General features: G+C 44.5%; 2 pseudogenes; one reads left to right on the forward strand and one right to left on the reverse strand.

The window, feature by feature from the left end:
- The first annotated feature begins 18,783 nt into the window (after nt 1-18,783).
- On the forward strand, nt 18,784-20,953 carry LOC109784341 (F-box protein At5g18160-like; annotated as a pseudogene).
- A 1,645-nt stretch (nt 20,954-22,598) lies between these two features.
- LOC109784345 (uncharacterized) lies at nt 22,599-29,130 on the reverse strand (annotated as a pseudogene).
- Nucleotides 29,131-50,766: the final 21,636 nt, after the last annotated feature.

Raw genomic sequence — 50,766 nt, forward strand, 5'->3', positions numbered from 1 at the left:
ACAGAACGCAAGGAGAAGCTCAGGCTGATAAGCCGCCTTCTTTGAAACTTGCTTAAACCGGCCTGTTTTGCACGATGCTACTCCGACCCAGCCGTACTCTCGATAAGTCAATCTTTTAAAGACCCTGAACTTATCCAGGTTAAAATGTCGATTGGGTGATGTGAGAGCTGGCTTACAGAAAACGCGGATACTCCAACGGCTATCATGCTAGTTTCATTGAAGAAGAAAATTTTGGCTTGGCGGCCTATGAAAGCCTCGTATTTTTGGATTTCTTTTCCATCTTGGATTTATATCACTTCTTTTTATTACCATATGCTTTTCATAAGTCGGTTCAATTAGCCTTATCTGTTTCATATTTGAGCATCTTTGGGTTTTTATAACCCGCCATAATGGCAGGCTTTAAGTCGCCAGAAAATAATAATCTTGTGTTTAGAGTTATGACTCTAAAAGCTTGGGATATTACCCCTTATTTACGGCATGATAAGCCTATAGCCGGCATCCATTGAATATGACGATGCGTTTTTCAATCTTTGGGTTGGAACTCTTCATACATGGGTTTGATAAAGCCAAGAGATGAAGCAAATACCACAGGAACATATCCAAATTTATGGCATTATAAGCGTAAGTGGCAGAAGTTTAACTGGCGTTACGCAATGCAAAACGTGCACGATGGCACGGCAGATCAAAGTTTCACTAGCCTATTACATGACTCAGTGAGCCAAAGTGATCAAGTGTTTTCAAAAGATCAAATATATGAACCTCCCAACGGATCACTCTTCTTAGCTTGGACAGCTTGAAGCTTCTGGATCATCCTTTTCCAGTTTTTCGTCCTCCTCCACCGTCTGGAAGTTTGGTGACAGCCAATCAATGCCACACAAGGCTTGGAATTCAGCTTCATCATCTATAAGTTCAGACGAATCAACTTCAGGGGCGAAAGTATGCTTACGGATTGGGGGGATCAGATCCATCACTTTATAAGCCAGTGTGGGCATCTTCTGATTCTCCATATTATAAGCCAGCTGATATTTTGAAATATCTGTCTCATCAGCAATCAGACTGGCCAGGGGACGTATTTCCTTCACATAGGCAGCAAAGTCTTTTTTGTCAAAGGGCGTGCCATCTTCTTTTAAACTTGGATACCCAGTGGCTATCTCGGCCGGGCCTAGTTCTTTTTGCCATGCTTTAGCCCGGCTTAAAGCTATCACGACACCGGCTCTTGTAGATGACCGCTTTATCTCCTCAATTCTAGCAGGCAGAACAGAGAGTTTCTTCAAGACATCACTAAGAAGAGTGGGTGCTTGATTGGTCGGAGAAATCGTGGCCAACGTACGCTGAGTTCTAGTATATAGCTGCTCAACAAGCGTATATACAACTTTGAGTTTCACAAGCATTTCTTGACCACGATTGCTGCTCCTGGGACCTGTGTAAATGATTATGGATTGATCAGAAAAGTTTAGTAACATGAAAGATAAGATTCAATTTTGATGCTAACAAAGTTACTCACCAAAGATAGCCGAAACCATCTGGGATATACGGTGTTTTAAACCGGTAAGCTCAGTGGTCACTTCTTGAAGAGCAGATTCCGCTTTTTCAGCCCACTGAATCAAAGCAATTTTTCTTCAGCCCAGGCGGTTCTTTCAGCATCAAAACTGGTCTTCAGTTTCTCTTTTTCATCCAGACTAAATTTGAACTTTGAGTCGGCTTTCCGGGTCTCAGATTCTTGATGCTCCAGCCAGATTTTCACATCATCCAATTGTGATTGAAGTTGAGCAGTGGTGTCCTGTATATGCACAGATTTGAAATCATATTCATATTTGAGTTACAAAAATAAAAGTCCCAAGCCTTTTGCAAGCAACAATGCTTGGCACTTGGGGGCTAATGCGTACGGAAAAATTCTTCATACAAATGGCACAATATAAATAAGTCCCAAGCACTTTGCAAGCAAGAGCACTTGGCACTTGGGGGCTAATGCATATTGCTCGCGTTTCATTACTACGTTATGATGACCCGGTTGTGCTACAAACAACCACAGCCGGCTCATGGGGGCTACACAAATAATCTCTCGTTTGTAAACAATGGTGAATAGTACCAGTTCATGCATGCTGATTAAACCGGTTCTTGGGGGCTACGGATGCAATGTTAATTGTTAAAGACCCGGTTCAATTCTTAAAGTGAAAGCCGGCCTTTGAAAGATTCTATCCAAGATACTTCTTATACTCATGGCTATTCTAAGTCTATAGCATATTCAATCCTTTCATACACAATAGACTTGGGGGCTGACAGGATATACATAACTTATTAAAGGAGGAGTTCATACCTCATATTTTGATGCATCTACTTCACCATATCAATTTCAAGGTCGCGGCTGGTGTACACGTGGTTGACGTAGCCAGAGAGTACATTACTAATACTCAATTGAGAATAATTGGCGATATCAAATCTCAATTTCCGCTTTTCAATGAACTCCTGTTTGGCGGAGTGCTTGGCCAAGACAGTAGGATTTCCCGGTTCTTTAAAGCCGATGCTGGTGATTATAACATCGTCATGTGTTTCTGACGGTTTAATTCGGCTGGATGATTTAGTGTTTAAAGGATTGAGGTTTGTATGGTCACTGGAGAGGTCAGGAATTTCTGGTGGAACATCATGGACAAGCTCTTCAGTTTGTAACATGGAGGTGTCAGATGCTGGAATCTGTTGTTCCGGTTGATGGATTTGGGGTCTGCTGCCGGTTTGAACACCTTTGCCTTCTTGCTAGGCTTTGCTTTTCCACTGCATGGGTTATGAGAGGTCAGTACAAGTATAAGAACATGAGGATGCAGAGAATAATAAGTAAATGTTATTACCCAGGGGCAGTCTTGAAAGCCGGCAGCTGGGTCTGTGATGAGTTGCCGGAAGAAGAGCGAGAAGCCTCCTGATAGTTTGAATCGAACGAATTAAGCGGCTGGCGAATGAGACCCGCCAGTGGATAAAAAGAATTTAAATTTGGCAGGACCTCATTTCGACGTTTCCGCGGAGCCGGAGTATATGGTAAGCCGGAATATAACTCTTCACCTTCGCTGGTCTGAGTTTGTCACCGGTTCTCGTGCTGCTATTGCTTCAAAAGAAAGTGAGGATCCAAATGAGCTAAAGGGTGTGAAAAGCTTACTTTCCAGGTTACCCGTCGAATTTTCTGTCTTGGCAAAGGCGCTGAGTCGGAGGAAATAATAGTTACCTCTTCTTCGACTGCTTGACTGGCCCCCGTGTCATCCTGATGATAATCAGTGTCAATAAGATAGTTGAAAAAGGAGCCAAGGGAATCAAGGGCTACTTCCGACTCATAGCTGTCGTCCAGTTCAAACATCTCGAAAGCAGTTAATTTCTTCTTATTCTTCTTGGCAATTTTTTTGGCTGCTTTCGCTTTGGCCCTCGCTTGCTTGGCAGCTTCATGGTCATATGCCCTTTTCCATCGGAGTCAGCCTGTGAAAGTCATCAAAGTTGAGTTAATAGAGTATTGGAATGATAAGGTAAAGTAAGGGATTTAAAGACTCACATCTGGTGGCGGGTTAAGTTTGCAGAAAGGGTTCAGTCCCACTTTCCTGCAGTCTTCCAGGCTCTCATTCAGAAGAGTCTTTGTCATTTCATTAATTGCATCATCGGTTAAGTTCACGGAGCTGTGGCGCAATGGATCTTTTGCACCACCCGAGTAAGTGCACATTAAGCCAGATCGGCGGCTCAAGGGTATGATCCGCCAAGAAACCCAGCACCGAACTAAGTCAACGTCGGTTAACCCGTTTCCCAATAGGGCCTTCACCTTTGCAATAGTGGGTGCAAGTTTTTATTCAACAGTGGTAAGCTTTTCGGGAAGATGGTGTTTTGGGTCGAGCCGCTGGACGCGATAACCCGACAATGGATTTTCATCAGCCGGAGAAGTGTCCTTACAATAGAACCATGTTTGGTTCCAGTCTTTGGTGTGACTCGGCAGGCAAGCATAGGGGAAGATAGCATCTCTTCTCCGTTGAATTGAGATCCCACCAAGTTCTAAGATGGGGCCATTGGTACACTCGTTTCGGCGGTTCAGATAAAAATATTCCCTGAAGAGTTCAACACTAGGTTCCTCTTGAAGGTATACTTCGCAAAAAACTTGAAAATTGCAAATGTTTGACATCGAATTGGCTCCGATGTCTTGAGGATGAAGTTGAAAGAAGTGCAGAATGTCTCGGAAAAATTTGGACCCAGGTGGGGAGAAGCCCCGGTTCATATGATCAGTAAAAACAATAATCTCACCATCCTGTGGCTGAGGTTTTTTTCTCATTTGGCTTGGGAGCACGCCAATGCAAGATGTCTTTCGCTCGTAAAAAGCCGACTTTAACAAAGTCCTTGAGCGTGTTTTCGGTGAAAATAGAAGGAACCCAATTACATGAAGTCACTGTCTTCGGCATTGTGAAGGAAGAGGCCTAAAAGAAAGAAAATTTGTCGGTTTAAGTTGATTCATTAAGACGGAGGAGAATGTTGCAATTGGCGGCTTAATGGGGCCTAATGACATATGACTAGTTATAATTGGTATGTAAGCTGCCATGACAATGCTAAAATTTAAGATCTATTAAGAGCGAATTCTGCTAAGTGTTGGATAAACATGTTTTATACATTGGTGTAGTTGATTTTGGATCTGATGATGTTCGGAAAAGAAAGGTAAAATCAAAGTATAATATCACAGCAGCTAAGGAGCCAATACATTGGCGAGATTTCTGCATCTAGGAGGCAGGTTCAGTGATTAAGAGAAAGACACAGAAACAAATTCTGCATGTTTACAGGTTATTTTTGGATCAAAGTGAGGATTAATACAAGGTACAATGAAGAACGATGATGAACTCGTAAGAGCTTCAGGAACCCTAATGGAGATCTATGGCGGGAGAGATACGGTACTTACTGGATCCGCTGAGCAATGGAGAGACGCCGCAGGTCTCTGGTCCCGTCCAGGTTGATGCAGCGGCCGGAGTCGAGGAAGTCGACGAGGTCGGCGGCGGCGGTGTGCAGAGGTGTAGATGCGTCACGAAGAAGAAAGGTTAAATATAGATGAGGAGGCAAGGGGAGAAAATGAACAGGCTGCCTGACCCTATTTATAAGGAAAGAGGTAACAGGCAGGTGCGAAAATCGAGGAGGTCAAAGAATGATTATCCAGTTGCTCGGATGCCTTGATCTTCGGGATGGTTATTAAAGATAAAGATCTATTAAGATATGCTGGATATTGTGCAAATGTAATAAACAGATGACGTCATGGCGGGTTTCCGTAATTCCGGGAGATGACGTCATGAAGAAGGATTTTTTCTAAGTGTAGAAGATTGACATGAACAAGTTCAAATCAACCTGGGGCCTAATGTTGGGGATATGACTATTGGGTATGACCCGCCCAGGAGGGGCCGGGTTATACCTATGGCGATTCATTAGGACAAAGCCCATGAAGATATTGAAGATGGCAGTTCATGAAGCAGACTTGTTAAAGGGCCTAAGCCCAAAGGCGGCTTAAGGCACATAGGTACAAACCGCCATATGTGTATGACTTGTATTGTAAGGAAAGTGTATTTAGTCATCGAGCCGGACACGTTGTTTATGAGCCGGCCGGGACTCCGTGACCGCTGGGCGTCAACCTGTGTATATCAAGGGACGACCCGGCGGCGGATTAGGGCAAGAAACAAGAGATCGAAAGCTAGGTCAAGCGTATTCGCTCCCTGGTAATCGAGACATAAGCAATACCACCTCAAACTGGATTAGACTTTTACCTTCACCGCAAGGGGCTGAACCAGTATAAACTCCCTATATCCTTTGTCCCGTTTTAACCCCTTTAAGCTACCTAGTTGCGATGGCTCCATGACTAAGTCCTCACACTAGGACATCTGCCGTGTTAACTCCACGACACTTACCGTATCACGTACCTCCTTATTTTGATGATTCTCGAGTGTTCCGGAAGGACTCTTTTATGTGCTTTTCCGGCGTCAAAGTTTGGATAATATTGCTTTCAACATTAATAGGTGTACCTGAGATATAATGCTTTATTCGATGCCCATTGACAACCTTCGGGTTAGTACCTTCGGAATTATTTATTTTGATGGCTCCAGACCGGTAAACCTCCTCGATGACATATGGGCCTTCCCATTTCGAGAGGAGTTTCCCTGCAAAGAATCTAAAACGAGAGTTGCACAAAAGAACATATTCTCCGACTTTAAACTCACGCTTTTGGATTCTTTTGTCATGCCATCTTTTAACTTTTTCTTTGAATAACTTTGCATTTTCATAAGCTTGGGTTCTCCATTCATCTAATGAGCTTATATCAAATAACCTCTTTTCACCAGCAAGTTTGAAATCATAGTTGAGTTCTTTAACTGCCCAGTATGCTTTATGTTCTAACTCAAGAGGCAAATGACAAGCTTTTCCATAAACCATTTTATAAGGAGACATACCCATAGGATTTTTATATGTTGTTCTATAAGCCCAAAGTGCATCATCTAATTTCTTAGACCAATTCTTCCGGGACCTATAAACAGTCTTTTGCAAAATTATTTTTATTTCTCTATTACTAAGTTCAACTTGACCATTAGACTGAGGATGATAGGGTGATGCAATTCTATGGTTAACATTGATACGTCTCCAACGTATCTATAATTTCTTATTGTTCCATGTTGTTTTATTATCAATCTTGGATGTTTTATAATCATTTTATATCATTTTTTGGTACTAACCTATTGACATAGTGCCAAGTGCCAGTTGTTGTTTTTTCCATGTTTTTTACATCGCAGGAAATCAATATCAGACGGAGTCCAAATGCCATGAAACTTCACGATGACTTTTTATGGACCAAAAGGAAGAAGTTAGGCCCTGGTTGCACCTGGGGGGAGTCCCGAGGAGGGGACAACCCACCAGGGCGCGCCAGGAGGCCCAGGCGTGCCCTGGTAGGTTGTGCCCACCTCGGGTGCCCCCCGGACCACCTCTTAGCTCTATAAATACCCCAAAAATCCAGAAACCCCAGGGGAGTCGACGAAATATTCATCCAGCCGCCGCAGAGTCCAAAACCACCAGATCAAATCTAGACACCATCTCAGATGGGGTTCACCACCTCCATTGGTGCCTCTCCGATGATGCGTGACTAGTTCTTTGTAGACCTTTAGGTCCGTAGTTAGTAGCTAGATGGCTTTCTCTCTCTCGCCGAATTCTCAATACAATGGTCTCTTGGAGATCCATATGATGTAACTCTTTTTGCGGTGTGTTTGTTGGGATCTGATGAACTTCGAGTTTATGATCAGTTATTACTTTTTATATCCATGAAAGTTATTCGAGTTTCTTTGATCTCTTATAGCCTCGTATTTCTTCTCCAATATTTGTGTTTTGTTTGGCCAACTTGATCTATTTATCTTGCAATGGGAAGAAGTGCCCGGTAGTGGGTTCGATCTTATGGTGCTTGATCCCAGTGACAGAAAGGGAAACGACACGTATGTATCGTCTCTACTAAGGATAAAAAGATGGGATCTATATCTACGCAATAGATAAACGGATCTTGTCTACATCATGTCATCGTTCTTATTGCATTACTTCGTTTTTTCATGAACTTAATACACTAGATGCATGCTGGATAGCGGTCGATGTGTGGAGTAATAGTAGTAGATGCAGGCAGGAGTCGGTCTACTAATCTTGGACGTGATGCCTATGTAATGATCATTGCCTGGATATCATCATAATTATTTGAAGTTCTATCAATTGCCCAACAGTAATTTGTTTACCCACCGTTTGCTATTTTTCTCGAGAGAAGCCACTAGGGAAACCTACGGCCCCGGGGTCTTCTTTCTCATATATTGGCTTGCGATCTACTTTTCGCATTTTTATTTAGATCTATTAAACCAAAAATACAAAAATACTTTGCTGCACTTTATTTTATTCGTGATCTATTATTTCAATCTATTACAAATTTTAGGCATCGTTACCCGAAAGGGATTGACAACCCCTTTAACACGTCGGGTTGCGAGGTGTTGTTATTTGTGTGCAGGTGCTATTTATGTTGTGTTGCTTGGTTCTCCTACTGGTTCGATAACCTTGGTTTCATCACTAAGGGAAATACCTACCGTCGTTGGGTTGCATCATCCCTTCCTCTTTGGGGAAATACCGACGTAGTCCTAGCAAACAGGAGCTTTTCTGGCGCCATAGTCAGGGAGCAATCAACGGAAAGCACCATGAATAAAGTGTGAACCACCATTAGTCATTAAATATCTAGGGACTCCAAACCTTGGGAAAATAACTTCCTTAAGCATTTTAATGGAGGTGTTGTGATCAGCACTACTGGTTGGAATAGCTTCTACCCGTTTAGTAACATAAACAACAGCAACCAAAATATGTGTATACCCATTGGAGGAAGGAAAAGGTCCCATGTAATCAAATCCCCAAACATCAAATGGTTCAACAGCAAGTGAATAATTCATAGGCATTTCTTGACGCTTACCGATATTACCTATTCTTTGGCATTCATCACAAGATGAGACATACTTACAAGCATCCTTGAAGAGAGTAGGCCAATAAAATCCAGATTGCAATACCTTACGAGCAGTTCTATCTCCAGCATGATGCCCTCCATAAGGTTCGGAGTGACATTTCCGTAGAATTTGTCCCTGTTCATGCTCAGGTACACAACATCTAATAATACCATCTACTCCTTCTTTATAAAGATGTGGGTCATCCCAAAAGTAATGTCTTAAATCATAGAAGAATTTTTTTCTTTTGTTGGTAAGTAAAGCTAGGTGGTAAATATTTAGCAATAGTGTAATTAGCATAGTCAGCATACCAAGGAGTACTATTAGCAACATTTATTGCAGCTAACTGCTCATCAGGAAAACTATCATCAATAGGAAGTGGGTCATCAAGCACATTTTCAAGCCTAGACAAGTTATTAGCTACGGGGTTCTCAACTCCTTTTCTATCAATAATATGTAAATCAAATTCTTGTAACAAGAGAACCCAACGAATAAGTCTAGGTTTAGCATCTTTCTTTTCCATAAGATATTTAATAGCAGCATGGTCTGTGTGAACAGTTACTTTAGAATCAACAATATAAGGTCTAAACTTATCGCAAGCAAACACCACTGCTAAGAATTCTTTTTCAGTTGTAGCATAATTTCTTTGAGCACTGTCTAGAGTTTTACTAGCATAATGAATAACATTCAATTTCTTATCAACTCTTTGTCCTAGAACAGCACCCACAGCATAATCACTAGCATCACACATGATTTCAGAAGGCAAGTTCCAATCAGGTGGTTGAACAATAGGTGCAGAGATTAAAGCTTTCTTGAGTGTTTCAAAGGCTTCAAGACAATCATCATCAAAAACAAAAGGAATATCCTTTTGCAAAAGATTAGTAAGTGGCCTAGAAATTTTAGAAAAATCTTTAATAAATCTCTATAGAAACCAGCATGACCTACGAAACTATGAATACCTTTTATGTCATTAGGACATGGCATTTTCTCAATTGCATCAACCTTAGCTTGGTCCACTTCAATACCTCTTTCAGAAATTTTGTGACCCAAGACAATGCCTTCATTAACCATAAAGTGGCACTTCTCCCAATTCAAGACAAGATTTGTTTGTTCACATCTCTGCAAAACTCGATCAAGATTGCTTAAACAATCATCAAAAGACTTCCCATAGACAGAGAAGTCATCCATGAAAACCTCAACAATCTTTTCACAAAAGTCAGAGAATATAGCCATCATACATCTTTGAAAGGTAGCAGGTGCATTACATAGACCAAAAGGCATACGTCTATAAGCATAGGTTCCAAAAGGACAAGTAAAAGTGGTCTTTTCTTGATCAGGTTGAGATACAGGTATTTGTGAAAAGCCAGAATATCCATGAAGGAAGCAAAAGTGTGTGTGCTTAGATAATCTTTCAAGCATTTGATCAATAAAAAGGAAAAGGGTAATGATCTTTTCTAGTAGCTTTATTTAATGGGATTTAATTTTCTGAAATCAATTACCATTCTATAGCATGTAACCATTCTTTGTGGAATAAGTTCATTCTTATCATTAGGAACAACAGTAATACCTCCTTTCTTAGGGACACAATGAACAGGACTTACCCATCTACTATCAGCTATAGGATAGATTATACCTACTTCCAGAAGTTTTAATATTTCTGTTCTTACCACCTCTTTCATCTTCGGATTTAACCCACGTTGGTGATCAACAACTGGTTTAGCATCAGGTTCCATATTAATTTTGTGCTGACATAGAGTGGGACTAATGCCCTTTAAATCATCAAGAGTATATCCAATAGCAGCTCGGTGCTTCCTTAGAACTTTCAATAATCTTTCTTCTTCATGTTCTGAAAGGTTAGCACTGATAATAACAGGATATATCTTCTTTTCATCAAGATAAGCATATTTCAAAGTGTCTGGCAATTGTTTTAATTCAAACAAAGGATCACCTTTAGGTGGAGGAGGACCTCGTAGAGTTTCAATAGGCAAAATGTGTTTAAGCAGAGGACGTTGTTCAAAGAAAATCTTATCTATTTCATTTCTTTCATGCATATCTAAATCATTTTCATGGTCTAGCAAGTATTGTTCTAAAGGATCAGTAGGTGGCATAGCAATAGAAGCAAGACCAATTGATTCATCCTTACTAGGCAATTCTTTTTCATGATGATTTCTACTAAACTTGGAAAAATTAAACTCATGAGACTCATCACCAAAGCTAACACCAACAGTTTGTTTCTTGCAATCTATCTTAGCATTAACTGTGTTCAAGAAAGGTCTACCAAAGATAATGGGACAGAAGTCATCTTGTGGGGAACCAAGAAAAAGAAAATCAGTAGGATATTTTATTTTCCCACACAAGACTTCAACATCTCTAACAATCCCATAGGGTGATATGGTGTCTCTATTAGCAAGTTTAATAGTAACATCTATGTCTTCTATCTCTGCAGGTGCTATGTCTTTCTTAATTTCTTAATATAAAGTGTAGGGAATAGCACTCACACTAGCACCCATGTCACATAAACCATGATAACAGTGATATCCTATTTTAACTGAAATAACAGGCATGACAACAACAGATCTATGTTTATCTTTTCTATCAGGTTTAGCAATTCTAGCAGCTTCTTCACAGAAGTAAATAACATGCCCATCCATATCTTCTTCCAAGAGATCTTTAACCATAGCAATGCAAGGTTCTACTTTAATTTGTTCATCAGGTTTAGGTGTTCTAATATAGCTTCTGTTAACCATAGTTGAAACTTTAGCATGTTCCTTTATCCTAACAGGAAAAGGGGGTTTCTCAATATAAGCAGTAGGAACAACTGGATCACCATTATAGAGTATAGCTTCTTCTTTAACTGGTACCGGTTATTTAATTTCTTCTTTAATAGGTGGGTGATATTTAAACCACTTCTCTTTAGGGAGTTCAACATGAGTAGCAAATGATTCACAAAAGGAGGCTAATATCTCAGAGTCAAGTCCATATTTAGTGCTAAACTTTTGAAAAGCATCGGTATCCATAAAAGATTTAACACAATCATACTTAAGTTTTATAGCTGACTCTTTACCTTCGTCGAGTTCCCAATCTTCAGAGTTGTGTTTAATTCTTTCCAAAAGATCCCACCGGAATTCAATAGTTTTCTTCATAAAAGAACCAGCAAAAGAAGTATCCAGCATGGTTTGATCATTACGAGAAAGCCGAGCATAAAAGTTCTGAATAATAATTTCTCTTGAGAGCTCATGATTGGGGCATGAATATAACATTGACTTAAGCCTCCACCAAGCTAGAGCGATACTTTCTCCTTCACGAGGCCAAAAATTATATATATAATTCCGATCACGATGAACTAGATGCATAGGATAAAACCTTGTTGTTGTTCCATCCCCAACAATGAATTTCACCATATGGAAGAAGGTCTCTTTCACTCTCATGAGTCCCTTCCAAAATGGCGAATCGTTAGGTCTTACGGTAACCTGAGCAAGAGTTTTAGAGTGCAAGTATTTATTTCTAAGGAATTGTGCCCACATACCCTCTGATTCATGTGATAGCCTAAATAGCCACTTGCTCAAAAGACATTTGGTTTTAATCTCGAGGTTCTCGATCCCAAGACCCCCTGGTATTTTGGTCGACAAATAATATCCCATCTTGCCAAGCGATACTTTGTCTTAACCTCGTCGGACTGCCAGAAAAAACGAGATCGATAGAAGTCAAGTCTCCTTCGTATCCCTTTAGGCACCTCAAAGAAAGATAGAAGGGACATCGGCATACTCGCGAGTACTGAATTTATCAATACTAGCCGTCCTCCCATAAGACATGAGCTTACCCTTCCAGGAGCTTAGTTTCTTCTTGAATCGATCCTCGATACATTTCCACTCCTTATTAGTTAATTTACTATGATGAATTGGAATTCCTAGATAACTGAATGGTAATGACCCCGGTTCACAACCGAACAATTGCATATAACTATCTTGGTCTTCGTTGGCCCTACCAAAGCAAAACAATTCACTCTTGTGGAAATTGATCTTTAGACCAGATAATTGTTCAAATAGGCACCACACGAGCTTCATATTCCTCACATTTGCAAGGTCATGCTCCATGAAGATAATAGTGTCATCCGCACATTATATAATAGAGATGCCCCCATCCACCAAATGGGGGACAAGACCATCTACCAGGCCTTTCTCCTTGGCCCGACCTATGAGAACTATCAACATGTCTGCCACAATGTTGAACAGAATCGGAGACATCGGGTCTCCTTGTCGTAGGCCCTTATGCGTTTGAAAATAATGACCAATGTTATCATTCACCTTTACCCCGACACTACCTTTCTGGACAAACGAATCCACCTAATTCCTCCATGCCCCAAAATAACAATCTCACTGAACAAAGGACCTGACCTGATTGAACCAACCATATCAAGCATATAGGTCAAATCACCAACGCTCCAAGTAATACCAAGGATACCCTAACAGACTTGTCTGGATGGACATTTGGAGCACGCCACTCTATTTTACCTTTATTTGTTGAAGCGGTTGAAATTGCTTGCTGATCAAATTGTCCAAGCCCGGGTAGAGCCCATGATGTGTCATTTTTAAGTCCAGCAAATACTACAAAAATTTCATCGAAGGCCTTGTCCATTCCCGCTTTCTTACCTCCATATGGAAGACTAAGTGCACAATAAAGCATCTTCACTTGATTGTTGATGGTGGATCGTTTAAACGCCATGGACATTCTTCGTTGTAGGCATTATATCATTGGTGATAATTTTTCTTGTCTACTATGTCAACCATCTACTCACGAGACACGCAATCGCGCGTTTTTTCCTATGTTGTCGGGGATGAACCCTAGGCAGGCAACGGAACCCGGATCCTTTTCAAAAACAACGGGGCCAGCAACGCCCCTGAAGCCGGCTCACTCTTGGCAGGGTCGCTCGACCCGGCCGAATTCCTCAACCCGACCCCGACGGCCAGCGCAAGGCAGCCGAACCCGGCGTACCAAGACTTCCCCAACAAGCCAGCTTCCCTTTGGCGTGTTCCCCAACCCGGCCACGGGTCAGCTCCCATCCCATCCAGGCCGTACGATGGGACGAGTCTTTATTCAAAGATGAGCAAGGCAACAGTGCCCCGCCCATGCCTCTGGTCAGCCGGGCGTGGCAACAGTGCCCCACCTACCCACTGACCAGGGTTGGCGTGGCTAGAATGCACCCGTCGTCACTGCTAACGCCAGCAAGCGGCGACCTGACGGAGCGCCACTATAGCGGACTCAACCCGACCACTCCCTGACGATCGACAAGATGGCCAACAGTGCCCCTACACCCGGCGGGTCCCGCGCCCGAAAAAACCCGGCGAGCCCTGACACCCGGCGGGTCCCAGCACCGGCTTCCCGGACGATGACAACCCGGCCCCACGGCCTTGTGACATTACCATTGTATCCCTGGGGGGTTGCCCTATAAAACCCCCCAGTAGCCCTCATGTGTAGGGGACGACGAGGCATACGATAGAGAGATCCACTGCTAGCAACACACCATCCACACGCCAGGAGAGGGAGCAGCCTAAGCCCTGGCCGGCCTCCTTTCTTCCTCGATACAGCTCTAGGAGCAACTCCGTACTGTCACATATAAATCACACTCGGCATGACTAGGGGTGTTATCTCTCTGGAGAGCCCCGAACCTGGGATATGTCTTGCGTCCCGCGCTCGCTCATGCCGACCTCGCCTCTGGAGCCCATCAGTGCCCTCGAGCCTCCTCCTCTCTTTAGCCATCCATTGACATCTGCCGTGCGCCCACCACGACATATGTCCATCCAGCCAAGTCTATTGGGGTATCCTTTGTATTACTCGGAGCGTCGGTGATTTGACCTATATGCTTGATGTGGTTGGTTCAGTCAGGCAGGTCCTTTGTTCAGTGAGATCGTTATTTTGGGGCCCTGGAACATTTGAGAAAATAGAAATGGTGCATACTTTGATGGTGTGGCCCTGACCATAGCTCCTGCTTTAGGCAGCTTAGTGTTGATCTCACTCAACGTGTATTTAGGGTTAAACGCGAGCACAAAGCTTTCTTGAATACTTTCAAAGGCAATCTTCACTACTCTTGTAATCTCTCCTCCCCCACTAGGCCAAAATTGTCATGGTTCTTTGTAAATATATATCCTATTTAATATAGCACAGTAGGAGCCTCTCATGTTGTTTTATCTGGTCAAAAAAGGGGAATGGAGATCACGAGAATTAACTCCGACAGTTGACAATGCCACATGGAATACAATATCCTTCATTCTTGATTGTATACTTGTATATGAAAAAGTACTGAAATATGGTAATTTTGCATCTTGGGTGTTCGGGAAATATGGTAAATGTGGTAATTTGTACTTTAGGGTGCCATTATCCCTACATCCTCCATCACATGTATAAATTTCTCAAGTTGACACTTTCGCTAATTTTGTGCCAAACCAGGATCACATTAGTTGTTGGAGAAGCCTCTATATTCTTGAATCCATGTCTATGTCTTTGGTTCATGACATCATCGATGAGTTGTTTATCTTTAAGTGCAAACCTCACTAACAACGTTGATAGCTTGTCGCATATTGCCGAGTAGTACTAAAAGCGTGGATCTAAAATATAAATATACTAGATGATACCCCACATGTCATTCTTGAAATATTTTGCAATGAGAATTGTACGGAACATAAATATTTGGAGTAATAATTTTAGAATCAAAGCTGGAAATACATATGATTTATTGTATTTAAATGTTATATAATATAAATATTGTAATAGAATGTAAATTTGCATACATGTTCACATGTCGATGTGGCTTTTTCTTATGCATGGTTGCATGTTGAGGTGTGTCGTTTCCAATGCATGTTGAATGCTAAGGTGGCATGATTGCATTTTGAGAAAAAAAACTTAGTGGGGATAGTTGTTTATGTATAGAAGATTTGTAAATTATACCAAAAAACAACAATATTATAAACATAATTTGTATTTTTTGTGTATCCCACAAAATGGAAATAGTTCTTTTAATGAAAGTTGGCACACATAGTGCATTCCCCGAATATACACATGGCAATTTTGCGGATTTCTTTTGACATCCATGAATTTGAAATATTTTTTGAAATAAAAGTTTCACCAAAGCTCGGGAACCCAAATCAATTATAGGTGTATTATTTACTTTTTATGGTTAAGACTATAATTTTAAAGCATATTTGGAGGTGTCAATAGCTTTAAAAAACTTATAATCTTGGGCCATAGTTTAACATGGTAAAGTATCTATATGAGACCATAATTTAATTTCATCCTATAGATAACTAATGACATTGCCACTACTTTTTATTTTAAAGCTACTCTACCACTAATTATTGTACTAGTTACTAGAGAAAAACAAATGATACTACAAGTACAAATCAGAAAACAAAATCTATTGTCTCAGAAAGAACATAAGTTCTCGGTGAAACTTTAGTAACAAATACCTATTGGAACACCAACATGGCAACATTTCGATTAACTTCATACTATGGGAGTTGCTATCTCTTTGAGACAAAGGGCAACTACTTTTATTCCATCAAATATTGTTTATTACATACTATGGTCCTGATGGTATCAGAGACTTCATTAAACTAGCAGGACCTAGAATCATGTTCCATGGATCTTGCCATAACATGAGTTGTCTCATTACATGATTGACTACCATGTGTAAACAATCAAGATACATACTTCTAAGCCCAACTCTATTGGCATACACTATGGCGCATATTTTGAGATATGCATGGTGCGTCGTGGCACGTCCGTGGTGGAGCGGTGGTTGTTGTGGCGGCGCGCCTGTCTGGCTGTTGGATCAGGCGGATCTTGAATCGTCTCAGACTTGGTGTCAATGTTGCCACGTCCTCGCGTCAGTACTTCGATAGGGGCATCGTTCTCGTGACTTGACCTTTTGGTGGGAGCACCTAGTTTGTGTTGATGCGGCTAGTTTGAAGTTGTCAGTGGCATGATGAGTGCGTGCCGGTGGCATGATGAGTGCGTGCCCGTAGGGTCGGCCGACGGTGGTGGGTTTGTTGGAGGACTCTTGACACAGTCGTCCTCTCGGAACCAGAGCGGCACATGTCCACTCTTTGGATACGTCCTCTCTCTTCGGTGTCGATGAGGTCGTCAAACGTGCTTGTGGTAGACACGACCAATGCGGTGGAAAGATGCACTTGATGGACTTGCGGCGGCGTCCTCGGGTCATGAGTGCGAATGGCGATGTACGTTGACGTCACTTTCATCAGTGATGTGCTTTTATGTTTGTGTTATGTTTTGTTTGCCTTTTCACGCTTTATGTTTTGTGATACTTTAGAGCTAGCTAATCGGAGGAATTTTAGCCATCTTGTTCTTCTTCCGCAATGAATCATGGGCTTTACGATTATTTGCTACTTTCATATAAAATAGATGCTTGTTAAAAAAACTATGAGTTTGAGCCGCTTTTACAATAAATAAAGGGCGATCCCACGCGTCCGCCGGCTGATAATATAAAAAGATCCACTGCATCCGTGACCATTGGATGGAGGTCTTGTTACAATTTTTTTTGCAACAGAGATCTTGTTACAGGATTTTTACGCAACAAAGATCTTGTTGCCGAATCATTTTTATGAGTTTTTCTGCAACAGAGGTCTCGTTGTAGAAATTTTTCACAACAAAGGTCTTGTTGCAGAATCATTTTTGCGAGTTTTTCTGCAACGGAGGGCTCGTTGTAGGATTTTTTCGCAACAAAGGTCTTGTTGCAGAATCATTTACGAGTTTTTCTGCAACAAAGGTCTCGTTGTAGAAATTTTTCGCAACAAAGATCTTGTTACAGAATCATTTTTATGAGTATTTTATGCTGCAATAGGGCCCTTTTGCAAAAAGAGCCTTGTTGTAGTTGTAACAACCTCTTTGTTGCAAAAACAAATATCTTCTCCTTCCGTCTTGGCTAGAGCTTGGGTTGTGGATAATTTAGGAAGCCGATTGACACCGCCGTTCACCATTGCTGGAGCTTGGCCCATGGATGATTTGGGAAACAGATCAACACCACCGTTGATTGGAGCTTGGGCTTTGGATGATTTGGGAAGCAGATTGACACCCCGTTTGCCATGGCTGGAGCTTGGGTCGTGGATGATTTTAGAAGCATATTGAAGGGAGGAAATGTTAGAGCATCGCGGGGAGACGAGATCGAGGGGATCGAAGGCGAGAAAACGAGGGAGTAGGTGCTAGATTCGTCGAGGGGATCGAACGATTGATTTCTGTTTCTGCAACATTGTTGCCTCGCACATGTGGTCATCGTTGCCTGCTATCGCCAGAGGCAAGCGGTAAGTGGTCCCAAGGTGCACGCGCAACCATGATCCAACGGACCAATGGGTCGCAATCTGAAGGCCGCGCGAGCGGCGGATGCGGCGAGAAGATCAGTCGGTTGATTGGAGACCACTTCCGGCTCGGCTGGTCCTGTCCTTGCGCGCGGCGGTGCGGAGGCGATCAGTTTGATTTGGTGTTCGTCCAGTCATGGCGCGCGGCGGTGCTGGCCGGCCAGCTTCGGTTCTAACTCGGCTCTTCCTATGCGCTGCGGTGCGGATCCTCGCCCAGTTCTGCGCACGGAGGCTGAGGATGGCCGGATCTAGTTTGGCGCCCAGGCCTGCGTGCGGCGGGGCGGCCCAACCAGGTTGGCTCGTGTTTGTCGAGTTTCTGCGTGCGGCGGTGACAAGTCTGTTCCTGGTAGTGTGTGCATGGCCTTTTTCTGCCCGGTGGCGCTGGCAGGCCTCGGATCCATGTTTGTTGGCGGATGACTCGGCTTCGGATGAAAATCCTGCACTGTTCTTGTCAGTGCCGGCGGTAACGGCATCTACGGATGTCGTCTTCCTCCTTGGAGGTACCGCCGTGGAGCTCGTTTTGCTCTTCGTTCCTCATGGCTTGTGGTCTCCGGGTGAAAACCTAAGATTTGGCTAGACCAGATCGGGTGACAGTGTTGTCCTCGATATCACTCCCTCCTTTGAGGCGTCCCCTTGGAGGCCCGGGGATGGTTCCCGATGATGTACATGGCTTGTCGGTGGAGCTTAGGTTTGTGGTGGTGCCGACTTTTTTCTTTCGTTTCTTTTTCCACTAACCTTTTGCTGTGCTTTCCTCCTCGGAGGGTCCTTGTAACGCTTCTTTTGATCAATGAATTTGGCAGCTCTACTGCCAACGTTTAAAATAAATAAATAAATCATAATATTTCATCTATGTTTGTAAGTTGAAACTTCAAAAGGTTCGACTTGAAAACTGAAAAAAAAAAAAAAGCCTCCGAGCAAAGAAGAGACAGCGAGACACGGCACGACCGATCCCAACAAGGCCACAGAACCCACAACCCTCCCTAGCACCTTCGCCGGCGGCGGCCTATCTCTCTCGTCCCCTGCTCTGGCCCTTCGCCGGCAGCCGGCGGCCTATTTCCTCCTCCACCGACCGGATACAAGCCGCACCGTGAGTCGCTCATCCTTCGCCTTGCCATTATTTTTTTTCCAGATCTGAGCTTATTTCCTCCTCCACGCCATATAGCAGCAGACCTTCCCTGCAGGTCTGATTTGGCGATGAATGTCCTGCTTCCTCTTTGTGCTTGATTTTCACCCATGCGGTTAGTATAGAAGTATTATCTATCAGTCTATGGTGCTGGGTGGATTTACGAGAAACAGAAATTTCGAGCCAAGAAATCATATGCTACCTAGATTGAATGGAAACGGTGAACCAGAAATTTCGAGCTTGAAAAACATACATCACATATCTTTGAGTACCTTATCCAAATAATTTACTAGATAATCTGAGATGAAATTTTATTTTCTTAAAAGTCAGAATTGCTCTGTTTCCCCGATGAGTTTAGGTTAATGTAACTCAGCAGCAATTCATTCTTTTGCAAAATCTAGATATACATGAAATCTAAGGAATATGAGTGATTTATAAAGTGATAGGGGGTATAATAAATTGATTTATTACTAGTAACGATACATTTGTGTAGCAAAGTTCTTCTGTCTCTTTTAAGTCTCTTTGTTTCGGTTTTATTTTCTCACAAGTGTCAGTTTTTCCTTTCAGTGACAGTAAGCTAACATAAAGACATGGACCTTCACAAGAAACTCACTGCTGTTAATTTAACTGATGATCTAGTGGTTGATATCCTCTCCCGGCTGACGTACAAGTCATTTTGCCGCTGCAAGTGTGCCTATAAGGCCTGGTCTGCCTTTTCCTCTGACCCAGACTACCGCGAGAAGCTGCCCAAAAAAGTAACCACTGGACTTCTGTACCAAGGTCACAATAAGTCTGCTATCCTGCTTGTAAGCCTGTGCCCAGATGATGGGGAAATAGACGGAATTCTTGCTGATGTGCCACACTATGGGCATTTAGAATTCCTCGACTGCTGCAATGGTTTAGTCCTTTGTAAGTATAGGAGCAGCTATACTTCTACAAACGTTTGCCGCTTCGTTGTGTGCAACCCAGCAACACGAGAGTGGAGGATACTTCCTGATACATATCCTGGGACAGATGACCCTCGTTATGTAACTATTTTGGCGTTTGATCCATCATGGTCACCGCAGTTCTACATCTTCAATTTTCATCTGAACATGTCCATGGTTTGATACTTGGCACCAGCAAACTTGAGATATTCCGGTCTGAAAGTTCGACATGGCTTGAGGATGATACCTTGGACCGAGATATAAATATTTCTGGGCGAACACACTTATTTGTTAATGGAATGTTGTATGTGTCTGTTGGGTATGAAGTTTTGATGTTCGAAGGCCTGGAGGCAATGAGTGATGGCATACCGCCCTATCATCAGATCATAAGTTTGCCGCCGGAAGCTTTGGCAAATCTTCAGGGATCTTACACTATGCATTGCCACATGAGAATGGTTGCTCGATTGTTGTTTGGACATTGGATGATTTTGGTCAACATTCATGGACTTGGACTAAGATGTGTCATCTTAGCATGACTGATGCGTTTGGAAAGGATGAGTTTGTTCACTACGACGATGGTGGCGATGGTGGTGAGGATAAATGGTTTTGGAACTGCGATTATCGGATTGTCGACCTCGACTTGGAGAGAGGGCTTGTTTTCCTCCATGACCAGAAGGCAAATAAGCTTCTTTCATACAATATCAGTGGGGGGAAACTCAACGAGATACAAGACGCCTTTGGGTGGGATCGATACTATGTCTATGTACCATGCTACTCAGAGCTTCCAGCGCAAGAACCTTCGGTTCAGTGAATGTCAAATTCTATTCAATGCGCATCTGTGGATGTTCTGCTGCGATATGCTGAACCACCTTGTATATCACGCTAGCTAGTCGGAGTCATCCGTGTGACCAGTCCAGGAACCCTGCCATTTTTACTTTGTCGATGCAGAGTTACGTTCCTGTACTAACCTAAAACTCTTCACCATGTTCCTAGTTAAATACCTTGTTTAAGTTTGCTATATATCTTTTATGTAAGATTTGATGTGCTGTTCGTTTGGCTCTGTTTGTGGTTGCGGTGGTTTTAAACCAGTACTTTCTTATTTCTGTTTGAGAATAGATATAACTGATTTTGTTGCATGAATTGAATTGGCATTACAATCCTACATTACACCTGGACCTATACAAACTTGGAGAAGAATACCTCCAGGTGACCAAAACCAGCAAATATATTGCTTTAGAGAAGTGTAGTGAGACATGATATTAATCCTATGGACCTTGAGAACTATGGCATCTGCATTGCAAAACGATTTGGGGTATCTTCACCATGTTGCGCAAATGGTACCAGGGATATTTCCCTATCATGAGAGGGGATCCCATGGGCAGAGTAAAATCAACCCTAGGCCTTGTTTGGTTGTAGTGAAACTAATCTCCTAGTGGAACTAACCCACCTAGGGATTAGGTTGACCCCTTCTTGTCACCCAAACCCTGCAATACCAATTAATATCTCGTTTGGTTCTAGACCCGGACGCAACAATGGAGATGAGCAGCCGCAGCGACTCAAGGGGAAGAGAGGGAGCAGCCTAGAGACGTGCCTCATGTGGATCGGTTCCACGGATCATAGGCTATTATTTTGCGTCCCGTGGATTGAAGGAGATCAACGCGGTTTGGGCTGGGAAGTTCCCCGCCATAGCCCAAACCAAACACGTCAACTGGGATCCACAGGGAACAGTTCCCCATCAGAATGAACCACGTGGATCGTGCTTCCATCCCGGACAATCCATGTGGATTGTACCCTAACCAAACAAGGCCCTAGGGGTTTGCTACCCTGGGTTTTCCCTCCCCAGCAATCAAATGAGCCCTAAGGGGCAACAAATATTTTTCTTCTTCAGTTAGTAGAGTTTTTCTTAATCGGTACTCTTGCATGTATATACATATACTTTCAGGGTTTACTTGCAAAGAGATAATTTTGCATGACTTTCAGGGCAGTACTTAGTAATTTTTTCTCAGTTTTCTCTCCGCAACTTCTGCCGCTGGCACCACTCCTTGGTGTCGTGCCGTTCTCCTTTTATGTAAAATCTAGAGATTTACTTGCTGAAATTTGAACGTGCGTACAGTTGGTACCAATGATATGAAGAAAAGTTCATTGCTCCTCCGCAAAAAAAAAGTTCATTGCTCCTTCCAGAACATATGATTAAGAAAGATGAACTGTTTAGTACTCCCTCTGATCTAAACGCTCTTATATTTCCTTACGGAGGGAGTAATACAACATATAAAATAAAATCATTGAAGCACAAGGTAAAAAAAAACTGTTGAATCACGCAATACTGGTTCAATTATCTCCTTTTCTTTTCCCACTCCAAAGTCGGCTCACCAGCAATTGATACCTCAGAGCAACGAAGCCAGAGAAACCTTTCATAGACGGATCACTTTGTTATCCGTGAGGTGAGATTGTTGTGTGAGAAATACATTGGAGGCTCATGTGTATATTCAAGGTTCGACTTGCGCGTTCTGGAGAAATGTCCAAGGAGATAAATGTCACCATTAAAACCACCTGCTGGAAAATAGATGATCCCAAAATGACAATGACACAGAAATTGTGACATAACTTAGGAGTACATTATTGTTTAAAACAATAAATCAAATTTCATTTACTAAAGAGCTGCAGATTGTTGGCATGACAATGTAACTACAAGTACTTGTTCAAACAAGAATTCTTTTGTGGAACTGATTCCAACATGACAGTTTCCCATTCAAAGCAGCGAGAAAATTTAAAGTGTCGAAAGTATTTTTCTGGTCATTACATCTTGCAACGCAAAAGAAAAAACATTCTGTGGGATTTCCTTTTCTGATGGTGAGCTCTACTTGCACTGAGTTCTTCTCCATCGGAGTGTGGGACAGTTCTGAAAGAAGGAATACACCATCAGCACAAAAATTTAAAAATAAAATATAGTAATGAACCATATGGGTACAGAACCTTCCCCCGCAAACAAAAAAAAGGGTACAGAACCTTCCCCCGCAAACAAAAAAAAGGGTACAAAACCTTATGCTCTAACCAGGACATGAAAAATAGTGATTGGATTAAGATCAAGAAACATGCGTGAGTGCTGCTTGATCCATCAAATGAGAAGACAGCTGCATGTACGCTGACAAGTACTAACCTGCTACCAGTTATAGAGATTATCACTGAGGTAATCCGACTCAATGGATAGGTAGGACAAACAGATGGATCGCTAGCTATCTCATCACATACGACAATTCAAATTACTATTACGCCTCTGAAATTGTAGCAAACAAAACATTTGTACAATTAATTGCTATGTTGAAAACTTTAGCAACAACAGAAACCTATCTGGCTATCTACTATCCCGTTTCTCTGTATGCAAACATGGTAGAACTACTACTGTTTCAATGAAGCATACAGTTTAACACTACCCACACCAACATCAAATAACAAAACATAGAGAAATATTTCTTGGATAATCATGGACAAAGTTAAATGATGTGCAGAAGTAGACATCAAAATCTTCTATAAATTTGGCAAAATCCTAACTTGCGCAAGCTGCATACAAAGACTAATTGGGCTGAATGCTTACTGAACAAAGTTTTCGATGTAAACGAAGTTCTGGTAAGTGGTAACATACAAAATGAAGCCTTCTCCACTTAACAAAGGGACAACCACCTGCAGCTTCTTCAGGAGTTCCATATTTCCAGTTCTAGTGAATTCAATGGCGCCTTCTAATCCACCTCAATTCCTTAAGAACTAAATTCACATCTAAGTGGCATTGTTCATCCAAGATTGAGCAAGAGCATGGGAAGGGGACGACCACCTTCTACTATTTTCGGATTGCACGAGGTAAAAAGTTCAGATCTGAAGAGGAGACACTCGAGGTAGTCCTCATGTGTGTACTGAAGCGGAGAGACGTAAGCACACTGCAACGATGTGAGGCTGACAATGGTCTCTCGTCCCACTAAGAGTGTGATTTGATCAGTAATGAAACATTGAGCAGCAGAGGACAAACGAATGAGCAGAGCAGGTAAAGGTCACAACTTGATTCCTAAAACCCTTTACTCTGGCAGGGCAGTAGCAACAGAGGAGAACAGAGGACACCAGAACCGGAATGGAGAGGAATGCACAACACACCTCTACGAGAGCAGGATGGATTCGTCAACCAAATCATCCTATACTGGAGGAGGGCCTTATGGCAAGCGATCCCCTCTGGTACATCTGGCCGCTCTATCCACCCTGCCGAGGACACTGACAGTTTTTCGCACCGTCAAAGTTCAAGGAAAACTAATCCTCCACTGCTACCAATGACATTCTTCAGGGGCACTCCGAAGCTCAGATACTTCCAATTCAGTGGCAACAGAAGTTCTATCCTAAGCTGAACATGGCAAACAGTGTTCCTATTAACAAGAAGCATGGTCAAATTAAACCACGGCATTAACTCCGAAGAACGGCAATCAGAAATTATCCGACAGTGAAGATATTACAGACCTCAGTTTGGGGATCTGGAGAATGATCAAAGATCTGGTTAGGGCTCGCGATCTTGGACTTATTCCTGTGGGCCGGTGAGAGAAATATTCTATATTGGTGGACAAGCACGTCGGCCCTCACTGCTGCAAAACAGAAGGCGATGGCCTTCCTGACCATGCTTGTGACCTGGACTATTTGGAATGAGAGAAACACCCGTGTTTTCCAGAAGAAATCAACGACGGCTTATTACATCATGCAAATCATCAAGGAGGAGGCCGATATTTGGGTCGTCACGGATGCGAGACATTTGAGTATTTTGATGCCGCGAGAGTAAAAACCTTGTTGTCCTGAGACTGTTGCTGTAATACTCCTTCTCCTTCGAGCATTAACTCCGTAAGCTCTCTTCTCAATTAATGGATGAGGCAAATCTTTTGCCTCTGCTTAAAAAAAACTGCCAGATAACTTTCCTTGGTATTTAGATGATGTTATTCATAGCTCTCTCTACTGGTGGATGTTTCCATGTCCAGGGGTTCAATACAGTAGGCCATGATCACAAATGATGTCCGAACAAATCTGGAACTGTCAATGTACACAAGTTTAAACAATGGAAAAGCATTTGTTAATTACAACTACACCTCTAAAACTGTAGCAAATAAATCATTATATCAGTTAGCAACTAAATAAACCTGCTATCCTTTTTCTAATGCAACTATTCCTATGCAAACATTGTGGAACAACTACTGTTTTAGTGAATCTTGCAACATAACCATGGACATAATGAAATGATTGGTAATTGAATGAAGCGTTGGACTAGACATCAAATTCTGCCACAAAATGGCTAAATACAAACTTGTACAAGGTGCAACATCAACAGTAACTCTTGCTGAAGCTTGGGTAGCTATGCGACTGAACCAAGTTTTCTATGTAACCATAGTTGCAGCAACAAACATAATTTAGCCTTTTTTAACTTACCTAAGAAACAACCACCTACAGCTACTTCAAAGTGTTCATATTTCCACTTCATCAAATGCATTATCGTGTAGGGTTTGGTACCCTGATCCTAGGTTCAGTAGATAACCAAACCCTAATATCTATCGCCAAGTTTGAAGTGCCCTAAACTATATCTCCAACCCACAACATATGTACAAGAGCAAGACACTCTTGTCAAGTAAATGTTTTGGTAACTTCTTCCCTACCACCTACGGTGGCATTGGTGCCATGCGGACTTATGCGATATCTCGCAGCAATTCTTGCAAATACCTTTACCTACACCGTGAGGAAAATAGTTGAATCTTCGATGAAGTAAAGCAGAGAGATATCATAAAAGAAACTCTTTTTTCACCTGTATGCAACAAGCTTCACCAGTGCAACTGACAGCGGCATAGAGTATAGCAGACCCCAGCATAAGCTCGTATATCCACAAATTGAACTGCATCCGCAATCTTAAACATCCGTTCTTCAGAGACACATTTGCCCTGACATATAAAACAAATTTCTCAAATTAACAGTACGACCAGCATTGCACACATAGTAGATACTCCCTCCATCCCAAAATTCTTGTCTTAGATTTGTCTAAATACGGATGTATCAAGTCACGTTTTAGTATTAGGTACATCCGTATCTAGACAAATCTAAGACAAGAATTTTGGGACGGAGGGAGTAACTGACAATCACATTGCTCAAAATGCACCCATACAAAGGAAAGTGACTGTTTTAGAGAGGCTACAAAAACTCAAGTGGCTGGTACCAATGTACATACAAGAAAATATTGTATTAGTACTTACTGTGCTTCTTGGGGAAGATTATATGTGTATACCTTCCCTAATAGCCATCAGAAGAAATTATCCCCAAAAATTTCAACCAGCATGACTACTTGGTCTACCTTTCCGCACCCAACAAAGATTAAAAGATTCATATTTCACATTCTCGTCATTTTGACACACATCAAAATGAACTCAATGCTACAAGCTGGCCATTTGGATTTCTTATACTCGCATCAGGGCTTTATGCAAGAAAAAACTTAATTGTGCTTTCTTAGGAGTTAGTCTGATATGCAATGTGTCACTTAGTCAACCAAATCCATCAAAAAACTGATACTTTGCAGGGAGAAATTTCACATCCTCCTTATATTTCCCTTTCCTTGAAAAGAGAGACAACATCAGTGAAGTAGTTGAAGCTTCAAGTAACATGTTCTTCCCGTCAAGTTTCGACAAATAAAGTCCGGCCATGGTGATCTCACCTTTTTCCAGCAAAATTCTGATAATACTATTTATAAGACGAGAGCAGGGAGCTATACCATTCCTGTCCATTGCTGAGAACATATTGTTAGCATCTTCCACTGCTCCATCTTTTAGAATATTTATTATCATTACTCCATAAGTCGAAGCATTAGGAACCAACCCACTCGCTGATATAGCAGCAAACAAATCTTTAGCTTCCTCTTTTCTTTTAACCTTGTACATTGCATTGATCATGGTATTGATTATTGAAATATTGAACTTCACATTCATTGCAACTAATTTCTGGTACAAGTCGATCGCTTCTTCTGCACAATTGTTTCTAGAAAGACCTGCAAGTATAATATTGTATGTGGAAATGCTCACTGTTATTCCGCTTTCGATCATCTCATGGAACATTTTCCTTGCAGCAACAGTTCTCCCAGCACGAAACAACCCATCCAGTATGATGCCATATGTAGCACTGTCAGGTTTTATTCTCTTACGTGGCATTTGCCTGAACAGAGTCAAACCATCATCGATCCTTCCATTTCTAGAATAGCCATTAACAAGTGTATTATATGTAACAACATTAGGCTCAATGCCAGCTGACACCATGGCATCAAGTACTCCAAATGCTTTATCCATCTTGCCGACTAAGCAATATCCGTCAATCAGTGAGTTAAATGTAATGACATCAGGCTTCCCATCTATGCTTATAACCAATTCAAAGATATCTTGTGCATCCATAACCCGTCCTTCTTTGCACAAATAGTTTATAACTGAATTGAAGAACACAATGTTGGGACGAGGAATACCTTTGCTTATCATGTCAGAAACTAACTCCTTGGCTTTAACCAAATCTACATGCATACAAAACCCCTGAATTAGGGAGTGATAAACAGTTGTGCCCGGCTGAACACCCATATCAATCATCTCATTGAACTTGTCCATAGCATCGGCCAGCCTACCCAATCTGCAAAGTGCGGCTATTACAGTGGAATAGGTGACTACATTGGGACTCACTCCTTTTTCCTGCATTTCGGTAAATATGAGCATAGCTTCATCCATCATTCCACGTTTAGCATATGCATCAATTAATATGGTGAAAACATGGCAGTCTGCTACAAAACCATTGCTTTCCATTGAATTGAAGAGATCAATCATATCAGCAAAGCATCCCTCAGTGGCATACCCATGAAGCAAAATACGGTACGAGACGGCATCCGGTTTGTGGGCCCTTGGCAGTCATGGAATAAAATATTTCTGCCGCTTCTTTGCTTCTTCCATGCTTGCAAAGGGAAGTCATTAACGAGCTGCAAGTGACTGCATTTGGTACAAGACCATGGCTTGTCATTTTTCTAAACATTTTAGCAGCCTCTTTCAACTGCCCTGATGTGGAATATCCATGGATCATGCAATTATATGTCACATTATTCGGTTGAGCACCACTATCAACCATCTGTTGAAGGACTAGCTCTGCCTTGTCCATTGCTCTGGCCTTGCACAACGCATCAATAATAGAGCTATACGTGACCACATTGGGCACAACCCCTTGATGGATCATTTCATGGAATAGATTGCATGCCTTGCCTGTTTCGCCCTCCTTGAAGAAGCCATGGATGACTGTGCTATACGCCACCACATTGAGGGAGCAGGCACCTCCTCCTTCTGCCACCATCTGGAGCAGGTCGAGTGCCCGCTGACTCATGCTATTCTCGCATAAGCTCTTCAGAACAATGTTGTATGAGAAGGCATCAGGCACGCAGCCAAGCTCGGGCATCCTATGAAGCAGCAAGTTGATAGCCTCATTTGTACGTTTGGCATAGCAGAGGCACTTGAGGAAGGTGTTGGCGATGATCTCATTTGTCTTCAGGCCCGTCCTGAGGAAGCGTCCGAATAAGGCAAGCCCTAGGTCCGGGCGACGCGCGCGGCAGCAGCAGTCCATGAGGATGCCGTAGGTGTGGACTGTGAGATGCGCCACCCGCGAGCCGGCTTTTTCTGTGCACACGCGGTTGAAGAGAGCGAGGGCGAGGGCAGGGCCATCTCTGCTGCAGGCTGCGGAGGCGGGCGCACGGGCAAGGGTGGCAAGGAAGCCGTTCAGGGAGCGGCTGGGGACTGGGGTGCCCTGCCGCAGCAATTCGTCGAACAGGTGGTGTGCTTCTTCAGGGCTGAGCGTTCCAGCGCTGACGCGCGCCGTGGCCGCGGCAAAGGCGCCTTCGGGAGACCAGGAACGTGAGGGGGGCGAGATGGAGGTAGAGGAGGAGCTGCGGCGGAGGAGGTGGAACATCGGCGTGGTGGAGGAGCGGCGGAGGCGGAGGCGGGACATCGGCGACGTGGAGGAGTAGTGCGGACTGAGGCAGAGGGCCGGAGATTGGCTAGTTGGAGGAGAAGGCGGCGTGGCGGAGCCGCGGAGGCCGGAGATTGCCTAGGTGGAGGAGGAGCGGCGGCGGCGGATGCAGATGCGGGACATCGGCGTGCGCTAGCTCTGGCTCTGCAATGTGTTCGTACGCAGTGTTCCTTTGTGCTCTGCACTGGGAGAGATGCAGATGAGATGAGTGTGATTTTTTTTTAATAGAACGAGTGCGATACTTGTATGGTTTTGCTAATGGTTGGTCACCTTCTCAGTCGGTGTCAAGATCATCGATTTTGCCGTTGAGATATCAAATTTTGTCGATACTCCCGCGGTCCCACAATACGTTATCCTAAACCTAGTATAAAGTTGTATTAAGTTTAAGACAGTTATTTTGGGATGGAGGGAATACATGTGATTAACATGACAACCCTACAATAGGCTTGATTTTGGTGCAAGTCTCCACAAGTTCATCTATAAATAGGATACTCCTTGGGTTTGGTTCTTGTGAAATAGATACTACTCCCTCTGTCCCAAAATAATTAGACTCAATTTTATACTAACTTTGTACTCTCTTTGTCCGAAAATGCTTGTCGGAGAAATAGATGTGTCTAGATGTATTTTAGTTCTAGATACACCCCATCTAGATACATCTATTTTTCAGACAAGTATTTCCGGACAGAGGAAATATTAAACTTAGTACAAAGTTGAGTCACTTATTTTGAAACGGAGCGAATATTTGCATGGCGCTCCCTCACACCCAACCACATTGTGATTTCTTTTCGTGGCGTGACATTTTATCTCTGATGGACATTTATCGTGATATTACTTCTTATATTGTTGGGGCCGGTGAGATGGCTCTATTTTGGAAAGATGTGTGTTCTGGTCTAAGTCCACTACAAGATCAATTTGCGTGACTTTTCTCTTTCGTGGGTGAGGAGAAAATTTCCATGCAAGATTACCTTGTTGATGATAGCCCTGCCCACGCCCGAATATTCGATTCAACACCCAGGCTCAAATGCTCCCTAAATCAACACCATTAAAATGCATATGGATCTGTGCCAGCAGCTGTATTTCACCAACGTATATCACGAGTATTTAGGCTGGTCATAGTGGGAGTAATATAAGTAGTATCTGTTAGGTTGATCTTTCTCTCGTTCGAACCCAATGGGTCGAACGGGCCCCTGACTCGCGCCCTGATCGGGGGCGCCCAACCAAACCATGGTTGGTGGGCCCCTGTGACCCGCGCTATATAAATAGAGGTGGGGGCCGGGGCACGACTTACGAGGTTAATCGCTGCCACAATCCCCACCTACAATCCCTACCGATCTAGGGTTAGCCGGTGCTCACGGGAAGCACACCACCGCCGCCATCTCACTGCCATCACCGCCGCCACAACATCACCATGGCTGCTGGTTCGAGCTCGCAAGGCAAGGCAGAAGGTAGATTTACCGGATCGATCTAACCTATCCGATCCAAAGTGAATCTATCAATGGTATCAGCCAGATCGGGTTAGACCTTTTCGGTAGAAAGAAATCACAGTAAAAGTAAATCCCTCCCCAAAGAACCCTAAAAAGACAGGGCAAAGTAAACCAGAGAAGGCCTTGGGCCGCCGGCAAAGTGCGCCACCACTCCGGTCGCGCCTGTTCCTCTCGATCCCCACACGCATCGGCAAGCCGAGGTGCGGGGACGAAGAACCACCCCGCTAGGGGCAAAGTGCACCGCGGCTGATCCGTTCGACGGCGGCGCGCTCACCACAGAGGGGAACGTGCAGCCGGCGAAGGGAATGGCAACGGCGCCACCGTCGAGCTCCTCTCTATCTCTCTCACTGCTGGGTAGTGGTGGAAGAGAGAAAAAGAAAAGAACGTAAAGGAAGAGCCTCGCCGCGCCGGGAAGCCTCGCCGTCGGCGGCCAGAGGGAACCACGGGCGCACAGGGGAGCAGAGGAGGCCCCGCCGCGTCGCTCTCTCTCTCTCTCGCACGAAGAAGAGGGTGAAGAGGGAAGAAAGGACGAGAAGGAGAGGCTCGCGCGGCGCGGTGGCATCCGCCGTCGTCACCGGCGGCCGGGGCGAAGCCCGTCTCTCCGCCGTCAGTGGAGTGCGCGAGAGAGGCGCGGGGGCTGGGGAGGAATGAACTAGGGTTTCCCCGCTAGCGTTGTGAACCTCTGTTTCGTTCGAGCGAAACGGGTGCCCTGCCGTCGGATCTCCACGGACGGTGCAGATCGAAAACCTAGCTCGACGCTGGGCCTGTCGGGCCGAAAGAGGAGCTGGGCGCAGCCACGTGCTGGGCCGCGGCCAGCTGCCGCGGGCGCAGCCGCGCAGGCACTGGGCCGAGGCTGCAGCTGCGGGCGGCCCAGGCCGGGTCGAGGCGGCTCGGCTTGCGCGAGCGCGCGGGGTAGCAGGTCGTGGGCCGCTGCGGGCCTCCTGCGCCAGGCCGAGACCGGCTAGAACTGGCTATTATATATATATATATAGTCTTGGTGTTCAAATTAATCCAAAGATTTTTTGTTCCAGAAAAAGAAATTGTCATGAATTTTATAAAGAAAATTAATAAAGTTCATGATTTTATATTCAGTCATAGAAAAGTTTCTGTAAAAAGTAAAAAGTTCGTGAATTTTTATTCATGTTTTTCCGCTGCGTAAATAATTAATGCTCTTTTACAAAGAAAATAAAAGTTTACATAGTATTAAGTTTTTAAGAGCATGTTAAAGTGATTATTAAAATGAATATGATTATGTTATTTTTTATGACCAACGTTGTTAATAACATGATCATGTTTTATTATTGAAATTTAAAGGTGCATTTATTTCTAATTTTTTGCCCAACGGTAATATAGATTTAATTGCATATATAATTGTATGTTTAATTTGACCAACGTTAGATTAATGCATATGATTGTTATACTGATGTCACTTAAATTGTGATTTTAGGAGGCTTTCACTTGATGAGTTGCCTAAAAAATGTTCCGACACTCAGAGGTGACAATCACACTGAGTGGAGGAAGAAAGTTGAACTGGCATTTGTGTGTGCTGATCTGGACTGGGTTCTGGATGAACCACAGCCGGTCAGACCTACAGAGCCAGTAAGAGAGGCCACTGATGATGATGATGCTTGGGCTAAAAGAAGGGGGACCATGCTCCTTTGGAGATGTCCTACATCGTAGAAAACCAAAAGTGGTCAATGCAAACAAAAAGTGCATGGCATTTATAAAGAATACAATTGAGAGCACCATTGTGGGCTCCATTGCAGAGTGCACTTCCGCAGGGGAGTTGCTTACAAAGATAAAGAACCAGTTCACTGGCTCTTCAAAGATATATGCCACCCAGGTGTTAGAGCAACTGGTGACAGAACGCTACACAGGTGGTAGTTGAAAGGATCGATATAGTTGACTAGAGGGGGGGGGTGAATAGGCAACTAACACTTTTTAGCTTTTCTTTACCAATTTAAACTTTGCATCAAAGTAGGTTGTCTAGATATGCAACTAGGTGAGCAACCTATATGATGCAACAACAATAAGCATACACGCAAGCAAGAGATAAGGCACAAATAAGCTTGCACAAGTAAAGGCATGAGATAACCAAGAGTGGAGCCGGTGAAGACGAGGATGTGTTACCGAAGTTCCTTCCCTTTGAGAGGAAGTACGTCTCCGTTGGAGCGGTGTGGAGGCACAATGCTCCCCAAGAAGCCACTAGGGCCACCGTATTCTCCTCACGCCCTCACACAATGCGAGATACCGTGATTCCACTATTGGTGCCCTTGGAGGCGGCGACTGAACCTTTACAAACAAGGTTGGGGCAATCTCCACAACTTAATTGGAGGCTCCCAACGATACCACGAAGCTTCACCACAATGGACTATGGCTCCACGGTGACCTCAACCGTCTAGGGTACTCAAACACCCAAGAGTAACAAGATCCACAAGGGATTAGTGGGGGGATTCAAATATCTCTTGGTGGAAGTGTAGATCGGGGCCTCCTCAACCAATCCCTAGAGAATCAACAAGTTTGATTGGCTAGGGAAGGAGATCGAGCGAAAATGGAGCTTGAAGCAACAATGGAGCTTGGAGGTGGAAGAGGTAGTCAACTAGAGGAGGAAGACACCCCTTATATAGTGGAAGAACAAATCCAACCGTTATCCACCAACTCAGCCTACGCAGCGCGGTACTACCACACTTGAGGCGCGGTACTACCGCAGGGGCACGCGGTACTACCGTGGAGCCCCGCGGTACTACCGCCCACGCAGCAGAGACCAGAACAGCCACACATGCCCTAAGGCAGAGGGCGGTAGTACTCTTGGCGCGGTACTACCGCTCTCCCTTGCGGTACTACCGCAAGGCAGGGGCTGTCCAGGGATGGGAAGGCACGGATATAAAAAATTACATCCGTGGCTACTTCTGCAGAGTTGGAGTCGATGAAAAAACCCGACGCGGTAGTACCGTAAGCCAGCCGCGGTACTACCGCGCGAGGCGCGGATGTAAAAAGTTACATCCGCCCCTTACTGCCGCGTACTTGCGGAACTAAGCAGGGACCACGGTACTACCGCTTACTAGAAGCGGTACTACCGTGGGTCCTTGCGGTACTACCGCACCAGCGGGTGGTACTACCGCAAGGTCCTGCGGTACTACCGCTCTGACGAGCAGTACTACCGCACCCCCTAGTTCGGCAAACAAGAGCTATATTTGCATAGACAAGGAAAACATAGGATGCTCCAAAGGCAAGAGGAAAGGAGGTGCAAGGGACGATGTGTACGTGATGAATCTACCCAACCTTTCCAACGCGGACCCCCTCTTAATAGTACGGCTTCCCTATGACTCAATAGCACCGAAAAGAACCGAAGAGAAACGTCGTCTTCTATAGCCTTCGAGGGAAACCCAATCATCTTGTGCCTAGTCAATATATCTGAAATATTCGATGCACATGATTAGTCCGCAAAAGCATTGTCATCAATCACCAAAACCAACTAAGGGATAAAAATGCCCTTACAATCTCCCCCTTTTTGGTGGATTGATGACAACACGGGATTTGCACGAGGGTATAACGCAAAGAGCAAGGGCAAACCCCAAGTCTCTAAAATATAGACGGGCTCCCCCTAGATGTGTGCTATCTCGATGAGTGCTTTGGACTGCACAGCACACATACTAGGATCAACACTCCCCCTATATTTTATAGACATGGCAAATCTTGCAATAAGGCTAAAGCTAAGCAAGACAGACAGGAGCAAAATGTAATAAGCACAAGATAGAATAAGCTCACTACAGTACGATAGAGTGCATATGTCTTACACCGTATGATAGAAGGTCTCACGAGCACAAACCAAAGCAAACGAAATAAACGAAGTTCAACTGACCCAAACACGACACAACTCGCAAATCCTACACTCTCTCCCCCTTTGGCATCGAGACGCCAAAAAGGCAGAGAGGACACCTACAGCAATAGTGGTGGCTCAAGCGGAGTAGTCACTTGCACACTCCTCGTCAGACTCTGCAGCTGGGACGGACTCCTCCTCAGACTCGGTCCACCGATAGCCCTGCTTGTGCAGCCATTCTGCCTCTGGGGTGATGTTCACCTCTGACCCGCTAGATATGTTCTCGCCAAAGGTCCTGAAAATCCGCTTGTCGCGGCGGCGAGTCTCCTTGGAAGCCACATGGGTCTGGTACTGCCCCTTTGCTTGCATACAGAACAGCATCTTCATCTTGTTCTTCAGTCGCTTAGCCGAAGAAGGCTCAGAGGTGGGAGGGATGTAACCCTCAGAGCTGTCCTCGTCTGCTGCCTCCTCCTCATCCTCATCTGCATCCACGTCCATGTCAGCCGCAGTATCAGCACGAGAGGTAGTGTTGGCCCACTGAGGCTTGATACGGAGGTTGATGGGCTCATGCCGGATCCAACCAGGGGCCTCAAACTCATCCTGAGGGTAGACCCGCTCCCAAGTAGCCAAGATCAACTGAAACAAATAAGGTCCATAGATGGGGACCTTGCGGTTGTAGACCGCAAACCGAAGCTCATGCCACATGATATGTGAGACATCAAGTGGCTGTGTCTGAGAGTTGCGAGCATCTTCACACAAGAGCATCATATCCACCAGATAGGCATGCACCTTGTCCTTGTCCCCAATGAATGGGAAGAGAGTGTTGCGGAAGATCCGGTGCATGATGTCAAGAAAGGAGTTGAGTACCCAAGATGACTTGCCATTGGAGAGCTTCTTCTCCACATGGTAGGGCATGAGCTTGTTCTTATTGGCAGACTCGGGATTGGCATGAGGGCGAACACCTTGGGGTGTGGCGAGCCCCTCATCCGGAACCCCAAGCAAGGTCATGAATTCCTTCCAAGTAGCAGTCAGCTGCCGGCCATTGGTCATCCAAGTCATGGTCCTTTCCTCATTGGGATGAAAATGCACTGAGGCAAAGAACTGAGCAAGGATCTCAGGATCATAGTCTTTGTGGAATGAGATGATATGCTCAATGCCAAATTGCTCCACGAGGTCCAAAGCCTCACCAAAGTATTCCTGGTGCGCCTCTTTGCACATGTGATGCATGTTGATCCACTTCACCTCCACATGGGTATTTTGCTTGGCCTTGATGACATCCAGATAAATGAGATTCTGCTGCTTGGTCCAGAATAGATCATTCCCTCGAAAGTTAGCACAAGGGTTTCCATACGGATTGATCTTCCTCCGAGCGATGAACTCAGCAAGCGGTATCTCATCCATACCCTTGGCGGGTTCCTTCTCTTTGGTGGCAGTGGTCTTGGTTCTGCGTTGGGGGGCATTGGAGCCCTCTGCTTCCTCTGTGTTGCGCATATGCTTGGATCCCGTGTCACGGCTTGGATTGGAGCGGCGAGCCAGAGCACCTGAGCCACCACCTAAAGACACACCACAAAACAAACACGCACGAAATGCGAGAAGGATCAATGCAAAGACCACAGCAAAGCAGGAGAAACAAATAGACATGGCACGTGAGAAGTGCCACAAGAGGGATTTGAGACAACGGTAGTAATGTGTGTTGCGCCACGTGCGGTAGTACCGGACGTGCGGTAGTACCGCACCAGCAGGGCGGTAGTACCGGACGTGCGGTAGTACCGCACGGTTGCAGATCCGAAATAGCCATGGAGATCTGAGCACAACCGTGTCAACACGCGGTACTACGGTCGATCAAATCCATCACGGGACAACTATAGCAAGTACCAACACTACACAAAACTACTCTCCTACATCCTACTCTTGCATAGATTTGGCCTAAAATCTCAAGAACAACTTGCATCTCCCCAAAACCTAAAAGCAACAAGACGAACAAGAAAAAGAGAGGTGGGGAAGAAACCTTGTTCCATGGCAAGAGGGAGTGGTGGGGAACGATCCCACCGGTCGGAATCCGAGGAGAGCGGCCGGAGACGGAGATCCGGCGAGGACCTCCGGCGCCGTTCTTGAGTGAGAGAGAGAGAGAGACGAAGTGGGGAGAGAGACGAATGGGTATGGGGGAGTTAGAACTCCCCCTGCCCGTGTTTAACCCCCACGCGCCCTTGACCGCACGGTAGTACCGCATGTCATCGCGGTACTACCGCCCCGGGCGGAAGTACCGCACCGTGACTTTAGTACCGCTCCTCCAGGCGGCAGTAAAAAATTACTGCCGCGCTGGGTGCGGAAGTACCGTGCACTCCTCACGCGATAGTACCGCACGTCATTGCGGTAGTACCGCTCGGGCGAAAGTACCGCACCGAGGCCGTAGTACCGCTCCCCAGGCGGCAGTAAAAAATTACTGCCGCGCTGGGTGCGGAAGTACCGCGCGCCCCCCTTGCGGTGGTACCATGGCAGGCCGCGGTAGTACCGTGGGCTAAAAAAACAGTTTCAACCAAAAGATAACACCTACGCACGGAACCTTCAAGCGAGAGACCACACCAAAGAACTAACACACTGGACACCACAAGCACGAGCTCGCCACAAAGAAAGAGAGGCAAGAACCCAACATAGACCAAAAACGAGACACAACCTCTCCAAGGAGAGGGCGGTGGCCGGAGCCACCTATGTTTGAGTCAATTGGTATGGCACCGCGAAGAATTATCCTTGGGCCCATGACCAAAACTCGTCTTTGAAGCACAAGTACCATCAAATGGCTAATGTGAAAGAGTTGATCACTTTATGCATAATGGGGGGAGGGAGAGTTCATTGAGAGAACAACACCCCCCCTATGTCCATGCCTACACCTAGCTTAGACAACAAGTTGAGTGTGGTGGGGTGTGCAAGGGTTCAAGCAACATTGCTCGAATCAATGATATTTAGCTCATGCCTTAACTCGCGAAATCTTGCTTCATCCAAAGGCTTCGTGAAAATATCTGCAAGGTTATCATGGGTGTTGACGTAGTTGAGCTCGATCTCCCCTCGCCTAATGTGATCTCGGGTGAAGTGATACCGAATCTCAATATGCTTCGTCTTGAAGTGTTGCACGGGTTTGAGAGAAATCTTGATGGCACTTTCATTATCACACCAAAGAGGCACTTTGTCACAAATGACACCGTAATCCTTTAAAGTTTGCCTCATCCATAAGAGTTGTGCACAACAACTCCCGGCCACCACATACTCCGCTTCGGTGGACGAGAGAGACACACAACTTTGCTTTTTAGAAGGCCAACTTACCAAAGAGCAACCAAGGAATTGGTCCCCTCCGGAAGTGGACTTCCTATCCACTTTGTCTCCCGCCCAATCGGAGTCCGAATATCCTACAAGCTTGAAGTTTGCTCCTCTTGGGTACCATAAGCCAAAGTTTGGGGTATGAGCCAAATATCGAAAGATTCGCTTGACCGCCACAAAGTGGCTTTCCTTAGGTGCGGATTGAAACCGTGCACAAATTCCCACTCTCAACATGATATCCGGTCTAGATGCACAAAGGTAAAGCAAGGAACCAATCATGGAGCGATATACCTTTTGATCCACCGCTTTACCATTGGGATCGATGTCAAGTTGGCACTTGGTGGGCATTGGAGTGGACGCTGGCTTGACATCACTTAGTTTGAATCTCTTGAGCATGTCTTGAGTGTATTTGGCTTAGTTGTTGAAGGTTCCTTCTTTTCTTTGCTTTACTTCGAAACCGAGAAAGAACTTCAACTCTCCCATGGAAGACATCTTGAACTTTGAGGTCATGAGTGCGGAAAATTCCTCATTGAAAGCTTTGTTAGGGGAACCAAAGATAATGTCATCAACATATAGTTGGCATACAAACAACTCCCCTTTGACCTTCTTAGTAAAAAGAGTGGGGTCGATTAGCCCAACTTCAAACCCACGATCTTGTAACAACTCGGTAAGGTGGTCATACCATGCACGTGGGGCTTGTTGAAGGCCATAGAGTGCCTTATCGAGTTGATACACATGATCGGGAAAGTAGGGATCCTCGAACCCGGGGGGTTGCTTGACATAAACCAACTCATTAATGGGACCATTAAGAAAAGCACTCTTCACATCCATTTGTTGCAACTTAAAGTTGTGATGAGAAGCATAAGCAATCAACAAACGAATAGATTCAAGGCGAGCAACGGGAGCAAATGTTTCACCGTAGTCGATACCCTCGACTTGGGAGTAGCCTTGTGCCACTAATTGTGCCTTGTTGCGAATGATGGTCCCATGAGCATCTTGCTTGTTCTTGAATATCCACTTGGTTCCAATGACATTGTGGTTCCCCATTGGCCTCGGCACTAATCTCCACACCTTGTTGTACTCAAAGTTGTTGAGTTCTTCATGCATGGCATTAAGCCAATCCGGATCTTCGAGTGCTTCATATACCTTATGGGGTTCAACACAAGAGACAAACGCGTGATGTTCACAATAGTTTGCCAATTGTCTACGAGTGCTTACCCCCTTTTGAATGCTTCCAAGCACATTCTTCATGAGATAACCCTTGGTGGAGAGCTTGGATGCAATCTTGGCGGCACAACGCTCCAATTCCTCCTTGGTGGTGAGTCGAGGAGCGGTCACTTGATCATCTTGAGCGCCGTCTTGAGCTTGATCTTGAACTTGCTCGGAGGAGAGAACTTGACCTTGGGCATCACTTGGTGTGTCACCACCGTCTTGAGCATGATCTTGCCCTTGGTCTTGTTCATGAGGTTGAGGGCCTTCACTTTGTTCTTCGGAAGCGTGTGGGCCTTGGGTTGGTGATGGCTCCACTTGAGTGGAGCATTGTCCTTCTTCTTCGGCCACAAGGGGTTCCTCAATGGGTAGTATAAAACCAACACCCATTCTTCTTATGGCTTGAGGAGGAATTTCATCACCTACATCACAAGTGCCACTTTGCTCCACTTGGGAGCCGTTATTCTCATCAAAATCCACGTTACACGTCTCCTCAATAAGTCCCGTGGATTTATTGAGGACACGGTAAGCAGATTTATTGAGGACACGGTAAGCATGAGAGTTTGTAGCATAACCAACAAATATGCCATCATAAGCTCTAGCCTCAAATTTAGACAACCGAACACCTTTCTTGAGAATGAAACACTTACACCCGAACACCCGAAAGTACTTGAGGTTGGGCTTGTTACCGGTGAGTATCTCATATGGAGTCTTGTTCAAGCCCTTGCGGAGGTAGAGCCGATTGGATGCATGACACGCGGTGTTGATGGCTTCGGCCCAAAAGTTGTATGGAGACTTGAAATCCGCCATCATGGTCCTTGCCGCATCCATCAACGTCCGATTCTTCCTCTCCGCAACACCGTTTTGTTGAGGGGTGTAAGGTGCGGAATATTGATGCTTGATCCCCTCATCACTAAGAAACTCATCCAAGGTGTAGTTCTTGAACTCGGTGCCGTTGTCACTTCTTATTGTCAAGATCTTTGTATTGTGTTGACGTTGGGCTTCATTCACAAAGTCAATGACGGTTTGTTGGGTCTCGCTCTTCCTCTTGAAGAAATACACCCAAGTGTATCTTGAATAGTCATCCACAATCACCAAGCAATACTTCCTACCCCCAAGACTATCAAAGGATGGAGGCCCAAAGAGATCCAAATGAAGGAGCTCCAAAGGCCTCTTCGAGTAAATGATAGTTGTGGGAGGGTGAGCCGTCTCATGTAGCTTTCCTTCGATACAAGCACTGCAAGCACGATCTTTAGCAAAACTAACATTCGTTAGTCCACGGACATGGTCCCCCTTGAGAAGACTTTGCAAAGATCTCATATTGACATGGGCTAAACGGCGATGCCAAAGCCATCCCACGTCAACTTTAGCCATTAGGCATGTCGCGGTCTTAGTGGGTCACTCCGAAAAGTTAATCATATAGAGACCGTTCTCGACATGCCCAACAAAGGCTACTTTAAGAGTCTTGCTCCACAAGAGGGCCACGGTATCAATATCAAAGAAAGTGGCAAAGCCCATGATTGCAAGTTGACGAACGGAAAGTAAATTGTATGCAAGGGACTCAACAAGCATGACCTTCTCGATCGTGAGATCATGAGAAATAACAACTTTGCCGAGTCCCAATACCTTAGAAGAGGAGGCATCACCCCACTCGACATTGGTGGGCATAGATGGAATCTTGTGCATGTCCACCACCAAGTCCTTGCTTCCGGTCATATGATTTGTAGCTCCACTATCGAGCAACCATGATCCCCCACGGGAAGCAAACACCTACAAGAGATCAATGCTTGGTTTTAGGTACCCATTTTGTAATGGGTCCTTTGATGTTAGTAACAAGGGTCTTAGGAACCCAAATAGACCATTCAATATACTCATGAGGAGAACCAACAAATTTGGCATAAACATGCCCATCACTAGCACGGCATAGCACATAAGAAGGATTAAAGTCGCCGGCTTTGTTGGAAGGGGTGGCATTGCCCTTCTTGACACCGCCACCCTTCGCATTGTTCTTCTTCTCCTTGGAAGCACCCTCTCCCTCCTTCACAAAAGTTTGCTTGAGAGGAGGAGGTCGTTTGGTCTTGTCATTCTTCTTCTTGTTCTTGGGCTTGGGTGCGAACCCAATCCCCTCCTTGGCCACAACTTCCTTTTGATTGCTCAAAAGGTCGTTGAGGTTCTTCTCACCTTGTATGCATGACATAAGGCCTTTCTCAAGTTGCTCCTTCAACTTAGCATTCTCCTCAACAATATGCACATGCTCACAACAATGGTTAGTAGCATTTGCATTATCAATTAACACCATATGAGGAAAGGTGGCTTTCTCCTTAGTTAGCTTCACTTGGAGTTGATCATGAGACTCCTTGAGGCTAGCATGAACACCCTTCAAGACTTTGTGAGCCTTGTCGAGAATGTCAAACTCCTCTTTGAGTCTAGAAAGATCAACCCCAAGCTTTGCCTTCTCGGAGTTTAGCACACGAGACACAACAAGAGCATGATCAAGATCTTTATTTAACTTAGCATGATCATCGTTGTATGACTCCTCAAGAGCCAAACGAAGACCACACTCTTCGTCAAGAGCATTGGAAAGATCCGAAATCTCATCACCATAGTCACGACTATGCCCCTCCATCTTAGAGATGGTATCTTCGTGAGCCTCGATCATGTCATTGGCTTCACCAAGTTGTTCCAAGAGAGCAACGAAGTGCTTCTTGGATTTACCCTTGAGTTTACCCATAAAGGTCTCAAACTCATTTTCCTCCACATTTGTCCCCTCATGTTCATCAATGCTATCTTTCGAAGAAGGATGATTAATGATGGTAGTTTTGATGTTGGGGGTTACCTTGTTGGTGGCTTTAGCCATGAGGCACTTGGCGGTGATGTTCTCATTGGGTGAGTCGAAGAGAGATATCCGTGGAGTCATCGCAATGGCAACGGAGGCCATGGCAATCGACTCACCATCTTCATCATAGTCATCATCCTCATTGTACTCTTCTTGTACCGCCAATGCCTTGGGAGGAGTCTTCTTGGTGAAGTTGCTCTTGTTGGGGAACGACTTGGCCTTGTCCTTTCAAATGAGCTTGCCACCATTGTCTTCCCTCTTCTCGTAAGGGCACTCCGCAACAAAGTGGCTCACATTGCCACAATTGAAGCAAGTCCTCACTCGTTGCTTGCCCTTTGCGCCACTTGAATTGTTCTTGTTGAAGTTTGGCCTTGAGTTCTTCTTGCTCCAAAATTGCCTTGAAGCAATAGCCATGTGTTCATGATAGGCATACTTCGTATCTTCGAGGTTGCTCTCCTCTTCTTCCTCTTCATCCTCTTCCTCCATACTAACCTTGGCCTTTAGAGCAAGGTTGGGCTTCTTTACTCTTTGAGAGCGAAGAACCGCATTGTCGGCGGTCTTGTCCAAGATGCTCATAGCAACGAACTCATCCAACACTTCTTGAGGACAAGGTGTGGAAGTCCGGCCTTTGACGAATGACGGAGGACATGGCTTTGTGGTAGGGCATCATTGCCTTGAGGAATTTGCGCTTGATCCAATTGTCATCCGTGTCCTTACTTCCATGATCTCGGAGAGAGACCGCGAGTTTGGTTACTCTCCGATAAAGCTCACGAGGTTCTTCATCTTCTTTCATTGCAAACTCATCGGCTTCATCTTGCCCCACTTCATAGTTGGAGCGTTGAATGCTTGTGCTTCCCCGATAGAGGGAAATCACTTGTTGCCAAGCATCTTTGGCAATGGTGTAGGGCCGGAGATGAGGAAGATCTTCGGGTGGGATTGCTTCTTGGATGATGAAGAGAGCATTCTCATTGAATTGATGGTCCACGACTTCTCTAGGAGTGAAGTTGCTTTGGTCATGCGGATAGAAACCTTCTTCAATGATTCTCCAAAGGTTAGTGTTCACATGATTTAAATGATGCTTAAAATGATAGACCCAAGAATCAAATTCTACATTCTTCTCAATCTTAGGGGCCGGGCCGGTATGATTCAAATGAGTGGAAGGAAGCGGTCCACCATAGACAAGTGGAGGTTCCACATGGGCAAAGATGTCGGTGCCATTTTTACCACTAGAAGAAGGAGCTTTCTCGCTAGTAGCTCCCCCTTGTCGGAGGTAGCATCCGTCACCTTGTTAGCGGGATCACCCACTTTCAACGGTGCGGTGGAAAGTTTAAGCCCTTCTAAGAATTTACTAAAAATGCTTTCGACCTCGGTCATCATGGAGGTTTTCAATGTGTCCAACGCCACATTGAATTCCTCACAAGAGACCGCGGTTCCCCCATCTCCCGTAGACGAGACCGGATTCACACCGGAGTGCTCCTCCACACCGTCTACGATGTCAACCATACTCTTCAGACGGTAAAGTCCTTAATAAAGAGACGAGGCTCTGATACCAATTGAAAGGATCGATATAGTTGACTAGAGGGGGGGTGAATAGGCAACTAACACTTTTTAGCTTTTCTTTACCAATTTAAACTTTGCATCAAAGTAGGTTGTCTAGATATGCAACTAGGTGAGCAACCTATATGATGCAACAACAATAAGCATACACGCAAGCAAGAGATAAGGCAAAAATAAGCTTGCACAAGTAAAGGCACGAGATAACCAAGAGTGGAGCCGGTGAAGACGAGGATGTGTTACCGAAGTTCCTTCCCTTTGAGAGGAAGTACGTCTCCGTTGGAGCGGTGTGGAGGCACAATGCTCCCCAAGAAGCCACTAGGACCACCGTATTCTCCTCACGCCCTCACACAATGCGAGATGCCGTGATTCCACTATTGGTGCCCTTGGAGGCGGCGACCGAACCTTTACAAACAAGGTTGGGGCAATCTCCACAACTTAATTGGAGGCTCCCAACGATACCATGAAGCTTCACCACAATGGACTATGGCTCCACGGTGACCTCAACCGTCTAGGGTACTCAAACACCCAAGAGTAACAAGATCCACAAGGGATTAATTGGGGGATTCAAATATCTCTTGGTGGAAGTGTAGATCGGGGCCTCCTCAACCAATCCCTAGAGAATCAACAAGTTTGATTGGCTAGGGAAGGAGATCGGGCGAAAATGGAGCTTGGAGCAACAATGGAGCTTGGAGGTGGAAGAGGTAGTCAACTAGAGGAGGAAGACACCCCTTATATAGTGGAAGAACAAATCCAACCGTTATCCACCAACTCAGCCTGCGCAGCGCGGTACTACCGCACCTGAGGCGCGGTACTACCGCGGAGCCCCGCGGTACTACCGCCCACGCAGCAGAGACCAGAACAGCCACACATGCCCTAAGGCAGAGGGCGATAGTACTGCTAGCGTGGTACTACCGCTCCCCTTGCGGTACTACCGCTCCCCTTGCGGTACTACCGCAAGGCAGGGGCTGTCCAGGGATGGGAAGGCACGGATATAAAAAATTACATCCGTGGCTACTTCCGCAGAGTTGGAGTCGATGCAAAAACCCGACGCGGTAGTACCGTAAGCCAGCCGCGGTACTACCGCGCGAGGCGCGGATGTAAAAAATTACATCCGCCCCTTACTGCCGCGTACTTGCGGAACTAAGCAGGGACCACGGTACTACCGCTTACTAGAAGCGGTACTACCGTGGGTCCTTGCGGTACTACCGCACCAGCTGGCGGTACTACCACAAGGTCCTGCGGTACTACCGCTCTGACGAGCAGTACTACCGCACCCCCTAGTTCGGCAAACAAGAGCTATATTTGCATAGACAAGGAAAACATAGGATGCTCCAAAGGCAAGAGGAAAGGAGGTGCAAGGGACGATGTGTACGTGATGAATCCACCCAACCTTTCCAACGCGGACCCCCTCTTAATAGTACGGCTTCCCTACGACTCAATAGCACCGAAAAGAACCGAAGAGAAACGTCGTCTTCTATAGCCTTTGAGGGAAACCCAAACATCTTGTGCCTAGTCAATATATCTGAAATATTCGATGCACATGATTAGTCCGCAAAAGCATTGTCATCAATCACCAAAACCAACTAAGGGATAAAAATGCCCTTACAGTAGTCATGGATAAGAGAGCACATCCTCAGGATGAGCAACATGGCAGCAAAGCTAAAGCCCATGGATGAGGATCTGGAGATCAAACCAAAGCTCCTGGTCCACCTAGTCATGGCTTCACTGCCGAAGGAATTTGAAGCCTTTGTTGTAAACTACAATATGTCACCTGGAACATGGGACATTGAAAAGACAATAGCAATGTGTGTCCAAGAAGAGGACAGACTCAAAGCCTCACATGGTGGTTCAATCAACTATGTGAAGGATAAGAAAAAGAATTACAACCAAAACAGCAAAGGTTCTCCTGCAAAGCCATATGGTAAAGCCCCCTATAAGCATCAGCGTCAGCAACAGCCTTTCCCATTGGACAAAGACACTTGTCTCCACTGTAAGAAGACCGGGCATTACAAGAAAGACTGTCCTGATTGGCTAAAGTCAATCATGGCAAAAAGAGGTAACAATATAGTTTCATTTGTAAATGACTCCCTGTATGCACAGTTTTCAAAATCCACTTGGTGGATTGACTCAGGAGCAACTGTTCATGTTGCAAATTCTTTACAGGGATTCCATTCGACGCGGACTACACTAAGAAGCGAAAGACGCATTGAAGTGGCAAACGGAGTTGAAGCAGAAGTTGAAGTTGTCGGTGATATCTCCTTGGAGTTAGCTGATGGATTCAATCTTCTACTTAGAGATGTTTTATTTGTTCCAGCATGTCGTAGAAACTTAATAAGTGTTTCTTGTTTGGACAAAGATAATTATGAATGTTATTTTGGACATGGCAAGTGTGCCATTTGGTTAAATAATGCTTATGTGGGTGATGCTTTACTACATGATGAGCTTTATTTGTTATCACTTCGTGAAAAAGTTTATTCCGTTTGCAATGTGAAAGAAAATGTTTCCGCGTCGAATAAAGAACAAAAGAAAAGAAAAGGAACATTTGACTCATCGAAATTATGGCACTGTCGCTTGGGCCATATTTCGAAGGGGAGAATAGAAAGATTAGTCAAAAGTGAAATTCTTCCTCCGTTAGAATTCTCAGACTTAGAACAATGCATAGATTGCGTTAAAGGAAAGTACGTAAAACAAATCAAAAAAGGTGCAATCCATAGCACAGGCACACTAGAAATCATTCACACTGACATTTGTGGACCATTTCTGGTGAAAAGTGTGGATGGATATGACTCGTTCATAACATTCACAAATGATTACTCTCGCTATGGTTATATTTATCCAATCAAAGAAAGATCGGAAGCGTTGGATAAATTTAAAATATTCAAAGCTGAAGTTGAAAATCAGCATGATAAAAGAATAAATATAGTAAGGTCCGACCATGGGGGAGAGTACTATGGTCGGCACACTCCATATGGCCAAGTCCCTGAACCTTTTGCAAAGTTCTTGCAGGAGACTGGCATAGTAGCCCAGTATTCAATGCCGGGCAAGCCTCAGCAAAATGGAGTAGCTGAAAGGCGCAACCGTACACTTATGGATATGATGCGTAGTATGATGAGTTATTCCAACTTGCCATTGGGATTATGGATGGAGGCGCTTAAAACCGCCATTCACATTCTCAATAGAGTACCAAGCAAGTCGGTGCCCAAAACACCGTACGAGCTATGGAAAGGAAGGGTGCCATCCCTACAACACTTCAGGGTGTGGGGGTGCCCTGCTGAGGCCAAAATGTTTAATCCAAACATTGCAAAGTTAGATCCCAAAACAGTGAGTTGCCACTTCATTGGCTATCCAGACAGATCAAAGGGTTTTCGTTTCTACTGCCCAGACAGATATACAAAGTTTGTGGAAACGAGACATGCAGTCTTCTTAGAGGACGAAATGATGAGGGGGAGCTTGGTAACTCAGAAAATTGATCTTGAGGAGAAGGGGGTGCATGCACCTAATCCGATGATTCAGGAGCCATTTTTCTCACTACCAGTTGCAACTCCACCCATGACAACTATGGGGGTAGACCCGGAACCTGTCCGTCAGGAGCCGACTGAACCCGTTGTTGAGCATGAAAGGGAGGTGCAGCAGCAAATTTTAGAAGAAGTGCCAGAAGTTGAGGCACAGAATGTGCCTGAAACCGAGGCCCTTAGAAGGTCTACAAGACCAAGAAAGTCAGCTATTTCTACTGACTTTAAAGTTTATAACACAGAAATGGTTCATATGGAAAAAGATCCCACCTCATATGAAGAAGCCATGAGAAGCCCTCATTCATCGATGTGGATGAAGGCAATGGAAGACGAGATGAAATCGATGAGTTCCAAAGATGTTTGGGACTTAGAGGAAATTCCTAAAGGAGCCAAAACAGTAGGCTGCAAATGGGTCTACAAAATTAAGTATGACTCTAAAGGGAATGTAGAAAAGTATAAAGCACGACTCGTGGCAAAAGGATTTACACAAGAGAAGGGATAGATTACAATGAGACATTTTCTCCAGTCTCATGTAAGGATTCCTTCAGAATCATAATGGCATTAGCTGCTCATTTTGATTTAGAGTTACATCAAATGGATGTAAATACGACATTTCTCAATGGGGATTTAAAAGAAAAATGTCTACATGAAACAACCCAAAGGTTTTATCATGGAAGGCAAGGAAAATATGGGATGCCGCCTGAAGAAATCCATTTATGGATTAAAGCAAGCCTCTAGACAGTGGTATCTAAAGTTTAATCAAACGATTAAAAGTTTTGGATTTAAAGAAAATATTGAGGATAACTGCATTTATGCAAAGTTTAAAAATGGGAAATATATTTTCCTAATCTTGTGTGTGGATGATATTCTGCTTGCTAGCAGTGATGTTAGTCTACTACAAGAAACAAAGAAGTTCTTATCCTCGAATTTTGACATAACAGATCTTGGTGAAGCATCATATGTTTTGGGCATAGAAATTCACCGAGATAGAAACAATGGAGTCTTAGGACTATCGCAGAAAGCATATTTAGAAAAGGTTCTTAAAAAGTATAATATGCATGCGAGTAAAGCCACACCTGCTCCTATAGTTAAGGGCGATAGTTTTGGGAAATTCCAATGTCCCAAGAACCAGTACGAGATCGATCAAATGAAAGCAGTACCATATGCTTCGGCAATTGGCAGCTTATAGTATGCACAAGTGTGCACTCGCCTTGACCTAGCTTTTATCACCGGGGTACTCGGTAGATATCAAGAGAATCCAGGCATGGAGCACTAGAAGATGGTAAAGAAAGCATTGCGTTATGCACAAGGCACGAAGGACTACATGCTAATATACAAGAGAAGTGATTCCCTAGAGATAAAAGGGTATTCAGACGCAGATTTTGCGGGGGACGGAGATGATAGAAAATCCACGTCAGGATACGTCTTCACTCTCGCTGGGGGAGCTATTTCGTGGAAAAGCTCCAAACAGTCGATAGTTGCATCATCCACGATGTATGCAGAATTCATAGCATGCTTCGAGGCCACGGGGCAGGCGATATGGCTAAAGAAATTTGTACCCGACTTGAAAGTGGTAGATTGTATTCACAAACCACTAAAGATGTACTGTGATAACCAGCCCGCAGTATTCTATGCTCACAACAAGTCAAGTAATGCTGCCAAAACAATAGAGATAAGGTATTATGTTGTGAAAGATAAAATCCAGGATCAAACTATAAGTCTCGAGCATATAAGGACAAAAGATATGCTTGCGGATCCGCTAACGAAAGGCTTACCACCCAATGTGTTCAAGGAACACTTAGCCGGCATGGGTTTAAGGGAAAGCCTTATGATTCCTGGATAGGCCCAAAAGAAACAGAATTTGTTTCTGAACATAACGTATGTTGTAGCTGTATGATTCTATCGGCAATTAAGCTGTGACGATGAAACATGCTCTATGTACCAATATGTGATGAAACAAATAAACTAGAAAGTATAAAGTTAAAAGTAAAGTTGAGATCAAGGGGGAGAATGTTAGGTTGATCTTTCTCTCTCGTTCGAACCCAACGGGTCGAACGGGCCCCTGACTCGCGCCCTGATCGGGGGCGCCCAACCAAACCATGGTTGGTGGGTCCCTGTGACCCGCGCTATATAAACAGAGGTGGGGGCCGGGGCACGACTTACGAGGTTAATCGCTCCCACAATCCCCACCTACAATCCCTACCGATCTAGGGTTAGCGCGGTGCTCATGGGAAGCACACCACCGCTGCCATCTCACTGCCATCACCGCTGCCACAACATCACCATGGCTGCTGGTTCGAGCTCGCAAGGCAAGGCAGAAGGTAGGTTTACCGGATCGATCTAACCTATCCGATCCAAAGTGAATCTATCAGTATCATGTACTTGGGACTCGCAAACATGCTTACGTGGCAGGCAATTAAAGAAGGGAGAGACGGTTATAGTAACATAGGTAGATACCGTAACATAATAAATGTGATACTACTATGTGTTATGCATGGCAATAAATGAGACCATCTATGATACTAATCTATAATACTATGCACTATAAAAGTAGTAATATAGACTAGTAACATATGGATGTTACTAGTCCAAGTTACTCACCACTATGACCAGACTGCGACAGACACGACGCGGACCAGCTTCAGGAGGACGGCTCAGCTCCTGACACGAGCCCACCTGAGCCTTCCACGGCGGACGCACAAACGGAAACCGGCCGTCCGCGGAATTATTAAATGCCTCTCTCAACTACCACCGCTCAATAGCTACCTGTTGGCCAAAATATCCCACTCCCCCCTTGTTAGCACACACTGCAGTTTATGGGCTAAAAACTAAAAGCCACTACAATGTCAGTCATCATTAATGCTAAGTTTCTCTCAAACTTAAGACTGAGGGCCTGTTTGGTTCCAAATAATTAAGTCACCAACTTATAAGTCGAAAATTGAAAAAAGTGACTTATTTTGCCAAACAGACCCAACTTATAAGGGCCTGTTTGGTTCCAAATAAGTCACCAACTTATAAGTTGAAAAGTGAAAAAAGTGACTTATTTTGCCAAACAGACCCAACTTATAAGTCACTCCAACTTATAAGTCATAAGTTGCTCCACCCCAACTTAAAACTTATAAGTCACCCCATTTTACATGGGTCCCACCACCTTCACATAAAAAAACAAGGTGGGAATGTGTGGTCAGGTGACTTATAAGTCAGGTGACAACCAAACACGCGTGACTTATAAGTCACTGGTTTTAAGTCAGGTGACTTATTGGAACCAAACAGGCCCTAAGTCACCCCAACTTATAAGTCATAAGTTACTCCACCCTAACTTAAAATTTATAAGTCACCCCTTTTACGTGGGTCCCACCACCTTTACATAAAAAAACATGGTGAAAAGGTATGGTCAGGTGACTTATAAGTCAGGTGACAACCAAACAAGAGTGACTTATAAGTCACTGGTTTTAAGTCACCTGACTTATAAGTCAGGTGACTTATTGAAACCAAACAGGCCCTGAACTTGGTAGCAAAAGGAACAACAACACCCAGCGCGACACCAAATATACAGTGTGAGATGGAGAACGCAGCACTTTTTTCCCGCCACTAGAGCCTTTGTCATACACTTCTTGCTCCACCCGGATCTGGTAGAGGAGAAATGAAGCGTCATTAATGACAGAATGAAAAAAGGAACATAAAAATAACAATAAATATGATATAAAAGATTCAGAGCAGATGCAAGTTATTCTGTAAAGCTACAGAGCTGATTCAACTATGGTACACCACTGATTCAGCAAAAGTAAAATCTGATTCCCAACTCAAAAAAAACTATAGATATTCAGAGCAGATTCCGTAGATAGAAAACTGAGAACTATAAGGTACAAGAGTTATTTATTCAGATCATCATCTTCTTCTTCTTCCGTCAACCAACCAAGGAACCAGGGAAGATAAATGGATAGCTTAAAATTAACCTCTTGTTCGGCAAACTCGTGCACAAGCTGTAGTCGAAGCCCAGAACAAAATGAATGTTTGGTGGTCTATTGCATTGGCCATGCACGCATTCAGTCAGTTGGTCAGTCAGCACCGTTAGAAGAACACGTTACGCTGGG

The sequence above is a fragment of the Aegilops tauschii genome, chromosome 1 (assembly GCF_002575655.3).
Source record: "Aegilops tauschii subsp. strangulata cultivar AL8/78 chromosome 1, Aet v6.0, whole genome shotgun sequence".
Classification (NCBI taxonomy): Eukaryota; Viridiplantae; Streptophyta; class Magnoliopsida; order Poales; family Poaceae; genus Aegilops; species Aegilops tauschii.